At 39.8% G+C, this 72089-nt stretch overlaps 1 protein-coding gene and 1 pseudogene across 1 annotated transcript; both read right to left on the bottom strand.

Moving 5' to 3' along the window:
• The window catches only part of LOC137277026 (uncharacterized), a 16475-nt pseudogene extending 43 nt beyond the window's left edge, over window positions 1–16432 (bottom strand).
• A 4934-nt stretch (window positions 16433–21366) lies between these two features.
• On the bottom strand, window positions 21367–61138 carry LOC137277015 (uncharacterized). Its single transcript, XM_067808679.1, has 6 exons — window positions 60982–61138; window positions 59586–59772; window positions 53107–53175; window positions 52839–52940; window positions 39140–40680; window positions 21367–21434 (listed from the first exon to the last, which is right to left on the bottom strand). Exons 1-6 carry the CDS (start codon window positions 61136–61138, stop codon window positions 21367–21369), a joined length of 2124 nt encoding a protein of 707 aa, XP_067664780.1.
• Window positions 61139–72089: the final 10951 nt, after the last annotated feature.

The following is a 72089-nucleotide window of genomic DNA, read 5'->3' as shown; positions in this document are numbered from 1 at the left end:
GGGGGTGTCCACCAGTGCATCATATGTTTTGTTGGGCGTGGTTCCTTTTCTTGGAGGCTGGGGAGGGACCCCTTTGGAATACGTCCTGGAATAACAACAAACAGGTATCACTTGATCATTCGATCGAACCAGTTAAGAAACCCACAGGAGAGGCATCACTCGCGGTTATTTGAGAGAACCATTTAAAACACCTACAGGACAGGCATCACTTGCGCACTTTGTAAGGTCCCTGCCTGGCATTCGGCCTTAATGGGTACAAGGAGGACTGTTCGGCTAGGAGTCAGTATAATGTCTGACCGGGGTATTCATGCTTAACTGCAGCATGGTATCTCAGTGAGCTAGCACCACAAACCAAGCTTAAGTCTGGGCTGGTACACGCAGCCACACATGTACACGTCGCCACAGGATAGAAATACTCTTAAGGAGGACGTTTAATCCCATTTCATATCTACTCAACTCATTCTAGCGAACTTTTTCAAAACCTTCCGAAAGACATGTTACAGTATGTGTTCGACAACAGATGAAGCATTACCCTTCTTTGATGTAGGCATGTTCCTATAATGATGAGCAGCTTCTTTCTTGTTCCTAGAATGGTTTGTTGGATCTTTCTTGTCATCAACTACCGAATCGCCAATCTTGTGCAAATCGCTGAGGTAAATGTGAAACAACATGATGTTACTGAAATGTTAATATTTGAATCCAGAATTGTTTTCGAGTATAACTTTGTGTTTAAAACGGACATCTGTACACGTATGAAGGAGTGAGTTAGTGTAGTTTTTAGCAGTATTCCCACTATATCACGGCGATGGACACCAGAAATGAGTTTCACAGAATATATAAGTGAACCGAATCTGGTCGCTGAGTAGCAGTTAATGCGATGACAACAATGATGAAACACACAATGTACCCCAAAGAACCCAAAGCCATAACACACACACACACACACACACACACACACACACACACACACACACACGAAAAATATAAAAAAATATATAAAAAAACCCCAACCCCCCAAAAAAAAACAAACAAAAAACAAAAAAAAAACAGACCAAGCAATCAAAAAACCAACAATAGGAAAAACAAACTAAATCAAAAAGGAAAGATTAAAAAAAAATAACAACCCCACCCACCCCAGCTCAGTAAATGAACAAATGCTAACATACGTATATTTTCGAATGGCACTTTATCAGTGAAGTACAGATTCTAGTAACTCCACTAGGCTGTGACCCATCCTGGCATCGAACATAAACTTTAAAAAATGTGGTACCTAATCGCCAGCACACAAAGCAGTCTGCTAACCCACTCAGCCACAAGTGTAAATAGGGATAGGTGGCATTGCCGACAACATGCTCGTATTTGAATGCGGCCAAATTGCATCATATGTGCGTTTTCAGTGAATAAATGGTGGTGTTGTGTGCTATTGTCTGAGCCCCTAAAAGTACATATTTTAATCTTACTAGAAATATTGGTTAATTTTAGGGTATACTTTTCACTTTTAAGGAAAATATAATTTTTTGTCACAATGCATGACAACCTCACCTTTTCTCCTCGGTTCCTCTAACAGACCGTTGGCGTCCTGTAGGATTAGATCAGATGACGTCATTGTTAGTCTGACTGTGTTTGTTTGTTTGTAGTATAATGCCGCACTTAGGAATATTCCACTTATATGACGGGCGTATGTAAACAATAGAGTCTGGACAGAACAGTCCAGTGATCAACAGCATAAGTATCGATCTACACATGGCATGTGTAAACCAAGTACGCGACTCTAACCACCCGTTCAATCATGGGTAGCTGAAAACCAAATCTACCCCGGATCTTCGCGGGTAGTTCGACTTGGGGCACTGTCCACTAAGGGTCAATAACTGCTGGTCAACTTATTACCATGATTGCAAAAGGAAATCCGAATATCCGACATATCCTTACTGAAACACGTATGTGTACTCAAAAGGATAACTTTAAGTGAGTGAGTGAGTGAGTTAATATTTAATGTCACATCGGCAATATTTCAGCCATATCGTGACGGGAACAGACCACTGAAAACGAATATGTGTGTTATAAAACCTGTCGACAAAGGACAGTAAAACAACTACAGTATCACAATTTGAATTAAAACTAGCTTGGAAAGTTAAAACTAATATCAATATTCAGACAATACAATATAAAAACAGACTATAGATCGCCAGCAACAGAAGGTAGGTCACCATACTAGGGGCCATGGGGACTTACAGTACCTTTGCTACCTGCATGGACCCTAGTTGGATTTACACCATCCCTTCAGCCGCTGGCGAGTGTACAATATGCTAGCCACAATTAAAACAACAGGAATACTACGATTAAAAGCCTGGTAGAATTAAATTTACTATGAATGTTTTTGGACTTACGTACCCTCTCAGGAGGACAATATTTTTACAATACTTCAACCCCCTTTGAGGGTACAGCCACTAACGATTCTAGTTACGAATCCAAACTACCAATTATTAAAATATATCTTTTTACAGAAACATATTGCTCACAATTCAATCAAAAAATCAATTTCTTTTAAAAAACCAATAATTAAATGAAAACTAACGCTGGTAAAAAGATCCTTCATCGTTTTAACTGTAAAATACATATCCCTTGTGATGGAGAATTCGACACAGTCAAGCAGAATATGCTTGACCGTGACTCTCTCATCACAAGGGATACAAAATGGAGGATCCTCACCTTTTAACAGGTACGCATGAGTATATCTAGTGTGGCCAATACGACATCGTCGTAGTATGACCTCTTCAAATCTGGACTGACAACCCAAGTGGGTATAACCAATGTAAGGTTTTATCTCATGTAATTTATTTATACCAACTTGGGTGTCCCACTTCTTCTGCATCAGATCATGGATATAAGATCTAATGGTAGCTTTATAATCAGTGTAGGGAAGAAGAAGTGGTGTCACAGATTTGTTGAGTGCTGCCTTGGCAGCAAGATCGGCCATTGCGTTACCGGAAATGCCTACATGGCTGGGTAACCAACAGAAGACGATGTCGTATTGGCCAGTAGCAAGATTATTATACAGTTCAATAATTTCTATTAAAAGTGGATGTTTACAAGAAAGATTTTTAATAGCCTGAAGGCAAGAAAGAGAGTCTGAATAGATTATATACTGTTTACGTTTCGGGTGTCTTTGAATATATTTAAGAGCTGTTAATATGGCGTTAGCTTCTGCTGTAAAAATAGAACTATTTTCTGGTAATCTAGAAGATATTGTTCTGGATCCAATGACAGTGGCACAAGCCACTGCGCCACCGTCCTTGGATCCATCTGTAAATAAGGGTTTGTAATTGCTATATTGATGTTTCAGTTGATTATATTCTTGTTTATACTGTAATTCATTCGTTTCTGATTTTTTAAAAGTCGTTAATGTTAGGTCAACTTGTGGCCTAACCAACTGCCAAGGAGGAGAAGAAAGAAGACGGGAAGGAGCTATGTTTTCCAGCTCAATGCCAGCCGAAGAAAGAAAGGGTTTAATTCTGTGCCCGAGAGGTGGAACAAGAGAAGACTTTTTGTTGTACAAGTCCTCGTAGAGAGGACTGAAAACACAGTTATATGCAGGGTTAGATTCGTTAGAGTATAGCTTCGTGATATATTGTAAAGATAATTTTATACGACGTTGTGTAAGAGATGGTTCATCGGCTTCAACATATAGACTGTCAACAGGAGAGGTTCTAAAGGACCCAAGACAAAGTCTTAGACCTTGATGATGAACAGAATCTAATACTTTTAAGTTGCTGTTGCAGGCTCCACCATATACGATGGAGCCATAATCAAGTTTAGAACGGACAAGTGATCGATATAGATGGAGAAGGGTAGCTTGATCACCTCCCCATTTAGAATTTGATACCACTTTCAACAAATCAAGTGCTTTCAGGCATTTAGTTTTCAGAGATTTAATATGAGGCAGAAACGTAAGGTGTGAGTCAAAAATTAATCCCAAGAACTTGGCTTCCTTGACAACTTTAATGGGAGTGCCATCTAGAGATAGTTCAGGGTCTTTATGTGGTTTGTACTTACGACAAAAATGTATGCAATTAGTTTTCGATTTAGAAAATTTAAAGCCGTTTTCAAGACACCATTTATTTATTTTGTTTAAACATAACTGCAACTGCCGCTCTATGGTATGCATATTTTTACCACGACAAGAAATATTAAAATCATCCACAAATAAGGATCCATCAATGGAATCGTTTAAAACTTTTGATAAACTGTTGATCTTTATACTAAAAAGTGTGACTGACAAAATACTGCCTTGTGGAACACCCTGATCCTGATTGTAATGATCAGACAGGGTAGAACCCACGCGGACTTGAAATTGTCGGTTATTTAAAAATTTGCCTATGAAATGAGGCAAACGACCACGCAAACCGAAATCATGTAGATCTCTCAGAATGCCATACCTCCAGGTTGTGTCATATGCCTTCTCAAGATCAAAAAAGATAGACACAGCATGTTGCTTATTAATCAGCGCGTTTTTCACAAATGATTCTAAACGCACTAAGTGATCGACTGTACTTCTGTTTTTACGGAAACCACATTGTATATCTGTGATAAGGTTATTTGTTTCCAAGTACCAAACAAGTCGATTATTTATCATGCGTTCCATGGTCTTGCAAACACAGCTGGTTAATGAAATCGGACGATAACTGGATGGATCCGTATGATCACGTCCAGGTTTAGGTATAGGTACCACTATAGCATCACGCCACGAAGAAGGAAATTTCCCGGATGTCCAAATATCATCAAATATTGATAAGAGCGTCTCTAAACAGAATTCTGGTAAATGCTTCAGGAGTTGATAATGTATGTTATCAGCTCCTGTAGCAGTGTCATGAGCTTGATCAAGAGCAGTATGGAGTTCATGAATAGAAAATGTTTCATTATAATCTTCCCCATTATCTGAATTGAAATTAATAGTTTTCTTTTCTTCTTGTTTTTGATACTGCTGGAATTTAGGTAAATAATTAGAAGAGGAAGAGTGTTTAGCGAGGGTTTCACTCAGTTTATTCGCAATATCTGATTTATCCGTAAGTAACTGATCTCCATGTTTAAGATGATGGACTGTAGATTTAGTACCCTTACCTTTAATTTTCTGGACCATGTTCCATACCTTGGACATGGGTGTCCGTGAATTTATTGTAGATACATAATTTTGCCAAGATTGGCGTTTATTCTGTTTAAATGTACGCCGTGCTTTAGCATTTAAAATTTTTAATTTATTTAAATTATGCACCATAGGATGGCGACGGAAATAATGTTCTGCTTTTTTCCTTGCCTTCCTAGCTTGTTTGCATTCATCGCTGAACCATGGTTTTCGAATATGTGGAACTGCAGAGGACTTTGGTATACACTCATCAGCTATGGAATTCAGTTCCTCAGAAAAACATTTAATAGCATCAGGAACGTCAATAAAACGTTCGGGTTTAAGTTTTTCAGCACACAGTGTTTCATATAAAGCCCAGTTAGCCTTTTTAAAATTCCGTCTTGATGATGGAGGAACATCAGATGGAGTTACAGCTTTTAATATAGTAGGAAAATGGTCACTTCCACAGAGGTCATCGTGGACTGACCATTCGAATTCATTTAATAGTTCGGAATTTGTAATTGACAAGTCGAGAGCAGAATAAGTCCCTGTACCAGGATGTAAATATGTGTTGGAACCATCATTATAAATACACAAATCATTGTCAGAACAAAAGTCCTCCAACAATTTCCCTTTAGTGTTTATATTTACACTACCCCAGAGTGGGTTGTGCCCATTTAAGTCTCCCATTATGATACAGGGCTTCGGGAGTTGGTCATATAGAGCTTGAAGATCAGTTTTGGCAAATGTCGAAGATGGCGAAATATAGAGGGAGCATAGCGTAAATGCTACATGTAAAGTAATTCTCACAGCAACAGCCTGCATATTAGTATTAAGTGAAACGAGGCTTTGAATAACGTTTTGTCTGACTAGAATGGATGCTCCGCCAGTGGCTCTATCACCCGGAGGTGAAAAACAATGATATGTATTAAAGTGACGAAGGTCAAATGTATCTGTTTGTTTTAAATATGTCTCTTGGAGACATAACGCTGAAGGTGTAAAATCTTGGACTAATAGCTGTAATTCGTGTAAATTAGTCCTCAATCCTCTGCAGTTCCACTGTACAATATTATTGGAATAAACTATCTTTTGGGGGGATTTATTGGGGATCTACCCCGCACTCTTTTAGAGGGCGACAAGCTATGTGCCCTAGAATGGACGTTTTCAGAAACGTCCATGTCTTCAAGAGATCCGTATTTATTGAACAATTGAATTTTGTTCTGTGACCCTTTAGGAGTTCTACCACTTTGATGTTTTGAAGCATCAGGCTTTGGCTTCGGTTTACTTTTCACCGTTTGCTGACTATCAGATGTCGATTGAGACTTTGAGTGTGACTGAGATGATGATTTGTGATCATAAGACCTTGAGGTACTAGGAAGTGATTCCTCAGTCTGTGATGATATAGCAGGGTACAAATGCTGTGGAGAATCGCAATTTACCCAAGTCAAGGTAGTTTGGCAGCCTGTGGTTGATGTTGTTTTAGAGCTAGAAACCGATGATGTTTTTGCTACTGTTGCATAACTTTCTGTAAGATCAGATGTCTTTACCAGTTTTTTGGCCTCCGCAAAAGAGATATTTTGTGTAAATTTTATTTTATTGATCTCCATTTGCTCTTTCCAAATAGGACACTGTTTAGAAAAGGACGAATGGTCGCCTGCGCAATTGGTGCATTTTTTATAATCGCTGTCACAATCTTCTGTTGTGTGTGTCTTCTCACCACAGTGAGCACACACAACAGACAATGTGCAGGTAGATACACCGTGTCCATATTTCTGGCATTTAAAACACCTGAGCGGGTTGGGGATGTAGGTATCAACTTGTATGTTGCAGTAGCCTGCCTTCACTGATTTTGGAGCATTTGGACATGAGAAAGTAAACAGATACGTATTTGTTTTGACGGTTTCATTGTTTCTGCGAGTTGAAAAGCGCTTGACATATAGAACACCTTGATCCTTCATTTCAGATCCTATATCAAGTTCCGACATGTCATCAAACAATCGATCTCTATCTCTCACGATACCTTTACTTGTATTCAAGGTTTTGTGTGCAGAAACCGAGACGGGAATGCCCACGAAAGATTTAATATTCATCAGATTTGTTGCTTGCTGCTTTTACCCACACTCGACTAGCAGGGCACCCGAACGTAAGCGTCTGATGTTCTTCACATCCCCAGCAATGCCTTGAATACCTTTGGATACAGCAAAGGGGTTCAACTTCAAAGGTGTCTTATCAGGAGTCTCAATCACAATGAAACGTGGCCAATACTCAATCGATGTAGACGGTCTATGGTCAGTATCAACAGGGTCAATATCAAGTGGACGTTTTGTTTTTTTGGTTGGAGTTTCATAAGCCATGGTTAGTGTAATACGGTTCATCATCCGAGCTCCCCACCCACCACGGAGTATCACAAGGACAATGCTAAAGTAAGCGGGCCTCCAGCTTACAGCACCAAGGATACCCGGATGATATACTCCAGCAGAAGAATTAGAAATAATTAGTCTACCAGATTGGCCCATGAGCCACCGCCTTCTGGGCATAAGACTCTAGGCAAAAATTTAGAACTTCAAAAATGCATTTTAAAATTCGAAAAGCTCAGTGAACAAATAGGCCAAGACCGAAAGTAAAAAACCAAATAAAATTTGTGCAATGATATATATACTCGATGCACAGGGCTTGGCATGACCAGCCGATTGGTCGAACCGGGCCCATTCGACCACCCGTCTAGGTGAAGTAAGGGCCAAAGTGGTGTGTTGGGCAATGGAACGCAGTTAAAAGCCCCAGTGCCCTCAACCACCAGGATCCCGTCCTCCACCGACACGGGACGCAACCCACGGCAAACGGGTTGGTGGACCAAATATCCCCCCGGGTCCACTACGGGGGTGTCGGCGAGCTCTTGGCGTTACCCAGCACCCACCACGAGGAGGTGGCTCGCCACGGGTGCCGATAACTTTAAGCATTTCACGTCAATGGTAAGAGCGAATGGCCCTAATTCAGAAAATATGTCATTTAAGAACTAAAAAAACAGTACATTCATATGAGGAAACTTACAGTGACGTCATTCACTTATGTAAAATCCCGAGAATATTGGATCTCAGTCTAAAGTATGTGCCCGAGAAAAATGAATCTCAGTCTAAATTATCTACCTGAGAAAAATGAATCTCAGTCTAAATCATCCACCCAAGAAAAATGAATCTCAGTCTAAATTATCTACCCGAGTATAATAAATCTCATACAGATATAAAGAAAGGGAACTGACGCCGTGCTCTCTTTAATCCCATAACTACCAGTATCCCAATCATGGTTACGAACACGCCCGCTGCCAGCCCGATCCCAACACCCTTCAACAGCTCTTGGGAGTCTGAAATATATTATCTGGGATTAATGCCCTCATGAAGAATCGGGTTAGAACAAGCTAGCTATTCTCGAATCGTTCGTAGCCCTACGAACTTCTTAAGCCCATTCTTAACACATTGGCTATATTTGTGAACCAAGCATATATAACTGTCACGCTCACTTCACTTATTCATGGTCCAAGATAAGATCATTCATTATAAGAGACGTCGTTGGGATATTTTGCTTAAAAAGGCATTTAGTGTGCGTGTGCGTGTGCGTGTGCGTGTGCGAGCGTACACCGAGTTCATGGGAAATATAATGAAGCATTTATATGATTTGTTATTCATATCCCTCACACATAAAAGGTTGGGGTTTATAGTCGACGCCTCGTCTGTCCGTTCGTGCGTCCGTAAGCATTTCGTTTCCGGTGCTTAACTGAAAAACTGTTTAATATTTTCACCCAAAAGCTTCTAAAGATCCATGCTGTCTTTAATATCTACAAAGGTCTTTAGCTTGCAAATACTCATTTCGTGTAAAATGCCACCATTTTTGCTGTGTATGAAACATTGTTACCCTAGAGATAAATATGTCGAATTCTGATTAATTAATAGCAAAAGCATACTAAACCATGGATGCAGATTTGACAGAGTGCATGAACCAAATCTGTCACGATACACATTACGCGGGTTGTACGAATGACCTTGACCTTAGATCGAATGTGGCTGTCAGACGGTTGATCGCTTAGAAATTTTAGAGTTGGCATATACAATTATAAGACTAATAAAAACAGATTACAAATAAAATTATTGCCATAATTTTGTATTTGTTTGTGTCAATAAATATGTCCAAAAAATGATTCTGTATTTCACTTTTCGTTTGACGAAACCCCAAATTCCATCATTTTTGTCATAAACCAGTCATCCCCGACTTATCTCCGTTTAAGGCCGTACAGGAAGTATCTTGGCGAAACATTCTGCGTTTTTTTTCTGCCAAAGGTTGGGTGTTGTTGTTTAAAGAGAAGCTTATACTTTTTTTAAAAAAAACAAAACATACAGGCAATAAATTCGTCACACGGTCTTTTGAAAGAGTATACGGGACTGCAACACCCTTGTAAATTTCGTATTTCCTGAGGCGCAAGAAATACGGATTTTACGATCGGTCCCGTGCACCCTTTCAAAACACCGTGTAACTAATAGTGTATAAAATACTGTACATTACAAGCTATTCTCCTTCTCAAACTTGTGTTTGACCCAGGACTGATTTGACATTTTGATAATCACCAGTTAGTGGTTCCTCCGCAAGGTGAATGGTTGTAGCTGCGCAGCCACCTTGTGAGCATGCCGTGACGTCATACAGCCCGAGTGCATCTTCATCAACTTTCACGCGGAGCCATGTCCGAATACCCCGAGACGTCACGTTCTTACCGTAAACGCGGTACACCCTTTCTTCGGTTTCTAAGCCAGGTTGTTGGCGTGGAAGGGTTCGTCCGTCACGTGACCAGTGAACCGTGACGTCAGAAAATGTTGAGGAACTTTGCAGTGAGGACAACACCTTCTTCCTGTTGAGCAAATACAGTGTTACGGGCGTTATCAGCGCGTGGTGCAGCTGAAACAGAATTGATTGATTGTGTATTAAAAGTTTAGTAGGTGCTCGCGCAACTAGGCTCATTCACACATTGCCCATAATTAAGCTTTGCAAAAGTTTTGTTTATTTTATAAGCAAAGTATACTGCCACATACTTAAATTAATCACGAATTTCAATCAAACGTTCATGACAATGTCCAGCCAATGAGATTGAGGTCTGTAAGAGATTCCAGCATTGCCTTGCGTTGATTTTCATATTGTTGGCAATGTAGGAAATAACGAGCCACATCTAGCTAATAACACCCGTGACAGTTGGCAGAAATAACTTTATTAATAATAAACGCTAAACAGTATGTGTTACTGCACAATGCAATGTTCACAGAAGTATTTGTGAAGAAACAGATTTTAGATAACAGTTTCTGAGTGAAGATTGCGAATCCTCGTAATTTTACCTTGCCAACTGAACATTTAAATTTCCAAATTGGATAAGAATTGCATAACAAACGATCTTAATTGCAAATCGCTATTATTGGCTTGTATTGTCCTTTTATCCTAAGTTAAATGAAATTCTAAGATTCAAATGTCCCATTGGAAAGATACAATTTGAGGACTCGCAGTCTTAAATTCATTTTATTTGATGCATTTTTCATTTGTTTATTCATTGATACGTTTTCACTGCAATAGGATCATCAATAGGATTATGTCACGTGAAGTGATGAAATCGTCATCAATATTCCTGTCGGTCTTCATGCTTGCAATACTTTCATACTGAAGCAGTTGTACCTATGTGGTATTATCTGTATCTGGCATGCCATCCAGATCCAGGTTTGGCTTCCTGCGTTTATTAATTGCAATAATAAAAGCCTTTCTAAGTGAGCGTACATGCTCAGAACCGGTGCATGTTTCCTGTTGTTATGTTGCGACTGCACCGGTATGACGTCACTTGATCACGTGACTTTCTATCTCATTATCTTGTGTAATCGCGAAATAATTTCGAGGGAGATGTATTTTAGTTTCCTAATAGACCATTCTTAGCCAGGTCAAATCGAAAGCTTAAATAGGTTGACCCAACCTTGAAAATCTCGAACTAGAAAAGGAAAGATGTATGCCTCTGTGTCGGAGTGATGCCCGCAATCAGTTTACGCTATCGTTTCACCATATTCCCATGGATGAGATCACAAGAAGTCAGTGGATGACGAAAATACGGAGAGATCCTGGAAATGTTTTGTAGTAAGTACGTAAGAATTACGGCATGTGACATTGTCTGCATCTCGACGTGAAGATTTTAATTAGGGCCAGATGCGCAATGTGAATGTCACTCACACAAGCCGTTAAAAAGCCCCCTAAATATGCACTTGTACGCATACTGACCATTATTTCAGAGATACAGGAAACATTACTCGATAATCAAAAACTGAAAAATATATATATATAGATTATGATAATGTGTGAAGGGAGAAAACCTTTGATAAATTATGAATTGATCCAGCCATTGTTGCAATTCACCAGACTAATGTATTTAAATTCATCAATATAAATACTACCCAATATATTTGCTACTTGCAGTTTGAATAAAATGTGAAAATTGTATTGTTAATTCGTCAGAATTACAGTTTGAAGTTATTGTGAATGTGTTTGTTGTTACTAGATTTTAAGACACCATTCCAAAATAATTTGAAATAACAGCACTCCCGGCAATCGTTATTTATTTGGGTTACTTGTTTGTTGTAGTGTGAATTCTGGTATGTTAATCTGATAATGTGTTTGCAGTTACAGGGGTACAGAATAAATACACCAGATCTACAATAAATCAATTTTGACAGTTGTTTCAGATATTCCCCATGCGGGTATCATACGTTCATTCACTTTAAATAATTGTTCACCACCAATTCAGTCAAGAAAAAAATCATCCAGTATTCTCTTGCACCTTGTGCCCCACTCATGTTGACTGAAATAAAAATAAATATTTTCTTAATGATAATGTGGAGGTTCGTCTTTCCCAGCTACTGTAACATGCATGCAGGTATATGAGTTATGATATGAGCACTTGGCAATCACCAGTGGGTACAACTGAAAGTAAATGCGTGAATAAATACCCTGAATCTACAAAAGATTCGATAGGACAAAGCATTTTAAACAGAAACAATACCAAACAAGTAATCTTATCGCATAAACAATACAATTTTGTTTGGTACCGATCCATTCAAGGAGAGCTATCTTGATCTACATAATATCAGTTATAATCTCGATTACCAAGCCCAAGAAACAACACCACCAGTCCCATGCGGAAGTGGATTATTTGAATCCAGATCACGAAATACGTCGAGTCTTTTGCTTTGTTCACATGTTGATGAAGTAAACGAGGGTGAGTCCCTTGGTGATATTTCCACTATCGTCACTTTAGGGTAGTTTCCCTTCATATCTGCCCCGCAACATCGTAAACATTAACGTAGATATCCAGGTTATATGACTCATCGTGATATGTTGTGAAGAACAGTAGTGAGTGAGTGAGTTAAAATTTATCGTCACATCGGCAAGATTTCGGCCATACCGTGACGAAAACGAATTTCATACATAATAAGTAACGGTAATTTGTATAAACCTCTCAACGAAGGACAGTAAAACAGCTAGATTATCACAGATTCTAATGTAAAACTAGCAACTAGATCTAAAAAGGTTTAATTGAATTTTCTGTCCCCTTTGACAGCAATAAGATTGGCAAGATTCAGGAAAAGCATGATGGGTATGCGGATCTCGCCTTTGAAATATCTCGCTTGCATCACAATACACTGTCGTCAGGCTCCCCATTGTTCTCGGTGCCCTTGCTTTGGTACCTCCTCATCTCTTGACGCAGATCAGGAGGGTGCCCGGGTTCTCCACGGGGATCACAGCAGTTCTGACAATCTGGGTAATGCAGAAGGATGCGGTGTTTGGGAGCCTTCATATTCTCCAGAACGTTGTTGGTGGGTTCGACTAGGCAGTGTTTCCTGGGAGAAGTCCCATTCGCTCTCTGGGCTGCGTGTAGAGGGGGTGAGGGCCCTGAGCTGATGATGAACCTTACCGGCCTGACTGTGCAAGAATCACCAAACCCTCTCTGGTGCATTTCAATCTTACTCTGTAAAACATAAAAATAGAAATATCGCCACCATCAATAGGTACACCTCCATTTCCTCACTGGGTTGTGCTCTCAGATTTCCAACCCAATATTTAATAATTGGTAGGGGGAAATGGAGGCGAAGAACGATCTGATATACCACGAGTGGCGCTTTAAATGTTGAAATATATTTCACGTCAGTAATTATTAAATATGGGGTTGGAAATCTGAGAGCACAACCCAGTGAGGTTTGATGTTGGCAATATTTTAGTTTGACATGTGTTACGGTTAAGAATTTGCTGCAACAAACTATGCCAGAAATCCCCTGTGAACCCGCAAAACAGAACAAAGACAAGTCATAAACGTTCAAATTCTGTATTATTTAGGCAAAGAGAGCAAGTTATACAAAGTCACAAGTCAATTTAACAATACTGATTTCAAGTACAATACAAGTGGCAATGGGTCACAAAATATATAGTAGCAAACTCACCAAAGTCTTAGTGTGAGAGAAACAGCTGCAGAATGTAACACAGTGAGCGGTCTGACGGCAGGTAGGAAGATCGAACGTTGACGGAGGCAGAAAGATATCAACTCCAGCGAATGAATGTGAATGTGTCCCCGTCGAACATGACAACTAGCCTTTATATATACTTTCAGTCATTTCCCCAAAGTATGAGCACCTACGGCGATTCGCCACATCTTACACGGTTCAGTGAATAAAACGTACAAATTTCATAACTGTTTTATTTGTGATGAGTCTACACATCTAATTTAACATCATTGTTAAAATGCTTCAGTTTCAGTGAGAAATTATCCTAAAACGTGTAACACGTACTATTTCGATTTGCGCAGCGATCCTTTGTTTACATGGATTGTACGGCTCCACGTGCTGTCATCGAAGCCTAAGGGATAGCAAAACATGCAGCCCGTTTGAAATGTAAATATGTATTGTCAAAGCTTAGTGACGCAGTAGTAGAAAAATATTTACTCAACAGTGTAAAACATTATGAAAACCTCGCTTGCCTTATGCCAGTCTCATCATATTAATGAATGTGCGCATTAGTTTACAAACAAGAGGAAAGTCCGGTCACGTGATATGAACATTATAGCCCGTGGCAGTGATGTTATGTCATCGTTGCGTTGGTTGTGATAATTCACGGAAAACCTGCTGCGAGAATCATAAAAATGCGGATCATTTATTATACGAAATGTGACCCATTATAATTATTATTCAAAACACTAAACGTTGTGACCCAATAATAATTATTACTTAATTAACAACAAAATATACAGAAAATACACACTCGTAACGCATGAAAATATTTTTCGGAAGGAAACGAGGGAAGTATGCTGCCAATCGCTCGATTCGCTCGCATATAAAAAGACTGGTCATTTTCTCTCTGTTGCGCATTCTCTGTCCCATTTGCGCTACAGTTAGCTCGTGCATGCATAAACCAACTCAACCAGCCAAACCAAACGATCACGCCAGAGACCTGTCGAAGACCATTTCTAATCCGGATCTTCACGGGTCTCAGTAACATGATCAAAAGTGCATACAGCATACTTACAGACAACAGCAATGTCCATGTTTTCATTGTAACTTTTCCTCGTGAACTGGAAATTCCACGTCTGTCTACTGTACACATCAACCACCTCTTTTGACACATTGATTTCCAGTCTGAACTGATTTGCTTTGTTCAAACATACGCATTTGAATCCTTGATAACTTTGGCAAGATGGCATTGTAGGGTGTGTGAATGGGATAAAGCACAGCGTCTTGTGAGACGGATCTGTAGCGCTAGTATTCACAACATTCAGCGTTTCGGAGAAGGGACCGGTATGCATCATCACCACATTGAAGGTGAAGGGTTCTCCAGGGAGAGCAACGGCTATCTTTGTCAGTCTTGTAATCTCAATTTCATATGCTGCAACACAAGAATGATAGAAACAGACATAATGGCTCACAAAGACCCCATGCTAAAGGACTGCCAAAGCAAAACCTCCCTCGAATCAGGTGTTTGTTAAACCAAAATATACTATGTACTGTATGTGTTTGCGACATCTAAAGTGTTTATTTATATATTTATTTGTAAATCAATACCATACTTTTTATGTTTACCTCCCAATCAAGCACTTGTTTGATAGTAATTTCATCGTATTTCATGGTGTCAATCACTGGATTATCTGGTCCAAACTCAATTGTTTCACACATACTAATGGTTCAGCAGATACGATACATTCGTCCGTTTTGTGTACTACGTGTAAATGCCATTTCCATGACTTTTAAATTTATGTTTCCAGGTAGCTCTATGCCCATGTGATGTGATAGTAATTTAAAAGTGTATAATGATATTTAAAGCTGAAATCGTAATATTACCCGCAAACTTTGCATAGTATAAACGGCGGTGGTGCAGCCTGATGGTTCAAACGTCGCCCGTCATGATGAAGACTGGAGTTGCATGAGTACAATGTGTGACGCCCAATTTTGGCTTCCCTCACTGTGCTTTGGCTGGAAAAAAATGCGGAAAGCGGTGTAAAACCAAACTCACTCACTCACTTAAACTGCCGACTGAATAAGCTATGAGTTGCAATTAATACTTATCTTAAGTAACATCTATTGTAAATGTGAACATAGATTGGTGACTTTAATGTTGTTCTGGTTAAAAGATTCAAAACATAGTCTTATACACGGAATGTACAGAATCTTCGCAGTACACATCTTTTAGCAATAATCCAGGGGAGGACACCATTACTGTGATAAACACACTACATCCCACTTGAGAACGAGTGTGTTAATCGTTCTTCGTCACAGATTTCTGTCAGCTACAGGAACCAGGGCTGAGATGTTTAGAGGTCGACTGTCCTCACAGACCATTCGAAATCGGTTGCGGGCTGCCAATCTCCATTCTCGACGTCCATATCGTGGGCCAATATTAACGCCGTTTCATCAACGTCAACGTCGGCTGTGGGCCCAACGTCACCTCCGATGGACCCAGAGAGACTGGAATCGAGTCGTCTTTAGCGATGAATCCAGGTTCACCGTTAGGTTCGCGGACGGCAGGCACAGAGTCTGGAGACGACGTTGTGAACGGTATGCCCAATGTTGTGCACAATCGACAGATTGGAGGGCTGATGTTGCATGGTGTGGGGTAACAACACCATTCTGTGGTAACAACCGTTCCATCCGTGGAAACCTCACAGCTGCTGCTTACCGCGACCAGGTGCTCACCCCTGAACACGTTCCTTTCATGGCGGGTCATGGCCCAGGTCCACAGTTCCAGCATGATAATGTTCGGCCGCATACCGTGATGTTGACACGAAATTTCCTTCAACGCGCTGGAATCAACGTCATGGAATGGCCATCGAGGTCTACTGACCTTAATCCAATGGGGCACGTGTGGGATGCACTTGGGAGAAGGCTTCGTGGTCTTAAAAAACAAACCTCAGAATTTGTAGGAACTTGGTGCTGCCTTGCAAGAGCAATGGCGCAGAATCCCCAACCATGGGTTCACAAGCATCAGGCAGTGGATGAGGAGACGGTACCGGTGTTTGGCAGTGGTGAATGTGCGGGGCGGCCATACACAATATTGAACTGAGAAATTTCGAATTCTTATTCTTGTGACTTGACTTTCTGTATACCCATGTTTGGAACGGCGGTGTAGCCTAATGGAATTGATTGTGGCACTGTCAGTGTATCGATTACATCACACAGATCTCAATGAGCAATGAAAAAATAACAATTTAACCATCTTACCATCTCTTGTTCTTTATAGTGCCCTGAGGAAAGAATGTGAAGTTTCTTTTTTGACTCAGTATATAAACATGGAGTTACAGTAAGACCCTGAAATATTAAAGGAATAAGTAGGAATAAGATACTTTGAACGATCAGTGAGTGAGTGAGTGAGTTAATATTTAACGTCACATTGGCAATATTTCAGCCATATCGTGACGAGAACATTTTGATACTGAAATGAAATATGTATACATTATAAAAACCTGTCGTCAAAGGACAGTAAAACCACTCGAATATCACATTTACATATAAAACTAGTGTGGAGAGTTAAAGTGAGTGAGTGAATTAACATTTAACGTCACATCGGCAGTATCTCAGCCATATCGTGACGAGAACAGTTAATTCTGAAACGAAATATATGCCTACTATAAAACCTGTCAACGAAGGACAGTAAAACAACTAGAATATCACAGAGTAGAATATAAAACTAGTAACTATACCTTAAAACAATTTATCTATAGAGGACAATACAATATAAAAATGGGCTATAGATCGCCAACAACTGAAGGTAGATCACCATGCTAGGGACCATGGGGACTTACAGTACCTTTGCTACCTGCATGGACCCTAGCTGGATTTACATCATCCCCTCAGCCGTCAGCAATTCGGGACATCTAGCCATTCAGTAAAATGACACTTATTCTAAGATTAAAAACCTGGAAAGTTTGAATTTACTTGAATGTTTGTGGACTTACGTACCCTCTCAGGAGGACAATAGTTTTACGGTACTTCAACCCCCTTTGAGGATACAGCCACTAACAAGCACAGTTATCAATTTAAACTTCCGATAATAAAATATTATCTATTTACAATTCATTTAATAAATCTGATTCTTTTAAAAATCCAATAATTAAATGAGAACTGATATTAGTAAAAAGGTCCTTCATACTACGTGATTTAAAATAGGTATCCCTTGTGATTGAATATTCCACGCAGTCAAGCAAGACATGCTTGACCGTGATTCTTTCATCACAAGGGATACAAAATGGAGGATCCTCACCTTTCAAAAGGTATTTATGCGTATATCTGGTGTGACCAATACGACATCGTCGCATAATGACCTCTTCAAATCTGGACTGACAGCCCAAGTAGGTGTAACCAATATACGGTTTTATTTCATGTAATTTATTTATACCTACTTGGGTGTCCCACTTCTTTTGCATCAGATGACGTGTATAAGTTCTAATGTTCGCTTTGTAATCTGAGTATGGAATAAGAAGTGGTGTCACAGATTTGGTGAGTGCTGCCTTGGCAGCAAGATCGGCCATTGTGTTCCCTGAAATGCCTACATGGCTGGGTAACCAACAGAAGACGATGTCGCATTGGCAAGTAGCAAGATTATTATACAATTCAATAATGTCAATTAAAAGTGGATGTTTACATGATAAACTTTTAATCGCCTGAAGACAAGAAAGAGAGTCTGAATAGATTATATATTGTTTACGTTTAGGGTGTCTTTGAATATATTTAAGAGCTGTTAATATGGCGTTAGCTTCTGCTGTAAAAATAGAACTATTGTCTGGTAATCTAGAAGATATTGTTCTGGATCCAATGACAGTAGCACAAGTCACTAAGTGATCGACGGTACTTCTGTTTTTACGGAAACCACATTGTATATCTGTGATAAGGTTATTTGTTTCCAAGTACCAAACAAGTCGATTATTTATCATGCGTTCCATGGTTTTGCAAACGCAGCTTGTTAGTGAAATTGGTCTATAATTCGACTGATCAGTATGATCACGTCCAGGTTTAGGGCTGGGTACAATTATGGCATCTCGCCACGAGGGAGGAAATTTTGGAGTTGTGCAAATGTCATCAAATATATGTAAAGTGTCTCTAAACTGGATTCTGGCAAGTGCTTCAGAAGTTGATAATGTATACCATCCGCTCCAGAAGCAGTATCGTGAGCTTGGTCAAGAGCAGTATGAAGTTCATGTATTGAAAAGGTTTCGTTGTAATCTTCCCCATTCTCCGAAGTAAAATTAATATAATTCTTTTTCTTTTCCTGCTGTTTTTGATATTTTTGGAATTCAGGTACATAATTTGACGAGGAAGAATGTTTCGCCAAAGTCTAACCAAGTTTATTAGCAATATCTGATTGATTAGTCAATAACTGATTCCCATCTTTAAGATTTAGAGCCCTTGCCTTTTATTTTGTGGATCATTTTCCATACCTTTGAAACTGGCGTACGTGAATTTATTTTTGAAACGTAATTTTGTCATGACTGGCGTTTATTTTGTTTAAAAGTACGCCTTGGTTTAGCATTTAAAATTATGGACCATAGGATGACGACGGAAATACTGTTCAGCAGTAAACCATGGTTTACGTATGTGTGGATTTGAAGAGGACTTCGGGATACATTCATCAGCTATTTGAAGAAGTTCGTTAGAGAAGATTTTTATCGGATCAGAAACATCAACAAAAGCATCAGGTGTTAGTTTAGCAGAGCAGCGAATTTCATACAAATCCCAGTCAGCTTTAGCAAAGTTCCATCGTGATGATGGAGGGACATCAGAAAGTGTCACAGATTTTTAATATGGTGGGAAAATGATCACTCCCACAAAGGTCATCATGAACTTACCATTCAAATTCACTCAGTAAAGTAGAGTCCACAATGGATAAATCCAGACAGGAGTAAGTTCCAGTTCCTGGATGTAGATATGTAGAAGCACCATCATTAAATATGCATAAATCATTGTTCAAGAAAAAATCCTCCAGTACCTTACCTTTTACATTGCTGTCAGTACTACCATAAAATGGGCTATGACCATTTAAATCTCCCATTATGACACAGGGTTTAGGGAGTTGATCATATAGCGCTTGAAGATCAGACTGTTGAAGGGAAGTCGACGGTGGAATATATAAAGAACATAATGTGAAAACAACATTTAATGTCATTCGAATAGCAACAGCCTGGAGAGGGGTATTGAGAGAAACGGGACTATGGATGATGCCCTGCCTCACTAAAAGAGAAGAACCTCCAGTAGCTTTATTCCCTGGAGGGGAAAAGCTATGATATGAACTATAATGTCTCAGGTCAAAGTTGTGTGTGCTTTTGAGGAACGTTTCCTGCAAACAAAGTGCTGATGGTTTAAAGTCCTGTCTTAAAAGTTGAAGATCATTGAAATTGTTCCAAAGTCCTCTACAATTCCATTGTATTATACTGGACAAGCCACTCATGGCGGCTTAACTGGAGATCGTGAGCAGTTAGATTTTCCCCTATGTTGCATGGGCAGCGATGGATTGACTTCCATGGCTAGAGGTTCAAAGACATTATGAACCTCCAGAGGGGATGTTGAGGTAGACAGGTCCTGAATATGTTTAAGGGACCTTGCTTCTTTTTTCCCGTTGTAATTTTTGTTCTTTTGCAGTTAGAATTCTATTTGTTTTCCCTTCAGTTATACTGCCGGACGCAATCACAGGGTCAGGAACAGAGTCTGTCTGCGAAGCTGATGAAGTATTGGTAGCTGCAGTATCGATTGGGTACAGTACTTTTTGGTCGGTAGACACCCAGCTAATAGCAGTTTGACAGCCAGTATCAGATGTGATAGGGGTAGAGGAAACTGCGTCGGAATACGATCGTGAAGGAGAGGAATTTGTTGATGCGTTTGTTACCAACGTTTTTGCCTCAGCGAATGAAATGTCATTGGTGTATTTTAATTTCAATATTTGTGTTTGTGTGACGAAAGAGGGACAAGATTTGGATGAGGACATGTGAGGACCACTGCAATTTGCACACTTGATTTCATCTGTGCAGTCTGTGCTGTCGTGTTGTTTACAGCAAGGGGAGCAAACTTGGTTATTACGACAAGATTTAGCTCCATGTCCGAACCGCTGACATTTAAAGCATCGAAGGGGGTTAGGAATATATGCATCAACTCCAGTGTTGAAATACCCAGCTTTAATCGATGAAGGAGTCTTCGTGAAGGCAAAGGTGTTTGTACGTGTTGGTATTAACAATGCTGTCACTATCTTTCCTTGTAAATCGTTTCACTGATGATACACCTTGGGGCTTCAGTTCTGTGACAATTTCCTCTTCGGACATGTCTGAGAGACACTTAGCACGATCGCGGACAATGCCTCGACATAAGTTGAGAGTTTTATGCACCGACACAACAATCTCAGTGTTTGCAAAACGATGTGCCTTTAAGAGATTTTGAGACTGCTGTCTTCTTGTACACTCCACAAGCAGGGAACCGGAGCGGAGACGAGTGACATTCCTAACTGTACCACAGATTCCTTCAATAGATTTCGAAACCACAAAGGGATTGATTTTAAGGGGTTCACCATTAACTCCTTCAACGACAAGAAAACGTGGCCAAGAATCAACATTTTGAACAGATTCTTCATCAGAAGATGTTGCTATATCAGCGTCAATGTGACGTCCTTTCGTTTTAGAACGAGAACCAGTCGAATGTGCGGTGTCCATAATGGAACAGAGGTTATTCGGCATCCCTGCTCCCCACCCGCCATCGAGTGTCAACAAGGACGATGTTGAAGTGGAAGCCGCCTACAAACACCAGGGTTACAGGGATGTTATACTCAAGCAAAAATGACTTAGATAGCTATTTCTGCCAAACAGAATAAAGGTCAGGGTGGTTCAGCCCAAGACAGATACCCGAAGACAGATAGAATCTGGAGGTCAAAAATGCCAGATTGGCCCATGAGCAACCGCCTTCTGGCATGTAGTCTCTAGGAAAAGGTGTTTTCTTTTTAAACTGTTGTCTATTATTTCCATAAAAAACAGGTATGGATGGAACAATTACAAATACAGAAGTCACATGCTCAGGGCATGGCGTGACCAGCCAATTGATAGAATCGGGCCAATTCTACCATCCGTCTAGGTGAAGTCAGGGCCAAAGTGATGTGTTGAGCAACAGGAACACGGTTGCAGGCTCCCATTGCCCTCAACCACCAGGATCCCGTCCTCCACCGACACAGGGTCGCAACCGACGGCTAACGGGTTGGTGGACCAAATATGCCCCCGGATCCACAACGGGGGTGTTGGCGAGCACTTAGCGTTATCCAGCACCCACCACGAGGAGGTGGCTCGCCACGGGTGCCCGCAGCAATGGTATTGGACATAGGACATTTTGACACTTTCATGGACATAAGAAGCCTTCCATCTGGAATTTGTACATTAAGAAATTAGTTTCAACATTAAATATTGAATTGAGATTTTACGACTTTCCTCGTAACAACCGTACCTCTTATAATATAACACAGGAGGTAAGAATGTTACGAGAAAAGTTACGAGACCTTAGACCTGCGAGTTTTGTGAAACGGGGCCCAGAACTGCAGTCATCGGCTTTCATGTGCCTAACCACAGTGGAAAGCCTACAATATCGGCAGCCAAAAAATGTATTGGCCTTAGTTTCAAAAATACATCTGTTGCAAGTCATACCAAGTGATCTGTCATATCTTAACCACCTGTTTATTATTTAGATAGCTAATAATTTGAAGATGGGTATCAAAACCTGTCGTCAAAGGACAGTAAAACAACAAAAACGTCACACATGTGAACCAGTAAGTGAAGGTGCTGTAAAATCATTTCGCGGCGAAATCTCTGTTCTTAAACAGAAGCATTCCGCCGAAGTCGAAAGTTTTCAACGAATTATTTCCTTGAAATATGGCCAGCTCCACGTTGCTGTGCTCTAAACTATTCATTTGATTACAACTACATGTAAACCGGTTCCAAAAACATACGGTCTTCTTACATACCCACTGCACTTCAGAATAGAACACGTTGCCTATGTTGGGTCAGAGTGAGCGAGTCAGTTTGGCAATATTTCAGTCATGCCGTGACTAAACAGGTCATACGTAAGTACTTATGTTACAATGTAAAATCTGTCCCAAAAGGACAGTAAAACAACCAGTATGTCACAGTGAGTGAGTTATGTCAGTTATAGAGGATACTAAACGACCTTCCGTGTAATACCATTTTTATTAAACGAGTTAATGATTTAGTATCGAACGAGCGAAAGCGAGTTTGATACTAAAGTTTTAACGAGTTTAATTTATATGGTATTTCACGAAAGCGAGTTTAGTATTCTGTTTAATACTCACCAACATAAATTGACAGAAACTGCCGCGAAATTGCCTATAGTGTGAGGACACTCAGCTTTCAAGTCAAGCAAGATCTATTACAATCGCGACATCAACATTACCATTGTGACGTCACAACTTTGAACCATTTTGACGTCATACGTCAAGCGGTATCACACTAGTGTAATGTTGAAGTGAAAATATTACACTGCAGAATCTTCAACGGGCGAGTAATAAGATATTTAAAGTCACATCGGCAATGTTTCAGCATTATTGTGACGAGAAGCATGCATATTATACATAATAGGGAATAGTAAAAATCTGTCTACGAAGGACAGTAAAACAACACATCACAGATAGATGTTTAAAACCAGTAATTAAATCTAAAACACATGAACTACAGAGGACGATACAATATAAAAACGGGCTACAGACCGAAAGCAACTGATGGTTGGGAAGTTTAGCCCAAATGTTAAAAGAACACACTGCATTTAAAATGGGGTATGCAGAAATTAAACTGTGGAGGTTTGGGGAAGCATATCACAGAGATTTAACATAACCTAAAGTTATACACTAAATAGAACAATACAATATTAAAACAGACTGCAGATCACCATACTATGGATCATGGGTACTTTGCCCTACGTGCATGGGCGATAGCTGGACTTGCATCATCCCTCCAGCCACTTGCGAATGTACTTATGATACTTAACCATAATTTAAATTAACAAACGTCATTCGCCTAAACAGCTTGGTAGAGCTAAACTGACATTGAAAGTTTTGGGACTTACGTACTTTAATGGGAGTACCATTCAAAACAGTTTCTGGGTTTGTATGTGGTTCTTACTTTCGGCAGAAATGTATGCAAATGGTTTTTGTCTTTTTTACGTTGAAAATTTACAGCCGTTTTCAAGACACCATTTTGTTTAAACACAACTACATTTGTCGTTCTGCGACACGAAATATTAAAATTACCCTTAAAAAGTGAATCATTGATTGAAACATTTACAATTTCAGCTAAACTATTAATTTTGATTCTAGATAAAGTAGCAGCCAAATACTGCCTTGCTGACACCCTGATCCCGATGATAATGATTCGACAGGGTAGAGTCCACGCGGACTTGAAATTGCCGGTCAGTTGAAACGTTGGATATGAAGTGAGGGATACGGCCTCGTAATCCAAAATCATGTAAATCCTTTAAAATACTATTACTCGTTACACTCCTCTACTAAGTCTAAAGAGCCCTAGTATGAGAGTACGTCAGGTTACCTTTAAGCGACCTATGACCGTCCAATCAAACGCCGACCGGATTTATCCAATCAGACAACAGCCAATAATTAGGGTTCGGCAGGAGTTACTAAATGTCCAAGGAAGATAAAATTGACAGTGCGCTCAGAAAAGTTCTTCCACATTTTGATGTAGAACCGATAAAAAAGCGACACAAAGAATTTTAAAGTGTTTGCTGGCGGATAGAAACTGTGTTGCTACGCAACCAACTGGATTTGGCAGGTCACTTTCCTTTCAAACTTGCATTTCCGTTCGTCGCGCGTCGGATTCCAGACATATAGGCAAGATGATCGTTTGCTGTCCACTCCTGTCAGTAATGCACGATCAAGTAGATAAACTCTCCTCCATTCCTGGCATCTGTGCACAGTGTACACAGGTACGATAATTTGTGTAAATATTAAGGCCTAATATGTAATGAGTCATAAATATACTTATGATGAGCCTATCGTTTAGACTGTTCCAGTTACTAACTACATTTTTTAATTACGTTTATTTACATGAGATATCAGTAAAGATATTTTTGTACCATTTTATAGCATCAGTCATAATGGATACACAATTTTAGGAAGTATAACTTAGTACCAATACTCTATGAAAGAACGAATAAACCAGTTTAGCCATTATATTTGAAAGATTTGTGGTTAGTCCAAAGCGGAACACCAAACTCATTCTTAAAAACACGTGTGGCTAATTGATACTGAGCGAGTAAAAGCTGCCAAAGAGTCGTCCACTTCAATCTCGCCCGCCATCCAAATACCGTCAAATGCTCCTAGGGGTCGGGTGATGGTGTCACCATGCAAAAAGATTTCTACCAGACCCCTCAGCTCGTTTGAGTGCGCAGTCAGTGTTGTGGAACCCTGTACGTCTAAATCGGGTGGTTCAACACTTACCACGCTGCCAAGATGCAATTTAATTTAGATTTGTTATCATCGAGTTAAACAAACTCAAATTTGTAGTTATAGACTGACTAAGGGGGTTTTGCATGACACAACGATTTCTTCCTCGGAGGAAAGGTTGTGGTCGCAGTGACAATAATATTTTGAGTAGAATCATATTGACACCCACCTCGCTTATGTTATAAGCAATGCCATGCAAAATCCTAGTGTTTTTCAATCAAATACACATTTCACTAGCAGTATAAAGTTTAGATTTTGTAATTCGATGAAAACAATCCTAAATAGCATTTATTTTCCGACTCGCGGATGTTCGCGACAGGGCGACGCCGTTTGTTTGAAAAAACGTTGCGCCACGGTCTAGAGCCTGTTTGCGAATCTATTAGGTTATGGTTTGTTTTTATCAAGTTAAAGGATTAAAACTACCTCCTACTCGTAGTTATGTGTGTTTTTTTAAATATTACCTAAAAGATTTTTACATGACACCACTTGTCAGAAAGTAACGGTGTGAATTTCATATTTCAAGCAGATAAGAAGCATAATCCATTTTCGTTTCATGACAGTTGGATACACCCGCCACAAGCACCCGATTTCGTTTTGCTCTTGCAATTTCTGACATAACCACATGTTTGTCTGTGTGTGAGTGCTTTGCCAGTTGCCTCGACTCGCAAATGTTACGGGAATGTCCATGTCAGTAGATTGAATGTCAGTAAACTTACAAGAACAACCGGCGACTTCGTCGTCTTTTCACAACTTTTATGTAACAGAACTACAAGAACGATTTATAACCATTATGAAGACAAGCCATTTCGACAGAAACGTCTATGAAACCAAGTTGTACCTCGGGAAAAATAAGCAAAGCAGGTGACAAGATTACATGACAGTAGATAGTTCACATGAAAGAACTCGTATTTCAGCCGAGGCCTACATCGAGTTCATACGGCAAGTGCACTTTCTTTGACGCACCTTTCCGCAAAAAATTGAGCTGAACTGTTCAAGAAAAATCAAGACTGAAAACTCAACATGTCGACTGATGTATTTGCACGTTTTGCCAAAGCAAACACTCATCGTAAAAGCGGGACACTTACTTCCAATAAAATACGCTCATTTTATTTCTGACAAGTCTTGAAACATAGATAACCCCTTGACTGTCGGCCATTGTGGCTAAGTAAATCCGAGGTTGCCTAAAAAGCGGAATCCATGAAAACGGACTATGATCATGACGCTCTGCAGTAGGCGGGAAGGCAAACGAACCGTTAGTGGTATACATCATATTTTGTGGACGGTATATTTCAGGTTCCGAGATGTCATGAGACCCACAATGTTATTTCTAGATGTTTTTGGTGTTGGGCAGCTGTGCATAGTGTTCTTATTATCCAAATGTGAAGTTTTTCTTTCTGACACGAGTTCAAGTTTGCAAAGTGAGTGAGTGAGTTAATATTTAACGTCACATCGGCAATATTGCAGCCATATCGTGACAAAAAGAATATATATGTATTTTATGAAGACCCTGTCGACGAAGGACAGTAAAACCACTAGACTATCACAGTTGGTATTAAAAATAGCGTGGTAACTTAAAAAATGATAGTTTCAATATTTGGACAGTACTATATAAAAAAAGGCCATAGATCGCCAACAACAGAGGGTTGATCACCATACCAGGGACCATGGGGACTTACAGTACCTCTGCTACCAGCATGATCCCTGGCTGGATTTACATCATCCCCTCAGCTGTTGGCGACTGTATCCAAGATTAGCCACAGATTAAAATTACACATATTCAACGATTAAATAAGTGGAAGATTCAATCTGACTTAAACCGTTTTTGGACTTACGTACCCTCTCAGGAGGACAATAATTTTACGGTACTTCAGCCCCCTTCGAGGATACAGCCACTAACAATCTTAGTTGCTAATTCAACTTCCATTCATAAAATATTAATCTATTTACAAGTCATGTAACAAGTCTAATTCTTTTAAAATCGCAATGATTAAATGAACACTGACATTACTAAAAAGATCCTTCATAGTTCTTGATTTAAAATACTGATCCCTTGTGATGGAATATTCCACACAGTCAAGCAGGACATGCTTGACTGTGATTCTTTCATCACAAGGGATACAAAACGGAGGATCGTCACCTTTAAACAAATATTCATGTGTATATCGTGTGTGGCCAATACGACATCGTCGCATGATGACCTCTTCAAATCTGGACTGACAACCCAAGGTAAGTAACCAATGTAGGGTTTTATTTCATGTAGTTTGTTGATACCTACTTGAGTGTCCCACCTCTTCTGCATCAGATCACGGATGTAAGACCTAATGTTAGCTTTATAATTATAATCAGTGTAGGGAATATGAAGTGGTGTCACAGATTGTTTGAGTGCTGCCTTAGCAGCAAGGTCAGCCAGTGTATTCCCAGAAATGCCCACGTGGCTGGGTAACCAACAAAAGACGATGTCGTATTGGCCAGTAGCAAGAACATTATACAATTCAATAATTTCTATTAAAAGTGGATGTTTGCAAGAAATATTTTTAATAGCCTGAAGGCAAGAAAGAGAGTCTGAATAGATTATATATTGTTTACGTTTAGGGTGTCTTTGAATATATTTAAGAGCCGCTAGTATGGCGTTTGCTTCAGCTGTAAAAATTGAACTGTTGTCTGGCAATCTAGAAGATATTGTTCGGGATCCACCGTCCTTCGAACCATCTGTAAATAAGGATTTGTAATTGCTATATTTAGTTTTTAATTGGTTATATTCTTGTTTATACTGCAATTCATTTGTTTCTGATTTTTTAAATGAAGTTAATGTTAGGTCGACTTGAGGCCTAACCAACTGCCAAGGAGGAGAAGAAAGAAGACGAGAGGGAGCTATGTGTTTCAGCTCAATGCCGGCCGAAGAAAGAAAGGGTTTAATTCTGTGCCCTAGATGTGGAACCAGAAAAGACTTCTTGTCATACAAATCCCCATTGGATGAAGTGGATTGAACACACAGTTATATGCAGGGTTAGATTCATTAGAATATAATTTAGTAATGTATTGTAAGGATAATTTTATACGACGTTGTGTAAGAGATGGTTCAGCCTCAACGTAAAGACTGTCAATAGGTGAAGTTCTGAAAGACCCAAGACAAAGTCTTAGACCTTGGTGGTGGACAGAATGTAATAGTTTAAGGTTGCTTTTACAGGCTCCACCATATACGATGGAGCCATAATCGAGTTTTGAACGGATCAGTGATCGATATAGGTGTAGGAGGGTAGGTTGATCCCCTCCCCACTGTGAGTTGGAAACAACTTTCAACAGATCGAGTGCTTTCAGGCATTTGGCTTTGAGGGATATTTAATATGCGGCAAAAAAGTTAAATGGGAGTCGAAAACTAGGCCCAGAAACTTGGCCTCCATTACAACTTTAATGGGAGTCCAGGGTCTTTATGCGATTTATATTTCCTACAAAAGTGTAGACAGTTAGTTTTCGACTTTGAGAACTTAAAACCATTTTCAAGACACCATTTATTTATTTTATTTAAACGTAACTGCAGTTGCCGTTCAATAGTATGCATATTTTTACCACGACAGGAAATATTAAAATCATCCACAAAAAGTGATCCATCAATTGAATCGTTTAAAACCTTGGATAAACTATTAATCTTAATGCTAAATAAGGTCACCGACAAAATACTGCCCTGGGGAACACCCTGATCCTGTTTATAATGATCAGACAGGGTTGAACCCACACGGACTTGAAATTCCCTGTCTTTTAAAAATTGTGATATAAAAAGTGGCAAACGGCCTCTCAAACCAAAACCATGTAGATCCTTCAAAATGCCATGTTTCCAGGTGGTATCGTAAGCCTTTTCAAGATCAAAGAAAATTGATACAGCATGTTGTTTATTGACTATAGCATTTTTAACATAGGATTCTAAACGTACCAAATGATCAATATGGTACTATGATTTTTCCTGAAACCACACTGAATATTTGTGATAAGGTTATTGGTTTCAAGATACCAAACTAATCTGGTATTCACCATACGCTCCATGGTTTTACAGACACAGCTAGTTAACGATATTGGTCTATAATTCGACGGATCTGTATGATCCTTACTAGGTTTTGGTATTGGAACTACAATGGCATTACGCCATGAAGAAGGAAATTTGCCAGACGTCCATATTTGGTCAAATATATCCAAAAGTGTCACCAAACATGATTCAGGTAAGTGTTTCAGTAGCTGGTAATGTATATTATCATCACCTGTTGCTGTGTCGTGAGCTTGGTCAAGAGCCGTATGGAGCTCATGTAAAGAAAACACTTCATTGTAATCTTCCCCGTTATTTGAATCGAAGTTAAGTTTTGTCTTTTACTGTTGTTTCTGATATCTCTGAAACTCAGGGATATAATTCGCCGATGATGAATTTTCGGCAAGAGTTTCGCCAATTTTATTTGCAATTTCAGATGTGTCAGTTAATTATTAAATTATCCCCATCTTTAAGATGGTGAACAGCAGCTTTTGAACTTTACCTTTAATTCTTTGAACCATGTTCCATACTTTGGACATTGGCGTACGTGAATTAATTTTGGAGACATAGTTTCTCCAGGATTGCCGTTTGTTTTGTTTGAAGGTACGACGTGCTTTCGCGTTGAGTATCTTAAATTTATTTAAGTTGTGGACAGTTGGGTGATGGCGCAAATATTTGTTTGCTTTTTTCCTCGCTTTCCTGGCTTGTCTACAATCTGTATTAAACCATGGTTTCCGTACATGTGGATTCGTAGAGGACTTTGGGTATACACTCATCAGCAATTTCATTTAAAACGTCGGAAAACACTGAATGGGATCAGCTATGTCACTAAAAACTTCGGGCCGTATTTTAGATGTGCATAAAGCAAGAAATAAAGACCAGTCTGCTTTGGAAAAATTCCATCTCGAACATAATGGAGAGTCAGACGGATTAATTTCTGATAAGATAGTTGGAAAATGGTCACTCCACAGAGGTCATTGTGGACCGACCACTCAAATTCATTAAGTAGCCTAGAATCTGAAAGAGACAAGTCTAGAGAAGAGTAAGTGCCAGTTGCAGGATGCAGGTAAGTGCTAGAATCATCATTGTAAATACACAAATCATTATTGGAAATAAAATCTTCCAGTATCTGACCCTTTGAGTTAGTGTTTGAGCCACCCCATATCGGGTTATGGCCATTGAGATCACCCATTATAATACAAGGTTTAGGAAGTTGGTCATAGAGAGCTTGCAGATCTGACAGTTGGAGTGCCGAAGAAGGCGGAATATACAAAGAGCATAGTGTAAAGGTAACATGAAGAGTAAGTCTAACTGCAACGGCTTGGAGGTAAGTTGCGAGTGGCACAGGACTATGTATAACATCCTGTTTAACAAGGATTGAAGATCCCCCAGTGGCTCTGTCACCCGGAGGTGAAAAATATATGATATGCATCAAAATGCCGTAAATCAAAAGTATCTGTCTGCTTCAAATAAGTTTCCTGCAGACAGAAAGCCGATGGTGCACAATCTTGGACTAAAAGCTGTAACTCACTAAAATGGACCGTAAGCCTCTACAATTCCACTGTACTAGTTTTTTAGAATGAACTATCTCTTCGGAGGGTTGATTGGGGATCTGCCCTGCACTTTCTTTGAGGGCGATAAACTATGTGCCCTTTGATGGATGCAATCAGAAACATCCATATCCTCTAGTGATCCAAATTTGTTAGATATTTTTATCTTATCTGACCCTTTAGATGCTCGATTTGTTTTTGAAGTGTCTATCCGTGATTTGATTTTGGACTTTCCAGGTTGGTTCTTATTTCTGTCAGGTTGAGAACACGTTTGTGGAAGAGAATATTGTTCCTGCAAGTGGTTCAGCTGTGAAAGTGATTTTGCTGTCTGAGTGAACTGAGCAGGAGACAATCGTGTAGGAGTGTCAGAGTTTACCCATGTCAAGTCTGTTTGGCATGAGTGCGAGGAGGTATTTGTAATTGTAACTTTCCTTATGGGTTGTTTCGGTTGATGAACTGGCGATAGAGGCATAGGTTTCACTGTGTTCTCTAGACTGAACAAGCTTTTTTGCTTCAGCAAAGCTGACATTCCTGGTATATTTAACCCGATTTATTTCCATCTGTGTTTTCCAAACAGGACAGTCTTTAAAAAAGGATGAGTGACTTCCGTGGCAATTTATGCATTTTTTATAACTATTGTCACAATCTTCTGTTACATGTGTATTCTCAGCACAGTGAGCACAAGTAACATACAATGTACAATTATTAACTCCATGTCCGTACTTTTGACATTTAAAGCACCGCAGAGGACTAGGGATGCACACATCAACGTTCACATTACCGTAACCTGCCTTGATTGATTTAGGAGGGTTTGGCGCTGAAAACGAGAAGAGATAAGTGTTTGTTGGAACTGTCATTATTTTTGCGGGTTGTAAATCTCCTGACAAATAACACTCCTTGGTCTTTCATCTCAGAAGCGATATCAATCTCTGTCATGTCAGCAAAGAGGCGATCTCTGTCTCTTACGATCCCTTTGCTAGTATTCAAAGTTCTATGAGCAGAGATCTTAACGGGAACACCAACACACATATCTGTTGATAGCAGGTTCATTGCTTGCTGTTTCCTGTTACATTCGACTAACAGGGATCCTGAACGCAACCTCTGAACATTCTTCACTTCTCCTGCTATGCCATAAACTCCTTTTGAAAGGATTTAGTTTCAAGGGAGTCTTATCCAAAGTCTCAATAATCAGGAAACGTGGCCAGTAATCAAGTAAGGAGGTTCCTTGTTCGTCATCAGTGCATGGGGGCGTTTTGTTTTTTTCGAGGGTGTTTCGTAGTCCATGGTAAGTGTATAGTCGTTCGTCATCTGAGCTCCCCACCCACCACGGAGTATCACAAGGACAATGCTAAAGCAAGCGGGCCTCCAGCTTGCAGCACCAAGGATACTCGGATGATATACTCTAGTAGAAGAATCAAAAGATTAATAATTCCACCAGATTGGCCCATGAACCACCGCCTTCTGGCACAGGACTCTAGGCAAAGCTAAGAACAACATATTTCAAGTTACAAGTGTTTTACACAATAACGCGCCAAGACCAAAGTACACCAATTCCAAATGATATTTGTGCAATGATAAATACAAGTATAATCCATGCACAGGGCTTGGCATGACCTGCCGATTGGTCAAACCGGGCCCATTCGACCACCCGTCTAGGCGAAGTCAGGGCCAAAGTGGTGTATTAAGCAACAGGAACACGGTTGCAAGCTCCTATTGCCCTCAACCACCAGGATCCCTTCCTCCGCCGACACGGGCCGCAATCCACGGCAAACGGGTTGGTGGTCCAAATATCCCCCCGGGTCCACTACGGGGGTGTTGGCGAGCTCTTAGCGTTACGCAGCACCCACCACGGGTGCCTAAATACTGAAGAATCATAAAGAAGACATTGTATTACTGATACTGACTTAATGCACGCAGAAAGGTGTCAGCCCGAACATGATTCATGTAGGACGTCGCTGAACATACACATTAGTTTTTGAACGGTACAATGAAGATTCTCTGGAACTAAACATGCACGCGCACGCACACACAAACACATTATTTAATCCATTACGCATCACTGATTTATCAACCAACAAATCGCTTAATCTAGTTTCAAGATAACAAAAACTATATGACACACACTGTTGGGGTAGTACTACAAAGTCTTCGCCCAGAATAATTTGTTAGATTTTCATATGCTGGTGTATTCATTTCAAATCCCACCCTCTGAACGTTCAGAGGGGACCCTTCAGGTCGTATCCAACACTTGACTTTAAAAAACTAACACAACGTAAAACGTTTTTAATTACTTTTCACCCAGTACAAGCCGGAGGTGGTTAAGCAGGGACATGATAATGCAAGATGTCTCATAATGACCAGACATGTAAATTCACGAAACGACGTAAACGTCATACGTCCACATCCATACATGTAACTCTTTTATCATAATATCAAGTACTGAGAATCATTTGAGCACTAATTACCCATTTCTCTATATTCTTAGAATCATACCCATACATATACCTATATAAACAAATTCACTGATTATACGAATCACTGTTTGATGGAGATAAGGGTGAGTGAGTGAGTTAAAATTTAACGTCAAATCGGCAATATTTCAGCCATATTGTGTCGAGAATAAACATGATTGTACAGAACATGTAGACATTATAAAATAACTAGAGTATCACAATTCGAGTCTAAAACTAGCATATGAAGTGAAAACTACAGCACAATTTGGACAATACATACTATAAAAGTAGGCTATAGATCACCAACAACTAAAGGTATATCACCATACTAGGAAGATGGAGGAAGGGTCGTATACTTAAAGTTAACTAGGGGCCAGCTTATGGACAGAGTGGAGGGACATTATGGACGTTAAGGCAGGACGTCCACCAGATATTTAATAAAGTCAACTGAAATAATCCGACTCTTCCCCCATACAAGTCACAGACATCGGTAGATAGATCATTTGAGTCGCCTGACATGCTCTCTCTTACGTTAAGTAAGTTGATATTAGAACACACTCTACAAAGATAATACGAGAGTTGGTTATGTTTATGTGTCCATAGTCAAGCCCTCCCTTGCTACAAATTTTCCCAAGAGTTCGCGCATTTTGACCAAATAGCTCCCTCCATTTCGAGGAGTCTCGTCGTGAACGAAGTGTTGAAAGGTCGCAAGCCATCTTCCAGGGCAAACATGGAAGAGGTGTTCCTTCTTTAAAATCTTTATCATGAGACAAACATCTGTATGTCTCTTTGCCACTCGTCGTTTGTGATGGTAAACCTCTTTCTCCATGACCCTGGAACCATGACAACATCGAGAGCTTCACCGAGGGGACCCACGATTTTACTGCACCGTCCTAATGTCTTTAATGTGTAATGACAATGTGATTCCTTGAGCATGTCCTTCTACATTCTGTTCAGTAGTTCGTTCATGATATCAGCAGGATATCATGCCAATACTCCAACTGTAGTTAACTGTCCTATTCCACATTAGATCACACTGCAGTTTCTCCAGCAGCCATCCATTGATGGAGGCAAGGAGTCTATGACGAAGGATGACGTATTTGTAGTGTCTTTTACCATAGAAGTTGACAAGGTCTGTCAGGCAGTGTCGCATGGTAGCACCTCCGTCCCCTTCTCTAACGAAATACAATCCAAAGAGTGTGTGTCATGTTTTTCCTTATCTTGGAAAGACATTCACCGATTTGTTAAATGTGTCTTCTTTCGGCGTCATGTAACTTTCGTAACTGGTACCACTTTAGTATTGAAGGATAGGAATTATATGGTGGAAAAATGTTGAACGTAGAGGAAATGAAACATTGCATAAATCAGTGATGAAATCCTAATTTGGAAATTTGTCAACTTTACAAAGAGCATGAAAGTGAAAAAACTATAGCATCTTAAAACCCATTATATACACTACATGCACACTGCCATTATGTTAATGGTGTAGAATTATAATTGCTTACAGTGATTCATTTCGTTTTAGAGTAATCACTGTAATGCTACGCGTTCAGTGAATTTTGCGATGATAAATAAAGTCAATTTATCGCTAACCGTTTTAGTGCAATTCCACTTTAAAGTAAACCAATCAAAATGTCCGCCAGGTGGTGAAAAACGGGGGTGGCTCCGTATCAGGGCTCGTAAATAATAAAGTGAATGGATGTTAGTTGAGGTAAGTATTCTGTTTTGGAAGTGAGTGTTTGCTTTAGCAATCTGTGCACCTGTTCTCGTCGATAGGCTGGATTCTTGCCTCTCTGTATTGCGCACAGTGCGTCAAAGAAAATTCACTCGCCCATGGATGGATCCAGCTTTGTGTCAAAGTAGGCCACTTGGCCCACCCTCATTGAAAAAGTGGGCCAACACACAAGTTAACATGGGTCTAAGGTAAATGACCCATTTTTCTCATTGTATCACCCTTATGTATTAATGTATTACCAGGGTAACAGTTCTACTAACATTACTAAGCAGCTAAATTTAACAAATTGATGAAGTAGTTACCTTAAAGAGTAAATGTTTTTTCTCCAAAACATGTGCATTCATTGATGACTGGTTAAGCGAAGTTTCTTAAACATCCATACTATGATATAACCCACTTAATGGTTAAACGAAAGTGCTTTCGTGTTTTGTTATTCACGTTCGATACGGTAGAAGTTTTAGCTGCGTATTCATGTCAGTACCAACTGATTGTCAAATATTTTATCACAATAGGCTACATATGATGCACATATTATATCCAAGTGCGCTAGCTGAACTTTGTTTGCGTGAAATCTGACACACTGAATATTTTTTTTTGGTGCAAGATGGACCACCAAATGCGTAATTCCCGCACTCCCGCGGCCTGGATGCATCCCTGCTCGCCGTCGAGCACACCTTGGTGTAGTGCGAAGTCGTCTAGTTACATGCTGGACCAGGTAGTAGACTCTGTAAACACAAGGCTTTCAATTTTGTGACATTTGTGCTAAAGCATATTCCTGTGGAATGTGTTCTTTGCTGCAGCTAGAATAATTGTTTGCAGGCGTAAAGTCTGTTCTTTCAGACTCTTCAAACGACAGCGTCAGTAGATGCATATTACACATCCTATTGGGGTGGTGAAGCGGATTTTGAGTGAGTACATTCATTCAGATGGCAGATGTGATCAAATGTTACTCGAAACATTACACATCTATTGGAAGTTGCAACTGAAGCTTTTTAAACAATCCATTCCAATAAACACTGCCTTATGTATACTGGAGCAAAAAGTTAATAGTGTACTGCCGCTATTACAATGTTGAATGTAATGCTTTGGACATCAGTGAACAGCGTGTGAACTTTTATAACAAAACAAAAGTGATCAAAGATCACACACACCCGTGAACAGTGATTTGTGACGATGTATTCTGGTAGACAGATTCGTTCACTGATGGCAAACGGATTCCTGTCTGTACACGGATCCTGCAGTGGAATGAACGTCCAGGTTTTGTTGTGAGCACATCTAATTGCCTCAGTGCACTCAGTATTTTGTGTACATCAGCTCCCAAGTCTGGCAAGTGATAAAATCCCTTACCGTATTCCAAATGTTTTCAAATTCTTTTGAACATGCAATTTTACATTCATGATTGGGTATTTTTAAGTACTTTTTTTTTTTTATACTATTTTTAAGTTGTTATTTATGCCCCATTCCAAATACTCAGGTTTGTTAGCTTTGTCTGTCCTTCTACAGAAGTGCCTGAAACGAGGGCAGTTAAATTTATAGTCTTTCAACTAAACTTGTTTCTTGGGATTGCTTTTTGATATATTTTTTTCTGAATGCTCAAGTCGTGGAACTTTGCTTCATGTGCCTTCAATGACCCAATATATGTACAGGTCTTTTCACGCAAATACGGTCTTTATCAAGGTTGGGTACCCTGTAATTTTCCTAGTGATTTGAGAGAACCTTTCCCAGAGATTTGCAAATGTCCTCTGAATCTTATAAAACACTCTTTTAGGAGCCACTGTACCTCTTCCTGACAGGTCAGTGAAGTTGTCAAGAAAGCTTATCTTGGCGTCAGGTCTAAATGGTGCATGAACAGCAGCAAGCATATTGCATCCAAGATGATTTAGTGCAATATTTTAAGGGCCGATAAGCATTTTCCATATCTCCTTTACATTTTTCATAGTCAGAAGGTTCCTGAAGAAGTACACTGTTCCCTTGTCATTTCCATTTGTTGTGTTGTACCTCATCTTGTGTACTGCCTAAAGAACGAAACATTTAGTCTTTCTTAGCATGTATAAAGCAACACATCTAAAATATATCAGTATGTCAACATTTCAAAGAGGAAAGCAGTCTTCATAGAGAAAACTAAGTTCCTAGATTTTAGCAAAAGAATTTTCAGGCACTGACCCGGGATTTAACTCCTCAGAGTGAGTGAGATAAGACTTAAAGTCATATCGGGAATATCTCGGCCATATCGTGACGAGAACATATCTGATATTTGAATGAAATAAAATTTGTCTATAATATAAAAACTGGTCGTCAAATGACATTACAACAACTAGAATACCACAATTACAACTCAAACTAGTACAGAAAGTAATAACTCATGGCATTCTTTGGACATTACAATATAAATACTGGCCACAGATCGCAAACACCCGAAGGTAGATCATCATACTTGGGACCATGGAGACTTTCGCTAACCGCATGGACCCTAGCTGGATTTATATATACTTTGCAACCGCTGGCGATTGCAGTGCAATTTACCTGAAATTAAAATGACAATAATACTTCATTTATAACAGAGGGCGAGTTTAAATTCCTTTGAATGTTTTGGGACTTACGTACCTTCTTAGGACCAATATGTTACAACAGTTGAATCCCCCTTTGAGGGGTACAGCCACTAACAATCGCAGTTACTAATCAAAACTACCAATAACAAAATAGTTATCTATTCCCAAATCTTCAGACGTAGAATTACTAAAGTCTATCACATACATTCTTACCTCAAGTAAATTCATCAGTCTGTGAAAAGCCTCTATTTTAGAGATAAATCATCACGTCCATCTTTAGGTGTTAATCCGTTTTCTACAGACTGTTATGCACACTGAACCCTTTCATCAATAATCTGTCATCTGAAATGAACAAACACGCGGGCGCGCGCACACACACATGCTCACTAAATACACGATTTATAAAATCCCCAATGGCCACGGGTCCTACACACAAGACTTTAGCTAAATAAGCTTTCAGTTCGGGAGGAGAAGGTGAAAATGCCACAAGTGTACGGATAGACTCCGGATACCTTACCCCACCAAGCGATGATTAGTTCAAGTTCATTAGGCCGTTACTTTTCTTTATATTACAGTCAATTGCAAAAAGGCCAAGTTATCAATGATATTGAATGTCATCTCTCAGAAGCAATGTCTACTCGTTTTTGATAGTATAAACAGTCAAAATCCGGCACATCTATAACTGTTTGAGAGGCATTCTAGAAGTTGCTGAGATAAAGATGACAAGAATTTTTATGGATGATCAACTTCTTTATTGCAGGGTAGCGACGTTTCGGTATAGATTCTTATACCGTTTTCAAGCGTGAGAGAAGTGTTGAGGTAAGCTGATTAAGGACTGAAGCCAGCGGGTGAGTTGACAGAAGCCAGAGTGAGATGAGTGGATTAATTGGTGGAAGCCAGGGTGAGTTGAGTGGATAAATTGAGACTGGGGGCCAGAGTGGGTTGATTAATTAGTGTTAATGATGCAGTTGAATGCCGGAGAGACAAAGACGCCTTGATCCCTGTTGATTTTTGGGTTGTGTCTGCGGATTTGTACTGCTTCAGCAAGTTTGCGTTGTTTGAAGTCATGTTTGTTGCTAGCAAGTGTTGTGACAGTGTCCCAGTTGATGTTGTGGTCAGGAAATTTGGTGATGTGTTCCGAAATGGCTGATTTTGTGTCACCTTTGTTTGTGGAGGTTTTGTGTTCTTTGATGCGTATGTTGAGTGGTCTGGATGTTTCCCCAATGTAGTTGCTGCCGCAGCTGCAGCTGATGTTGTAGATGACGCCTTTAGGGTGTTGTTGTTGTGTACTGTGTTTCCTACCGTTGGCCTTAATGATTGTTTTGAGGGGTGTTCCTGTTGTAAAGTAGGTGTCAATGCCTGCTTGTTGCTTGAGTAGGCGACTGATGTGGTGTGATGTTTTGCCGGTGTATGGTAGTGAGATGCGTATGGGAGCGGGATCAGGCTTGGTAGTAGTGGGTTTGGGAGGTGGGTTGACAGTGGAGTTAATGACACGGTTAACAAGTTGGGGAGGGTAGTTGTTTAGTTGAGTGAAGACATGCTTGAGATGGTTTAGTTCGGGTTGAGGAGAGACAGAGGATAGGTTTAAGGGCACGGCGGGTGAGGGTAGAGATGATGCCTGTTTTAGTTCGGAGTGAGTGGTTTGAGTCAAAGTGGAGGTATTGGTCAGTGTGAGTGGGTTTACGATAGACAGAGGTTTGGATGGTGTTGTCAGTAGTGCGGGTGACGAGAACGTCAAGGAAGGGGGGTTGTGAGTTGCTTTCAGTCTCAAACGTGAACTGAATGCGGGGGTGTTGCTGGTTAAGGTGCTGAAGGAGAGCGGAGGGGTCGTTAGCTTGGGGCAGAATGACAAAGGTGTCGTCAACCTTCCTGAACCAGCAGGTTGGTTTAATTAGTGAGGAACTGAGGGCTTGGTGCTCAAAGGAGGTCATGTAGATTTCAGATAGGATGGGAGAGAGAGGGGATCCCATGGGCAGACCATGGATTTGCTCATAGAGTTCATCACCCCAGGTGAAGTATGTGGAGGTGATGGAGTTAGTAATGAGCTGAAGGATGGAGTCAGTAGAGAGTTTGGTGTCCAGAGGGGAGTCGAGGTTATCAAGGCGGTTACGGAGGATGTGCAGGGTTTCGTTGATGGGAACACTGGTGAACAAGTCCACTACATCATAACTAACGATTTTTCCAGGGTTTTCAACAGTCTTGAGTTTCTCACAGAAGTCAGTAGAGTCTGATATGTAGGAGTCCGCGGTTTTGCCGAGAGGGGCCAAAACTTTCGTGAGGTGCTGGGCAGTGTTATAAAACACTGTGTCTCTGGAACACACAAGGAGTCTGGCTTTAGGAGGGTTCTTGTGGATTTTCACAGTAGCTCGTGCGTAGGGAGCTTGAGGGTGGGACACGGCAAGTTTGTGGTGCAGTTCATGCGAGAGTTCATAGTTGTCACGTAGTTGTTTCAGGTGGGCTTTGTGTTGTCTCTGGAGTTTCTGTGTGGGGTCTTTCTTGATCTTGCGGTAGGTGGTATCATCGTCGAGGATCTTGCTGACCATTTTGTTGAAGTCATTGGTGTTCAGGACTACAGCCGCTTTGCCCTTGTCTGCTTGGACGATGGTGATGGACTTGTCTTTTCTCAGGTCTGTGATGGCTTGTTGTTCAGGCTTGGTGATGTTGGGCTGCTGGGGCTTCGACTTCTGGAGGATGTCAGCAATCTGGTGGCGGAGGAAGTCAACCTTGCCACCAGGTGCCAACTGCTGCAGCCCCTTCTCTACGTTGATGATGAAGTCATCGTGGTTGCGTAGAGGTCGGGTAGGGACGAACTTGAGTCCTCTGGACAGCACGCTGATGTGTTCTTTGTTGAGGGGCTTGTCACTAAGGTTGACAACAGTCTTCCTCTGGTAGTCGGCTTTCTGTAGTCTGGTGGTGGTGCAGTCAGCGGGTTTTGGGTTGAGTTGTTGGAGTTTCTTGAGATGGGTAGTTTTGGTTTTGTTGTCAAGGATGTTGTTGGACTTGGTCTGGGCAGCACGGAGAGAGGAGTAGGTTTCTAGTTCGAGTGTAGAGCTGAGGGTGTCAAGGTGGCTGGTGATGCTGTTCAGGGTGGTGGCTTTTACCTTGCGGTGGTGGCGGATACGTTCTTTCACTAGGAGTTTAGAGGCATTGTGTAGGATGGATCTGGCTGCCGGAGAGTTGACAGGTGAAGATAAACTGAGACCGTTGGGGACCAGGTTCAGATCTCTGCATTTGACACGCTTGAAAACGGTATAAGAATCTATACCGAAACGTCGCTACCCTGCAATAAAGAAGTTGATCATCCATAAAAATTCTTGTCATCTACATCTATAACTCTTGTATAGGAGTGAGTAGGTGAGTTAATATTTAACGTCACATCGGCAATATTGCAGCCATATCGTGACGAGAACAATTTAAATTACATTGCACACCACAATTTTCAGAAATTAAAACCCATAGTTAACAAAGAACAGTAAAACAACTAGTATATCAGTTAGATTTAAAACTAGAGTGGAAAGTTAAAACTCATGTCATTATTTGGACAATACAATATAAAAATGGGCTATAGATAGCCAACAACTAAAGGTAGATCACCATACTACGGAGGATGGGGACTTGCAGCACATTTGCTTCCTGCATGGACCTTAGGTGGATTTACACCATCCCTTCAGATGTTAGCAATTAAGACATATTTAGCCAAAAAATTAAAAATACACATATAATAAGACTAAAAACAGTGGAACGTTTAAATGTACTTGAAATGTTTCGGGACTTACGTACCCTCTCAGGACGACAATAATTTTACGGTACTTCAACCCCCCTCGAGGACACAGCCACTAACAATCTTAGATACTAATTTCTTGTATAGGATGCTGATGGATGTGAGCAGATTCTGTCAACGGTGGCATACATGTTAAACAAATAAAGGGATACAGGTTTCCTGTCTGAGGTCCTGCAGGATGGCAGAATGTTATTAACCCAATTGTTACCAATCAGTCGATTCATTCTTCATATCCTTGATATATAAACTAAGCTCTCTTTCCCAAGAAAGCAGTTTCTGATGTAAGGAAACCGGATGCTTGGCGAAGCCAATCTGTGAGACACTCCGTGTATCCTTGACAAGGAAATAATAATTTGATTGGGTACGTATCTAAAATGGACTTAGTTATGTCACGTAATACTACTAATTCAGAAAAAACCCCAGAAACAATGGACATGGAATCGTATGTAAAAGATGGTGTTGTAAAAGACAGTCACAAAACAGTAGCGTGCTTACTTCTACGTTATAATTCACTGCCATATGCTACATCACACTGTCGGAATACTGTTGATGGAAGATGATACCTGTACACTTGAGTTTCTTACGTATTGCATGCCCATAGACATGTACTGCAATCACTTGTGCCAATTTCAGATAATAATTGCTCTTGTATTGAGTGAGTGAGTGAGTTTAGTTTTATGCCGCTCTCAGCAATATTCCAGATATATGGCGGCGGTCTGAAAAGAATCGAGTCTGGATCAGACAATCCAGTGACCAACAACATGAGCATCGATCTGCGCACATGGGAACCAATGAGAAGTGTCAACCAAGTCAGCCACGCTGACCACCCGATCCCGTTAGTCGCCTCTTTCGACAAGCATTGTCAACTCTTGTATTGAAAATTGTTACCATAATTACAAACATGAGCATATTCTAAAGTACCTTCTGAGTGCAACCACCATGGTTGACAAGAAAGCCGGTTATGTACTGGATGGTTGACATGTTTTGGGAATCTACCATGAAGACCAACAGCTGCTGTCAACATGTTGCGGAACAGGTAATTACTAAACAGGAAGCTGTCACTAATACAGTTGATTCAGATGAATGTTTGACTATGGAAGTACTTGTTTCCTTTCCCAGCTCCATTCTTCTGCAGACTAACGCCACGTGATTCCGCCCTATGTATTGTAACTAACAGTGGACATTTTAGTCATTAATGTGAGGTGTTTAGTAAATGTTGTAGGTTTTATTAATAACTTTAATATGTGTTAGTTTATAAATATTTATTGGAATAGGGTAACGAGAAGAATTCGTATCATTACAATTTAGTACTCTGTGTAAGTTTTAGAGTTTATTTTTGACTCACCTTCACTGCTTGGTAAAGAGTCTCAACACCTGGTAACAGAGGAATGTCTTGCAACATTTGAATTCGAGAACATGATGTTTTCTTGTTGGAAGATTGCAGAGGTTGCAAAGGAGATAGCTCCACTTTCGCAACAGAGCTTTTTTTTATAGCTCTGGATTAACGTTCGTTCCCTTCATGAATATGGGGATCTTAGCCGTCATTTGGCAAGTTTTTTTTGGCAAGTTCGGCGGTTCAATCTGCTTTTTGATTACCTTCTTCATTTTTAACCGTTCTCAACTCTTCTGAAGCATTTGACCCACGCCGTCGGAATCTTCACATGGCTGCTCCCTGTTAAATTCACCAATGACTAACTCCTTTGAGAATTCAGTTTAAGTGTATTTAACGTCACACCGGCAATGTTTCAGCCATAACGTGACTTGAACGTGTTAGATATTGAAATGGACTATGTGTATATTAAACACAAACTCGTCAAAGTACTATAAAAGTAGAACATATCACGGTTACTATTTAAACCAGTATTGAAAGTTAAAACTTCAGCACTATTTGGACAAAACAATATAAACAAAGGCTATATATCACCAACAACTGGAGGTAGATCACTCTACAGGGACCATGGAGATTTACGTTACCTTTGCTAGGTACATGGACCCTATGTAGAAGATTTACGCCATACCTTCAGCCACTGGTGATTGTATGAAAGTTAAGTCAAATTATAAAGAACAACTATACTACGGGTAAGCCAAAATTAAACTGTGAACTTAAAAGAGGAAAAATACTACAATTTGAAAAAGTATGGTTGAGCAAAACCGACTCTGATAGTATTGGGACGATACGATCTTACGATACTTCAACCCCGTTTAAGGGTAGTTTCCTGTTTTCCCGCGGATCTCTCATCTAACTAAAATCCTCATAAAATACAGACATTTGACCTACATAATGAGACGTCCAATAAGTTTGCCTACGATTAAAGGAAGAGTTATGGCGCTTTGGGGGGTTATGTTGGCATAGCTACCATTAGCTGATCTTAGACAGGAAAACTATTAGATTACCACATAATGATTTAAAACTAGCTAGCATATAAATTATAAATATAGCAAAAAATTATACTGAGTAAGAAAGAAACTTCATATTCTTTCCTAAGGGCACTATAAAAGAACAAGAGATGGTAAGATGGTTAAATTTCGTGGGTGAGATCTGTGTGATGTACTCGATATTCTGGCAGTGCCACAATCAGTTCCATTAGGCTACACCGCCGTTCCAAAACATGGGGGGTATACTGAATATCAAGGTGCAAGAATAAAAATTCGAAATTTCTCAGTTCAATATTGTGTATGGCCGCCCGCACATTCACCACTGCCAAACACTGTCTCCTCATCGACAGTCTCATGCTTGTGGTTTGGAATTATGCGCCATTGCTCTTGCAAGGCAGCGTGAAGTTCCTGCAAATTCTGAGGTTGGTTCCAATGACCACGAAGCCTTCTCCCAAGAGCATCCGACACGTGCTCTATTGGATCCAGTTAAGGGGACCTCACTGGCCAGTCCATGACGTAGATTCCAGAGGTTTGACGGAAAATTTCGTGTCAAACATCGCGGTATGCGGCCGAGCATTATCATGCTGGAACCGTAAACCTGGGCCACAGGCGCCCACCGCTGGTCCGAAAATCGATAAACTAAGTTCCGGTGAACTATCCAAAACAACTACTATATACCCTGCAAGGGTGCATCACCGAATCACTGCGAAGTGATCGAAAACCGGACAATCATGCACTCGTCATTGAATATATGTCGTATTTTAATAGTCTCACGAGCATAAAGGCTGTGGACATTTTCTATGGATGTGGGAGGCATATCGTTACGGTTAAGAATTAGCCGTGACAAACGATGTAAGAAACCCCCTGTGAACCAGCAAAACAGAACAAAGACAAATCTAAAACATTCAATTGTTGTTTTAGCAAATAGAGATCAAGGTACACAAAGTCACAAGTCCATTTCACAATAACGATTTCAAATACATTACAAATGAGACAAAATGTAATATAGCAAACTCACCAAAGTCTTAGTGCGAGAGAGAATGCAGAATGTGACGTAGTGAGCGTACCGAAAGTTCGGGCACATGAGACCATCGCCAACACTGTAGAAATCTCTAGCGGTCTCCCGGAAGTAACAAATAGAAAACCAAAGGCAGATAATTTCCGGACAGCCTGTTACCAAAATCTTAAAAATGCTGACCATCTACTATACAAAATGTGACCCATCATAATTATTATTCAAAACACTAAACGTTGTCACCCACACTAAACGTTGTCACCCAATAGTAATGACATTTAGCGTTGCTTCGCTATATGGGTTTATAGGCAGCATTTACAAGACAGGCGCAGAGTTCTAGCACTTCGTCAGCGCGTGATGTACACGCTAATACCCAAAGGTAAGTTATAATCCAAACTGTGTCAATTTAATAAGCTAGGAGATAACACTGTAGTTTACAGTCTGTGCAGTAGATGTAATTAAATAATCTGTCCCAGTTAGCAAAGTGGCGTATTCCATTAATTTGGCCACAGACATAATTTAGGACTCTTTCACTTAAGTTTATGCACTTAGCTCTCAATGAGTATCCAGTGTAGCAATGCACATGACAGTGTATTATTTCGGTATTCCATAATTTTACCTACGTCACCTTCGCTGATGTCATATCCGCAGCTATGTCACGTCCGTTTATATCTTTGCTGCATGTTCTCTCACACGGTAGCTCATTTTGCTGTTGCTAAAAAAATATTCTGATCCTCGTGTAAGTTTGGCAAATCGTTGAAAATTCTGAATTAACTTCATATTTAATTTACATTTTCACATGGTACGGTTTATTTTCGCATTCTTCCTGGATTTAACGAATTTTTTAAAACTTTCTTTCACTGACAACTGCTCGAGATGCCTCCGAAGCGTAAGGTGCGCAGCCCCCGAGGCCATACAGCCTTCAACGTCTGAGTTCACACCACGAGAGGCCCCTATGGGAAACGGCAGCGCTGACATGACATCCCAGCTGGAGCTAAGCTTCATCACCCCGATGGCTCTGTCATCCTCTGACCAAGGTAGGCCTTCCTTCGAAAATATTAATATTTCGCCAGACTTATTGCTGACAAATTGTACCACGCCTGTTGTTGATTTGCAGCTATCCTTGGTAGCTCAAGGCCAACATGTACCTAACACGGGTAGATAATTTCCGGACAGCCTGTTACCAAAATCTTAAAAATGCTGACCATCTATTATACGAAATGTGAATTATTATTCAAAACACTATACGTTGTGACCCAATAGTAATTATTATTTAATAAAAAATTATACAGAAAGTACACACTCGTTACAATATACACATGCCTTCGAGGGGATGCACTTGATGGTTTCTATTAAATCGCCAAAGACCGAGTTGCTGTGCCGGAAGTGTAGAAAAACTAGGTCGTCAGCGACGGGCTTTACGACCTCCGGCCTCCGGCAATCTGATTGGCTAACACCTTTGTGTACAAAACACTCCAGTTTTTTCACCCACATGTTGGAAATGTCGACACGATGCTTGTCTTGGTTTCAGGTCAGCTGAATTTGCATGACTTTATTGAAAGAGGACACAACGTAGTTGTCATAGGGCAGGCAGGGAAAAGTGTACTTCTCATGGAAATAACGCAGAGGTAGAGATGCAGGGGAGTGCGTGTTTCAGTGATCGCCAGCACTGGTATCGCTTCATTCCTGGGCTGGTCTTTTAGATGGTAGAAACAAGAATGACGAACTTGTCGAACTGTTTGCAACCCCTGGATATTCCCAGACAGCAAGGAGAATCAATAACACGGACACGCTCATCATTGACGAGACTAACATGGTCAGTGCCCGGACATCAAGTATGTTGTTTGTATCTTCGGTCAAGGAGGAAAACTGTATTTGTGCTTCTGAGCACAGGCAAACCTTAGCGCAAATGGGGTTGTGCAGCATAGAGAAGTCCACATATATGCGAGCGAAGGTTGGCAATGTACTTTCCTCGCTTCGGATCGAAAAATATTTTTCATCTCAAAATAAAATAACGTCACCATCAAAGGTACACTCCATTTCCTGACTTGGTTGTGCTCTCACATTTCCTACCTCATGTTTAATAATTACTCACGTGAAATAGCGCCACTCGTGGTATTCAGATCGTTCTTCGCCTCAATTTTACCCCCTGCCACCTCCCGTTTGAAGGGAGTGACGGAACGAGAATAAGCACAAATTGAAAAGAAAGACCATATTGAATAAATTTATCATGAACTGCACATTTAAAAGTACTGTTAGAACTGTGGTTCAAAAGTGTTCTTTTTCAATTCTTGAGGCCAATGCAAACACGTGCAAATGAAGAAACCTTCGATGCGAAGACCACGTGATCGACTGCACGTGCAATACCTGATTTGGCACTAAACGTCAATAGCACGACGAATGGATGGGTTTCAGTGTTTTTTTCTCGAGTCGAAAGATGGGGATCCAACTTCGGATACATAGATGTATCATCCGAGAAAAATTTTTGAAAATCAGATTTTGTGATTCAGAAGTTTCTGTTTTGACTCGGTATATTTTTGGACAATACTAAGTACAAATATGCCATTTGCCGCCACCAACTGAAGGTAGATCACCATAGGAGGGGCCATGGGGCCATTATTGTTCCTACCTGCATGGATTTACACCATACCTTCAGCCATGCATTAACATAACAGAAGTACCTACGATTAATAAATGTTTTCGGACTAACGTATTGTCTAAGGAGGACAATAATTTTACAGTGCTTTACCCACTTTGAGGGTACAGCCACTAACAATTTGAGTAACTAATTTGAAATTCAAATAATAGAATATTTATTATCTATATTACAAATCAATTAACAAACCCAAATCTTCTAAAATGCACTAATTACTTGAGAACTGTAACCATTTAAAAGATCCTTTATAGTTCGTGAATTAAAATAGTTATCCCTTGTGACGGAATTTTCAACAGTCACGGAAGATATGCTTGATATTGATTATTTCATCATATGGGATACAAACTGGAGGATACTTACCTTTCAATAGATATAAATCGTGATTATATCTTGTGTGGCCAATAGGACGCCGTCGTGTGATGTTCAATGTGGACCGACATCAAGTAACCGATGAAATCAACATCGCACGTGCCTCTCGCTTATCTGGCTGTTACCTAGGCTGTCCCTACACCTTTGCTACAAGCAGTGAAATTGCTAATGAAAACAATGATGCTTGTTAAACAAGTTTTTTTATTTGTGGACTAAAATTATGACGAAATTCTGCAGAGTTGGCGTGTTAGTCAGAACTATGGGGACAGTATCTTTTCACTGCTAGCGACTGTGTGAAATATTAGCCAAACTTGAAATGACATAAATACTACGATAGAAAATCTTGGCAGGCTTATATTAAACTAAAATGTTTTATAGGGCTTACGTATGTTAGCCGGCTGTCTAAAACAAAATATTCCCGTGCTTCTAATACTCAATAGGCACCCGTGGCGAGCCACCTCCTCGTGGTGGGTGCTGGGTAACGCCAAGTGCTCGCCGACACCCCCGTAGTGGACCCGGGGGGATATTTGGTCCACCCACCCGTTTGCCGTGGGTTGCAGCCCTGTGTTGGTGGAGAAGGGGATCCTGGTGGTTGAGGGCAATAGGAGCCTATAACCGTGTTCCTGTTGCTCAACACACCACTTTGGCCCTGACTTCACCTAGACGGGTAGTAGAATAGGCCCGATTCTACCAATCGGCTGGTCACGCCAAGCCCTGTGCATGGTAAGTATTTATGCATATTTTGGAATGTATACTCTGGCCTTGGCCATTTATTTTTATGATACGACAACTTACTGAATTGTTCATTTGCCTAGAGTCCTATGTCCGAAGGCGGTGGCTCATGGGCCAATCTGGTAGGATCTATCTTTTCAAGATTATTCCTGCTTGAGTATACCCTCCTAATATCCCTGGTGTCGTCTGTTGGAGATCCGCAGACATATGGCATCGTCCTTGTTGACACGCCGTGGTGGGTGGGGAGCTAGGAGGGTGAATCATATATATATAACATGGCACCCCCACTCAAAAAACGTTCCCACGAGTCTGATGATTCGTTCTCGTCGGAGGATGAGACTCCCACAGCTCTCATCACCAATGAAAACTGGCCACGTTTCGTTGTCATGACAGCACCTGATGGTGGTCCTCTACGGCTAAACCCCTTTGCTGTAGCTAAGGGTGTTGAAGGTTTGGTCGGTGAGGTAAAAGAAATTAAGAAACTACGATCTGGTTCTCTGCTCATCGAGTGTAGGAAACAAATCCAATCACAGATCCTGCTTTCAGCCAAATCTCTAGCCAATATTCCAGTTGAGGTTTCTCCTCACAGATCACTAAATAATTCTAAGGGCATCGTCCGTGACAATGGGCGTTGCCTTTCTGATATGACAGAAGCTGACATTGTTAAAGAACTATGTTCCCAAGGAGTCACTAGTGTTAAACGTTTCACTTTCAGAAAGAATGATCAAATCACAAACACGTATCTATTTACTTTTGGTCTCCCCGTGCATCCACAATCATTGAAAGCTGGGTACTGAAATTTGAGGGTGGATACATTTATCCCTAATACCTTGAGATGCTACAGATGTCAGAAATATGGGCACGGTTCTAAATCGTGTCATAATCAAGCTGCTTGCCATCGGTGTGCAGGATCGTGTGAAAACACAAACTTTTGTGATAATCCTCCACTATGTGTTAATTGTTCTGGTTGTCATCCTTCTTCCTCTAAGGAATGTCCAACCTGGAAGCTTCAGTCTAAGATATCACGGATAAAGCATGACCGCAATATTACATTCGTTGAAGCTAAACAAATTGTTCTTGCACAAGAACAGTCAGGCCTGTCATATGCTAGCGCTGTTTCTGTTTCACTTCCTGTCAAACGTTCCATTGTTTCATGCAGTTCAGTAGGATGTCAGACCAATTACACATGGACAAAGACTTCGGCGCCCACTTTGTTACCTGTTGAACTCCAGGCGAAACCACCACAAAAGACCGCCAGTGCACAAACTACATCTCAGTCGTTCAACCAAAGGTATCATCTGAGCAGGATCCATCTAATTCATAGAAACCATCATCTCAACAAGATTCAAGTATGAAACATTAAGCAAAGACCAAGTCTAAAACGAACAGTGAAACGGGTAAAAAGCATCACAGCAATAAAGTCCCAAAAGGGGCAAACAACCAGATCCAGATTTTTAATAAATTTGGCTCTCTTGAGGACATGGATGTGTCTGACCATAGACATGGCAGGACACATAGCCTTTCGCCCTCACGGAAGGTGAGGGGTAGATCTCTCGTCCTCCCTCTGCAGAAATGATATCTTCACCTATCATCCAATGGAATTGTAGAGGAATTAAGACTAATTTAAACGATTTACAGTTATTAGTCCAAAATTTTAACCCGTCAGTATTCTGTATCCAGGAAACTTATCTGAAACAGACCGATAATTTTGACCAGTGCAATGCGTATCACTGTTTCTCTCCTCCGGGTGATAGAGCCTCTGGTGGATCATCAATCCTGGTGAGGAACAATGTTATCCACAGTCCAATTCCACTTAAAACAAATCTCCAAGTCGTTGCAGTGCGACTTACATTACAGGTTGCTTTTACTTCATGCTCCTTATACATTCCACCGTCATCAACTGTTCAACTAAGTGATTTACAGGCTCTCTATGATCAGCTACCTAAACCATGTTTAATCATGTGAGATTTGAATAGCCACAACCCACTCTGGGGTAGCGCTAATACATACACCAAAGGTAAAGTGCCGGAGGATTTTATTTCATACAATGATTTATGCATTTATAATGACGGTTCAAACACGTATTTACATCCTGGCACAGGAACATATTCATCTCTTGATTTGTCACTAACTGACTCCAACCTGTTGAACGAATTTGAATGGTCAGTCCATGACGACCTCTGTGGAAGTGACCATTTCCCAACAATACTAAAACCTGTGAATCCATCTGACGTTCCTCCATCATCAAGATGGAATTTTAAAAAGGCCAACTGGCCTCTGTATGAAATTCTCTGTGCTGAACAACTTAAACCTGAACTTTTCAATGATATTCCTGATGCCATTAAATGTTTCTCAGATAAGTTAAATACTATCGCTGACGAGTGTATCCCAAAGTCCTCTTCAATTCCTCACATACGAAAACCATGGTTTACAGATAAATGCAAACAGGCTAGGAAGGTACGGAAGAAAGCCGAACATTACTTTCGTCGCCATCCTATGGTCCACAATTTAGATAAATTTAAAATTTTGAACGCCAAAGCTCGGCGTACGTTCAAGCAAAGTAAACGCCACTCTTGGCAGGACTATGTCTCAAAAATTAATTCGCGCACGCCGATATCAAAGGTGTGGAATATGATCCAGAAAATCAAGGGTAAGGGATCAACATCTAGTATCCATCATCTGAAAGATGGGAACCAATTATTGACCAGTAAATCAGATATTGCAAATAAACTTGGTGAGACGTTGGCCAAACACTCTTCTTCATCTAATTATGTACCTGAATTCCAAAAATATCAAAAACAGCAGGAAAAGACACCTATTAATTTCACTTCAGATAATGGAGAAGACTACAATGAAACATTTTCGATACATGAACTTCACACTGCTCTTGATCAGGCTCACGATACTGCTTCTGGAGCTGATGGCATACATTATCAACTCCTCAAACACTTGCCAGACTCATGTTTGGAGACACTGTTATATATTTTTGATAACATTTGGAAAAGTGGAAAGTTCCCTTCGTCGTGGCGTGATGCTATTATTGTTCCTATTCCTAAACTTGGACGTGTTCACACTAACCCTTCGAATTATAGGCTCATTTCACTAACTAGCTGTGTTTGCAAGACCATGCACTGCAAAAATAAGCTGGTTTCCGGAACACTGAAATCGAGAAGAAACGTCATGGAAACCAACATTTCCAGTTGGTTTCCAGGGAGTTTCCTATAGTTTCATTGTGGTTTCCATGCAACTGAAACTGCACCATTTCAGGATGGTTTCCAGTTCGTTTCATTACCCACTCCTCCAAGCGGGATCCAGTTGGTTTCCATGTATGAGTTTATTGTAGGTTTCAACTTGGTTTCCATTCATGAGTTTATTGTAGGTTTCAATCTGGTTTCCATGTATGAGTTTATTGCAGGTTTCAACCTGGTTTCCGTGTTGTAGTTTCCAACCTAGTTTAATACCTAGTTTCCATGAACTGAAACTTGCTCGTGTCGGCCCTTTACCCGGTCCTCCGGAAAAGATGTTGTTTCATGTCTCACATGTAGCAAATCGGGTATTTTATACAATTGCATAATGGTAAAAGGCTTCAGGATGACAAAAAACAGAATAAAACACAAATTCATGAAAAGTTTATTTATATTCAACAATATGTTTGTAAACAAATAATATTCGGAATATTCAAGTTAGTAAATGAAACAAAAGCAAGGGAATAATTAGCAGTGAGTACAGAATATTTTGCTCAAAACACACTGTAGACCAGCCCATATCACTTGGCTTCCTAGTTTGAAAAATGTTAGCTCTTTCCCCAAGAGAGGAAGAACTGTGTGCTTCTTCTCCGACCAGTCAATCGTTTCACAGCCTCCCTGCTTTCCAGCTTCTGAAATTTAGAAAACAAACTATCAGTACAAACAAGCATTCGTCTACGATATCCATGGCTAGAGAAAAGAAAACTGTCAAACATTGCTTGAGGTGAAATACACTGAACCCCATGCCCGATAAGCGAAGAGATCAAAAAGTATAAACTGAGCATTTGGCATCAAAAGTTTCAATCGCAGAACAGCTTATTGATATGTTAGAGTGCAGAGACATGAAGAAATTCGCCTTTGAAAGCAATAATTTATTTTCTGAATGTTACTTACCATGCACATTATGAACTACGATTTATCCGTTATTGTGAAAAGGCATGTTTTCTTAACCAATAATGTGGAGTCATTCATCCAGACAAGCTATGAATATGGGGTCACAAGCAAACGCTGCAGCATAATGTGCCGCATAATATTTAAAACTCTTTAAGCTGTATTTTTCAAAGGATAAATCGCACTTTCTAAACAGTGTTCATTTTGAAATTCCTTGAATGTATATAGAAAGAATCCAAATTAACTTGATATTTTAAAGGTTTCCTTAAAATTTTTAATCTGTGCAAGATGTAAAATGACTAGAATACGTTTACTTACTCTGAAGTCTTTGCCGTTCTTTGTGTACAAGCCGTGGGCCTCTGCTTTCCCCACACCTTCTTAAGTGATCCATCTTGTTCATCCAAACCCATCAAAAAGCTTCTGAAAGGAGACATGTGCATGATGCATAACTATAAGTGAAACATGTTTCCAGTTGGAGGTTACAAGAATAGTGAATGTGTCATGCATTTTTATTGAGTCCTAGGATTTAGATTATTTGGTTATGTTGTATGTACATTATGTACTGGACGGTTCAGGTTATACATACCTTTTGTATGTCAAAATGAGTTGGTCCTGGCTGCCTTCTTCAGTTTTTCCAACACTGCCCTCCTTTATGCTGGAAACGTAGAAATGTATCGATTAAAAAGAGTCAGGAACTTGTCATATTGCACTCTTGATAACAATAAAGTGTCGAATAAAAAGAATAAATATCAATTTGCAAAGTGTAGAATATGCTAGATGAAAAGAATCCAGGTCAGCAAATTCATATACTATTCTGGGTTGGCAATCCATCATTGTATACCCATATATTCTTTATATCAAAAACTCTTCCTAACCTTTTCTGTGGGACTAACACAATCCACATTTCTTCATTCAGAGTTCGTTAAATCTTGATAAGATAAGCATAACACTACTTACATCAGATGGCAAATCTAAATTATCAATAATATAAAAATATTCAATATTAGTTTGAAAACATTGTGAAATTTCAATTTTGAAATTTCACTCAAACAATATATAATGCACCAAATCTGGTCAGAGAATCCCTAACCTATAAATGCAAAATGACACACTATCCCCGACTACATTGTTTTCAAACGTGCAAATATCAAAAGCAATATGAAAAGGATGTCTTAAATAAATATTCGTATTTAGAAATACGTTTGAAGTTATTTTGAGTCGTAACAAGCACATTACTAATAATATACTAGAGATAGTAGATAATTACTATAGATAATTTTTCATTCATTAACACATTGAACCATTTTAATCGTGTGTGAGCTGATCCAAATCACAGTAATATTGAGTTCTTGAATTAACCGAGTGCTGAGTGAAGGAAGCCATACATCTCTCTTGCTAAGACTTCGACACGCATTTGTTTACCGAGGTCCATCAAGTCTAAAATTTCATATGTATTGCAGTTGTTACTTACTTACATTAAACGTTACGAATAATATTTGCTTATTTCAAGAAAATAACACTGTACCTGACCAGATCGTGGAATGTTCCTTTTCTCCCGCTGCGATCAACGACTGCTGCTGTTCTCAATTTTTCACGTATCCAAATCTCCAAAGCTTCTATTGTAAATCTCATTGCCATTCTCTTGAATCAGATAACACGGGCAAACGTAGGAATACTGCACTGTGTTGACTTCCTGGTCGTCGTTACTGGACATATCGGGTGGGAACTGCTTTCAAAATAGTCGTCTCAAAACAACTTGGGATTAAGTGACAAAATGGCGTCAACCGTGCGTAGGGGCATTGTGGGTAATAAGAAATACCTGATCCTTTTTCGATTGGCATGCACGAAATCCTTCTCTGACCCAATTTGGATGTGATTTTAAGACAAAGGCTGAAAACGACCACTTCAGTACATAAAACTGTTGCTTTTATAAAATGTCACGAGTTCGCCTGCCCATGAATTACTGGTTCATTACTTCCGGTTTTGTCTGTCAACACCTGACTCAGGTAAGTTCTATTGTTTTTACAGCTAGCTAATTTTGATAATAGGAGCCTGTTAAGTGGGGACTGCCCCAATGAAGCCGACACACGAACCCCGACACACTAATGACCTGACACTGATTAGTTGTCAAGTATTTCAACTCAGTGTTTAAGTATGCCAACTATAAATGCTTTTAACGCAAAACTTTACGCACTGCCCCAGTTTATTGTATAATTCACGTATATTCTGCATAAATATCATGATGTAAGTACGGAACTGACAATTGTTTTAATCACTTATACTAATCTTCCTAAATGCTTATACTCTTTCACATTCCCAGGAGTTGGCAGTCTATAGCCTGTTTTTTTATATATTGCATCATTTACCTTTTAATTATTAATATATATCTGAACTATTGCTATTGCTCAAGTGGCTTTAATTTTATTTATTTCTATACAATATATTTACTGAAAGGAATACAACTCAATGATCCAATAAGTTATGATTAATATATAATAAAAGTTGGAGCAATGTTTCTATGCAGAGTCAACTCACCTTTTATTCTTGTATATAGATATCACTGTTTTATTATTTCTTTTCAGATAAAGAAAGCGTCTGATCCTCAATTTGACAAAGCAGACAACCGAAACCTGGACTTGCCCCATTCATCCCAATCTAGAGAAACGCGCACATAGATAGGCAAAGGCCATTTATAGCCATTCCTCATTTCACCATTTGCATGTTTAGTACGGTTATTGCGAAGTTTGTGTGCATGGTAGTTGGAATATGATGCTTCATTTCATTACGAATAAACAAGAATGTGAAGGAAAAAAGTGTATAGTTTGTTCTTGTATCATCAGTTTGAAGCCACATTTAATATTGTGATATCCAAAGAATGATGCATCAACAATTTACTTTTGTTGTCTTGTTCATCTAAGTAAGGATACGAATCTACTATTCCTTCCCCAGGCACATTCAGATTGAATTATAACACCTCGTGAAAGCTAAGTTTCAGTCAGGAATGGAAACCAACACATGACCATAGCTTCGTGTCAGTTTCCATCACTGGAGCTTAGAGTATCCATTATGGATTCTATTTGGAAACTAGGTCACCCAGTTTTACTGAATGGATACCAACTGGATGTCAGGATGGTAAACAATTACACATTTTATGTTACTCAAAACAGCGCAATGGAAACCAACATGAAACTACATTTTCTACTTTTATGTTGGTTTCCATTTAGTGAGATCTGAGAGTTGCAAATTCAAGGTATGGAAACCAACAAGAAACCCCCGAACTTAGTTTCATTTTGGTTTCCATTTACAGAAATACCAAAATCACATTTCCAAAATGGAATCTAGTTGGAAACTCAGTTAGTGAGTTTCAGGGAATAGAAACCAACTGGATTCCGCAATTACCCACTTTTTTTGTAGTGATGGAACGCATGATAAATAATCGACTTGTTTGTTACTTGGAAACCAATAACCTAATAACAGATATACAATGCGGTTTCCGTAAAAACAGAAGTACTATCGATCATATAGTGCGTTTAGAATCTTTTGTGAAAAATGCCATAATTAATAAACAACATGCAGTGTCAATCTTTTTTTATTTAGAAAAAGCGTATGACACAACATGGAAACATAGAATTTTAAAAGATTTACATGACTTTGGATTACGAGGTCGTTTACCTCAATTTATATCCAACTTTTTAAATGACCGACAGTTTCAGGTCCGAGTGGGTTCAACCCTGTCTGATCATTACAATCAGGATGTTCCACAGGGCAGTATTTTGTCTGTCACACTGTTTAGCATTAAGATTAACAGTTTGTCCAAGGTTTTAAATGATTCAATTGATGGGTCGCTTTTCGTGGATGATTTTAATATTTGTCGAGGTAAAAATATGCATACTATTGAACGGCAATTGCAGTTGTGTTTAAACAAAATGAATAAATGGTGTCTCGAAAATGGCTTTAAATTTTCTCAGTCAAAAACTAATTGTCTACACTTCTGTAGAAAATATAAGCCACATAAGGACCCAGAACTGTTTCTAAATGGCACTCCCATCAAAGTGGTCAAGGAGGCCAAGTTCTTGGGTATAATTTTTGACTCCCATTAAACTTTTATTCCACACATTAAATACCTAAAAAATAAATGCTTGAAGGTTGTGGATTTACTAAAAGTTGTTTCCAATTCAAAATGGGGAGGTGATCAAGCTACTCTACTTCACCAATATAGATCACTGGTCCGCTCAAAGCTTGATTATGGGTCCATCGTATATGGAGGAGTCTGTAAAAGCAACTTAAAACTATTAGATTCTGTGCACCACCAAGGTCTTAGACTCTGTCTCAGATCCTTTAGAACCTCTCCCGTGGACAGTCTTTACGTCGAGGCAGATGAACCATCTCTTTCACAACGCCGTATAAAATTATCTGTACAATATATTACAAAACTTTTTTCTAAGTCTAATCCTGCTTTTAACTGTGTCTTTAATCCCCTCTATGAGGATATATATACTAAGAAATCTTCTCTTGGGCTTAGGGTTAAACCATTCCTTTCTGGTGCTGGCATTGAGCTGGAGACTGTATCTCCTTCGCGTTTGATTTCTTCTCCTCCTTGGCAACTAGTGCGGCCACAAGTTGATTTAACTCTTACACAGTTTAAAAAGTCAGAAACTAATCAATTACAATATAAACAAGAATATCATCAATTAAAAAGTAAATATAGCAATTACAAACCCATATTTACCGATGGGTCCAAGGACGGTGGCGCAGTAGCTTGTGCCACTGTCATTGGATCCAGAACAATATCTTCGAGATTACCAGATTGCAGCTCTATTTTCACAGCTGAAGCTAACGCCATATTAACGGCTCTTAAATATGTTCAAAGACACCCCAAACATAAGCAGTATATAATCTATTCGGACTCTCTTTCTTGCCTTCAAGCTATTAAAAGTATTTCTTGCAAACATCCACTTTTAATAGAAATTATTAAATTGCATCATGATCTTGCTACTGGCCAATACGACATCGTCTTTTGTTGGTTACCCAGCCACGTAGGCATTTCTGGGAATACACTGGCCGATCTTGCTGCCAAGGCAGCACTCATCAAGTCTGTGACACCACTTCTTATTCCATACTCTGATTATAACGCTACCACTATATCTTATATCCGTGATCTGATGCAGAAGAAGTGGGACACCCAAATAGGCATTAATAAATTACATGAAATAAAACCTTATATTGGTTATACCTACTTGGGTTGTCAGTCCAGATTTGAAGAGGTCATCATGCGGCGATGTCGTATTGGCCATACGAGATATACTCATGAATACTTATTGAAAGGTGAGGATCCTCCGTTCTGCATCCCTTGTGATGAAATCATCACGGTCAAGCATGTCTTGCTTGACTGTATCGAATATTCCATCACAAGAGATAAATATTTTAAATCCCGAACTATGAAGGATCTTTTCAGTAACATAAGTTCTCGTTTAATTCTTGCATTTTTAAAAGACTTTTGATATTAGACTTGTAAATAGGTGAATATTTTATGATTGAAGGTTTAAATTATTGATAACTAAGATTGTTAGTGGCTGTATCGTCGAGGGAGGTTAAAGTACTGTAAAATTATTGTCCTTCTGAGAGGGTACGTAAGTCCACAAACATTCAAAGTAAATTCAAACTCTTCGCTTTTTTAATCGTAGTATATATGTCCTTTTAAATACATGGCTAGATGTGCCTAAATTGCTAGCGACTGAGGGGATGGTGTAAATCCAGCTAGGGTCCATGCAGGTAGCAAAAGTAATGTAAGTCCCCATGGTCCCTAGTGTGGTGATCTACCTTCAGTTGTTGGCAGTCTATAGCCCAGTTTTATATTGTATTGTCCTCTATAGTTAAACTGTTTTAGATTTAATTACTAGTCTTAAATGGCTATCTGTGATATTTACTAGTGGTTTTACTGTTCTTCGTCAACAGGGTTTTATTCATTCATTCTACACTGTCGTTATGACTTGTTCTCGTCCCGATATGGCTGCAATATTGCCGATGTGACGATAAATATGAACTCACTCACTCACTAATACTCAATAACACCCGGAAGTGGGCCAATACATGGTTTCTATCGACACTGTACACACGAAAGTAAATCAAAACGTCCACTCACATGTTTCTGTCAGTACTCATTTACTTCGACCACGGGCAGAGCAACGTGTGTTAAGCAGGCCCATATTGGCTGGTTCCCATGGTAGCATCTGGAACTGCTCTTTGCCACAGAGGGTGTTTCTGAATTCGGTTATTTCAGCCACTATGAAAATAAATATGGGCCTTGTGTTCCTCAGATCACAAGAGCATTATTTTAGATCAGAAATATTTGAAACCTAAAATATATCTTAGGGCTTTGTGCGCAATACAAAAAAATACGCACCCTATACCCCCTCCAACAGTTGAAGTTGGAACCTTCCACATTCCAATGCATTGCCGTTGGTTTGTCTATTAGATAGGGGTGATGGGGATTGTAGCCAAATAAATTACTGTTATTGAGGTAGGAGGTTCTTCAAATTTACTTGCAGTGTGCACCCTGGCGGTATTTTAACAGCGAACAGTTTTGTTATTGCTAAGACAAGCTTGTTACTTAATTAGGACCTTTGATAACAACGTGGACTGGTCAACTGACGCAGACTACGTAAAGTAGTTATCGATGGTCATAGTTTGTCATTTGGTTGAGTCCACTTGCACCAGTTTGAAAAGAACGATTCATGTGGAAGTTTTTTTACAATGGCCTTAGCTATGCTATTGAACACCCTCATACATCACTTGCTCACCCTGAAGAATATGCACACATCAGATCCGCGGAAGGATTCGTCATTACGAGTACACGTGTTCTTACAAATGTCGCGATTTTCAACGCCTGCGTGAGATAGGCGACGATGGTTGCACGTGGTTGAATAGTTGAAAATGGTTGAATTTTCGTGTTCGGAGAGTTTAAAATGAATAATAGAATAAGCAAAGTAGTGTCGAACACGTGGGGTTTGGTCATTGTACGTGTATGTGTAATCGTGTTTTGTCTTATATGTTTTTTTCCTGTACATCTGGTCTGGTTCGTCGGGGTACTTCTGGACGACCATGGTGAAGAATTGTTCCATGTGGTCCTGGCCGAATGGTCGTATCTTCCTGGATCTTGAATAGCGGTGGAGCCATTCCTCGGTCATCGGTGGAAGGTTCCCGTACTGATGTCGCCACCAACGGTCTTGAGGTTTCTGGGGTGAGATGAGATCTAGGTAAAAGGAACCCTGTGTCAGACATTGGCATGTCATTTCAGTCACGAATTGATTCTCATCAATGTTTTGAAGGAGTTCGTCCCCTTCGTCATCGAAATCAGTTTGTGTTACGCATATGATCAGGTTTCGATCACAATATGAAGGTGGTGTTGCCTGAAAGTTTTGCCTCCCCATGGAATCGTGCTATTGGGAGCATTGACTTTCCGCTTTTGGTTGGGCCATGTAGAATGAAAGTATTCACTTTCCTTTTAGTTTTGTTCAAGATCTGGTACATATCTCGGACGAATTGGTTTTCGTCCCATTCATTGTGTTTGGTGGAATATGTGGAGTGAACGTTCCTTTGTTTCGTATTCTGTTTGTTTTTGGTTTGTGCTTTGCATGTACTCTGTTAGTAATTCATCAAAGGTTAGCTGTTGACTCATTTGTTGCTCAAGTGATAAAGCTTTCTGGATCAAGGTGTTGTAATTGCTTTGTGCAATTATCTCGAACAAGTTTGTTGTTTGTTCGTCGGTTAACTTATTGTCGTTATACAGTTGCAGGACTTCACCGACATGTTTGAGATTGTTTTGTTTAATCAGATCGATGAGAAATTTCGATTTCGTGTTGTTTTTTGGTTTTTGTTTTTTTCTGTCTGTTTCTTCGCCATTTTGTTTTGGTTTGTTTTCCTTTGCCATTGTTCTAAATTCTGTTGTCATTTCTCTGATTTGTCTAGGTTTTGTTTGTATGTACTTTATCCACCCTGGCTGATTTCATCTGTGCTGGGTAATTGTCTTTGATTGTTTGGGTGAATTTCTGGAAGTGATTATTTTTTGTAATGTGATAGTATGCGTTCATTTTTACACCTACGTGTTAGTGATGGACTGCATTCCAGGGTTTGCCCGTTTCCTGCCTATCCATTTGATCTGGTGTGTGCTCTGCGATTACATACTGTGGTCTGTTACGGTGGTCTGTACTTACCTTGTTCAGCCTGGCCATTAAGTCTTTGTAATATGTTTTTTGTTTAAAGTCATTAAACTGACACGAGGTTTGTATGACTATGCACCAGTATGTTGCTTGTGTGTTTGTTGTTTTTTGTCTTTTTTTTTAATGGCCTGAATGTTTGAAAATCTTCATCGTTACTGTCCACATGGTCAATAGTCTGAGTAAGGATAGCGGGTTCCTCACCTGAATCGGTTATTGCTCCCCCGTTGGACGAGGGTATTCACATCTCGTCATGGTTTGCTGCTGGTTTTTCTTGGTGGTGGATTGGTAATCCTCGTCGCTTGATGAGGTGTTGATTGTAATGATTTCAACTTTTCTCTTCTTGTCATTAGTAGTGGTAGTAGGGTTGTGTTCTTCCGACTCACTGTCGTACAGGTCCATCTTGCTAAGATTGCTTCGTAGGACGTGGAAGTTATCTCTACAAGTATTGCTGTCAGAAGGGCCGTTGTGATGATGAGCGCCCTTTTAATAGGCTTCGGCCGGTCAAAGGTCGTTTCCATGGCGTCGTCATGGTGATTGATGACGTAGTGGTGACGTCACAGTACTTTCCATGGTTACGGGACATTCCCACTTCACTAAATTGGATTGTTCGCGTAAATTTTCATTGGAGCGCCCTTGAGACCCCCCCTCCCCGGTACGGTACGAGGTGAACGGTAAGGCCCCGGAAGAAAACCCGAATACACGAATTGCGGGTTCATCTTATTATTATCCCTTGCGAACTCGTACTATTATTCATTTGAACCTTTGTTCAAGTTCATGCTCGGGTTTTTGAATGAAAGCACCCGTGGGGAGCCACCTCCTCGTGGTGAGTTCTGGGTAACGCCAAGAGCTCGCCGACACCCCCGTAGTGGACCCGGGGGGATAATTGGTCCACCAACCCGTTTGCCGTGGGTTGCGGCCATGTGTCGGCGGAGGAAGGGATCCTGGTGGTTGAGGGCAATAGGGGCCAGCAACCGTGTTCATGTTGCTTAAACACCACTTTGGCCATGACTTCGCGTAGTCAAATGGGCCCGGTTCGACCAATCAGCTGGTCAAGCCAAGCCGTGTACGTGGCTTATGTAATTGCACACATTTGATTTTGTATTGTTTCAATTTTGGTCTTGGCTTTCACTCATATAACACTTGTAGGTTTGAAAAGTGATGTAATTAACTTTGCCTTGAGTCTTATGCCAAGAAGGCGGTGGCTCATGGGCCAGTCTGGTAGATCGATTAATTTTCTATTAATCTTCTGCTGGAGTATACCATTTTAGTATCTTTGGTGCTGCCAATCGGAGATCCACTGGTATATAGCATTGTCCATGTGATACTCTGTGGAAGGTGGGGAGCGGGAATGGTGAACTTTCTATTATTAACCATGGCTAACCCCCCAAAAACATAAACGAGCACTAGATGAGTGTTCGTCCTCTGATGAGGAAAATATCACAAACAGATATCCAGATACATGGAGTAGAGATTTGGTTGTATCTCCAACTGATGGTGAACCACTATAGTTAAATCCGTTTGCCACATCAAAAGCAATTTATGGACTTGTTGGTGATGTCCAAGCTGTTAGAAAAATTAGATCAGGGATTCTCCTCATAGAGTGTAAAACAGCAAAACGATCAGCTACCCTCACAGCCACACAGCTTGCAAATACTAAAGTTTCAGTTTCTCCTCACAAGTCTTTGAACAGTGGCAAAGGCATCTTGAGGGACAGAGACTACTGGCATGCCCACGTGAGTGGAACGGAAATCGTTACTGAACTGCAAAACCAAGGAGTCACTGATGTTAAAGGATTCACGTTTAAGAAAAACCAGGCCCCCCTAACAAACGGAAGCAAGACTATGTACATGGAAAGAAATCCTTCCCGTTCAGAAGAGATAATAGCAGGAATTGAAGGAAATCGATCGATTTTGGCCCGAAACGCGCTCAGAATGGAAAAAGACGATCTGGTTTTCATGCACGAATATCAAATTTGGCAGATATAGATGCTGCCCGTCTCAGCGTGTGATATTGAGACCGACTTTATAGTGTATGTGTGAATAATGACAGTTTGCCGAAAGAAATGTTAATTTCCATTAAAACACTCATTCGGTCATTGAATCAATAGTATGAGCCAATCATTGTATGACTTAATTTTTGCTTCTCATACACAAGATGTGTTCAGTGTATCCGGTACACATGTCGCATATGCTAATTCATTTCATGATATTTTTTAAGGAGATTTCCCAAAAGTGACTTCCTAGTATGTACATTAAAACTGTCTCTGAGCCATGTCATGAATTTGGCCAAATAAAGAAAGTCGTTTGCTATCATTACCCTTACATTCGAAATGTTTTTTCTTGACATCATGTTTTTTGCACCCCTTAGTATTCCATTGAAATCAATTGTTGACTCCGCCATTTCCAATATTCTAATCATTTTCATAGTGAAAAGGGGACATTTTGCAGAATACAAACATTACCAGTTTTTTTCATAAAACATCTCAAGAATCAACCATTGGAACTACAGAATCCAGTGAGAGTGAACTGTGTATGTTAGGGACCGTTGGCATTGACTGTGGTATGTAGTATGAACTACTTCGATTGATTTGTGTTTTCACTTAGAAATGTAACATCACAGTTCTGGTAATGAACATATGAAACAAAACAAACTTGACATCTGATTCTCTTTTGTTAAGAGGCAGTGAATGTAACATTGACGAAACACCACTGTAGGCCGAGCCATTACCATACCAGCTTCTTGATCATTACATTTCATAGTGAAGTTTTGAAGCTAATTATCCTTAGTATATGGCTGAAATTACTGAAATATGTCTTGTTAACTAAAAAGTATCATTTAAAGAATTAACCAACATAGATTAAGTCGTTTGTATTCGTGATGTGATTTGTGTAGCATGAGATCTATGAGATGAAAAAAAATTAAACCCACTTCCTTTCTTTCCAGACACGTCAAAGCATACCCTGCCAACTATTGCTACATATACGGAAGTATGTGGAACATGCAATAAGACATTGCTCAAGAAATCTATGGCTTCTCGTAAGAGGCGGCACTTACAGGATTTCCATATCAAGTGTCCAGAATGCCCAACCCATTTCTTCTGCAACGATACAATGAAAGAACACTTAGCACGTGAGCATAGGGGAACTGGGGTCTACAAATGCAACACATGTGGCAAGTTCATGCAGACTTTTCGAGGCATGGGGGAGCACATTAAACAACATTCTGGTGAACAATATGAGTGTGGATCTTGTGACAGGAAGTTCCCCACCAAATCAGAACTTCAGTGGCGTATAAAGACCCACACAAAAGCATTTGAGTGTGAAGTGTGTCACAGCCAATTTGCTACAAGAAGTGAGTTAAAAGGGAATTCTGTGCTTCATGTGGATGAACCAACTCTCTATAAGTGTTCCTCTTGCAGTTATCAGAGTAAGTGGAAGTCTGCTGTCTCAAGACATGTCGCCGTTCACATGTATGTGACATATGTGGTCATACATTCAAAGCGAGGAGCAATCTGACACAAGGAAAATGTAAAATGTGCACGTACCCCAGTCAGTTCAAAGTGGACCGCTTTGGTGTAATAAGTATAAATATTCTGAAGGTAAAACGTCTTTATTTCATTCGTATCTGCCATGAATCATTCAACATGTTTATCACAAAATACAAACACATTCCTTTGGGGACATAACACAGTATGTCTCAAACATTTTAACTAAAGTCTTAACATATTAAATGTAGCATTTGTGTCAGTTAATAAGATATTTTTCAAGAAAGTGGGTTTTTACTTCACAAGAACACGTTTTTTACATATTAAAAAAGAGTCTTCTGTCCAGACTATCAAGTATTTAGGAGACAAACATCTGAGAAGTTGCTTAAGGTATTTTTTTATTTTTTTTTTCTGAACTAATTCATTACTATGCTTGTCTCATTTCTAGAAAAATGTTTTTCATTTTATTGTTACATCGTTATAATGCTGCTGTTTGCTAAAGATATTATTTCAATTGATACAGGTCTTTTCTATTAATATTAATTCACTGTGCCAAAACTAATGTGATAATGAACTGGACTTGGTGTCAGCCACGGTATTTTTTGTTGTTTTAATGTTTATTCACTGTGCCAAAAACATTATGATAATGGACTGTACTTAGTGTCAGTCTGTCATGAAAAAATGCAAGCATTTTATGGTTTAGCCGGAAATAGCCATTATAGAGTGAGTGAGTGAGTCAGTGAGTTTAGTTTAGTATTCCACCACACTTAGCAATATTGTAGCTATGCGGTGGATCCTAGTATTGAAAACACAGATTCTTTATGTACAATTAAGCTATATCCAGTTTTGTTTGTGAAGATGCCTCAATAAAACAAGTTTGTGTGACATATTTTGTCCCTCCTTTTTTTCACATCCAGAGCTAATATATGGAGATAAACACTTTATCCCGGTGTCTCTGCAATGGTTAAACACAAAGTCTATTTTGAGTACACTGATATTCCTGCTCTGATGAGAGGATTTATTTTTGACTCGTCAATCTTGTGAAAGTGTCTCACTCCATGCCCTCCTTTTCCAGGTTCATGTATAGCAGAAATGCCTTTAGGTTTCTTCCTGCTGAGACGCCTTCGTTGTGGTGCACCAAAGAGATGATCCTGTAACAATATTTTATTTATTGACACTATACTGTACATACTGAATTTGAATAGGCAAAATCTTGTAACGTAACATACTTTATTACTTAACAGTGAACACTTACATTCCGTACTCTTTTATCACTGGCGGGTATTTCTAGAAACCACATGGGATTTCACAACCTATCAAAGAAGTGAAGATTTAATACCGCTTTTATGAGTGACTTACAGCATGGCTACTATTTTTGTGGCAGGGAGAAAGCCTGCGCTACCAATGTGGTTTGTGTTGCAGTGCAACCTGAAAGCATTAACTGTACTACTACTGAACCATAAGTGACACTACACTGAAAATCAATGTAGCATTGCACCCAGACCAGTCTGTATGTACATGTATAACAGTTTTCTTCTACAGACAAATTTGCTGAGCCCATGGCAGGCTTTACTTAATACATAGAATAGTGGTTACCGTTGATACTACGATACACTACCTGAATAGTTATTGCACTGATGAATGTTGACACAGCTTTTGGTTCCAATAATGGCCCTGTTCCTTTTTCCAAAAGCATCTGGGGATATACTGGTGCACTTGACAGGCGAGTTGAAATTGCCCTGAAGGCAATAGAAACAGTTGTTTAATAATATGAAAATACATGGTAATACTGCCTGGTAAGTTTTCATATTATGCTCCTGAATAATACACTAACATATGAACAACATATGAAATCAAGTAAACACACTTTCTTACATAACATTACATCACATGTATTCATTAGTATATACACTGTTACCACATAATTTTACAATAATATCAATCTCAAAAATATCTGTGCAATACAAAACCTCACCTTGTTAGATCTTGTCGAACTACACACTCCCCACAAATTTTGGCCATGTTTACTTCCAAATCAACTGCACTTGGTACCCCGTTCTTTGCTCCTGGCATTGTAGCTAAGCTTGAGTAAAGACTCTCACCAGGCTGACTACTCAAGGATCTGTCGCCGGGTTATGGCATACATCTGTAGATCCGCGTCTATTGAAGATAGGCTAGCCTCCCACAAAAATAAGGGATACCCTTTTGTGTGTGAACCAGGGGGGTGGGGAAGACGGCCAGTGACTGCAGGTAATCCCGATACCTATGTATACAAGTTTATGATGACATGTAATGACAGGATCTTTGATAGTTAAGTGTTCTGAATCAAGTTAATAATGATTGATAAAGTAGCATTTGAAACAGTTCAAGTGTATTGTTTTACCCCCACCAGAGATCAAAGAAGATGCTGATTTACTAAAGGTAAGTATCTTAATTTCTTTTGACATCTCTCGACTGCTGAAATTCAAGGCTCATCACTGGCAGCAAACCAGTCATGTACCTTTAAAGGAAACAGAATAACTAATTAACTCTCAGGAAATTTCCTGATCACATGCCTTGTAAATATTTCTTATTTCTTCACATATTCAGTTATTATGTTCATGTAGACATTGATCATGTACGTACATTGTCTCATAAAATAGAATCACCTTTTCTGCAAATCAATGGCCGATGATACTCTGGATATACTTTATGAAAATACACTACACGTAGTAAGTACAGGTAAGTAAGTAATAACTTAACTTGCCAGTTTGCATAATTCTGCTGACGGCCGTGGCCTGTAGTCTCCATGCTGAACTTTCTGTGAGAAGGTTATTAGTGCAAAGTCAGTTGACTGCATATTCAGTTGTTGTTCCATCATTCCAAGTTTTAAAGGGGTTGAATTTTTAGCTGCTACCTGAATGAAATGCTGCCTCTTAGCATGTCCAAGGTCCCCTTTACAAATGGCTGAACGGTGACTGAGCAAATGATGTGAGTCAATCTTCTTGACTTCTTGAATCAGAGAATTCAGGAACATAAAACCAGTCTTGTTGATAGTCAATGTGTATGTTGGAGCCGATGTCAGGAATGAACATTGCATGTTTGATCATACTGTTGCTTTGCCATTTCTCCAACACTTGTGGGAATTTCCATTCTGCATATGAAATATTCAGAGCACCTTTAGGGTATTTTTGTCCCTGCAGAATTCTTGTTGAAAGTACCCTCAAGGGTTTGACACTTTTCTTTCTGCTGGGTAAGTTAAATTCACCGTCCAGCTGGAGCACAGCTTTCAGTCTCATAAGTAAATCTGCTTTCGATCCAGAAAGAGAAATGCTTTCTCCAAGATGACCTCGAACAAACTGAATGACAACCTTCAACTCTGTTACTTTGAAGCTTAAAGTAACAAAGTACTTTCTTTGCATGCTTTAAACTTTTATTTTCCCAGCGAACATGGTATTGTGATAGGTCATCTATTAGAATTGTAAGTTTTTCATCACTGACAACTTTAGTGATAGCTTCTATTTCATAAGCACAGTGGTTAGCGGATTCAGTTCATTATTCACATTTTCTTCTTGCTCTTCCTCGTGTGTTTCTGGGGACTGAAGTTCAAGCTCTGCAATGAGATTTTCATCCGGGCTAGGTTTTCCTGTTGTGAGCTTTTCCAACTTGTCTTTATTTTCTTTCCCATCACAAGTTGATGTTTTTGAATGATTCTGTATTAGATGACTGGTTCTGGGAAGTCTCTCTTTGATTTTTCTTTCAACAATGATTGACTGCAATGTATGTCCATTACTTGAATCTGGGACTGACACAATAGACAAGTCATCAAGGGACGTGACAAGTCCTGCATTTTTCATTTCTGAAGAATTGATAGCTTTGACTTTTGACAAACTTCTTTCCAGTACCTCTTTTGAAGCTGAAGAACTGTCTGTGGGTTTCCATTTTTGTCTTCTCTCAACAATTTCATGCAATGACCATCAAAGGCTATGCAGGGAACATGAATTTGCATTTCATGAAGTTTGTCTAACGTGTCCTCTAAAATTGACCGCATGACAGTCATGGGTAAACTATATCCTTTCAAGAAGTAGCATACAGGAGTGCCAGTCAGTTGATTTTTACTCCACAATCTATCAGTGTCTGATGCAACTAATGTTACAAGTTCTGTGGCTTTTTTCCGAAGAAGTTGATGAACTTTGTTGTTGTGGGCATATGCGGTCTCAACAAGAGACAACATAACTTTTATATCAGCATTCCCATTGTTCTTGGGAAAATCGGACCTAAAAGGATGTGGAACGTGATGAGACGTCAAAGGAAGAATAGGTTCAATGGTCTTCTCAGTGTTCATAGCATCAATAGAACAGAGCTGTGCTACAAGTTTGCAATTAGTCTTGGCTGCTGACTTGAGCTTCGCCGAGAGAAGCTTGCTTGATTCAGACAATCTGGATGGGATTATTGGTGGTTGTACTCCATATGTTTTATGCAAGCATATCCCAGCTAGATTCCATATTTCTTCATCTCTGTCAATCTTGAACACTCTTGTTAAGTTCTCTTTGAAAGAAACAATACTGAACATCATTACAAAAATTTCAGCTTGAACTTGCAGATAATACCTTGATGGAATAGTACAATGAAGAGGCGCTGTATAAGGACATTTGATCTCAACAACTGCTTCTATTTGCCCAGAGTTCGTGTTGCATACTGCCCCATCTGGTGATACTAATATTTTCACTCCGCTATTTTCTAATGGAAGGCATCCAATCTCATAAAATGCATGCTGAGGCAGAAAACCAGGCATGAATCTTGTGCAAAATGTTGCCATTGCAAATCTTTCATACTTCTGCCCATGATCAATAGCTGCCTGAATTTCATCTGAAAACCTAGCTTTTTCTTGTCCTTGAACAACATGCATATAATGTTCCCTTTAGCTTTCAGACCTCCAGCTCCAGTTGCTGAATACAGAACACTGCCAGTGACCAATACTTCCTTTCGAAGGGAAAACCATAGTGAACTGTGCTGTTTGATGTACTGTGGTTCCCAGTCTTGAATAGAGGAAGCCAAGCTCTGTTTTTCATCATCTGAGGATGCCAACAGGTCATCGATATCATACAAAGTACAATAATTTGACAATTGTGATAGACTGACAGGGGAATCTTCAAGAAGATTTTTGATTGCCATGAAGACGTGCCATTTCCGAACACAGGTCATGCTGCAGTTGTTGTCCATTCATTCATGTATTGCAGTGTCCATTCATTCTTGTATTTCCATTAATGTGGCAATTATCATCTGAATTACAAAACAGTACTTAGATGATCTATAATCTTCTCCACCCATTTTTTCAACTTTTCAAGAGCATACTGCTTCTTTGTCATTTCTTCTTCCAGATAAAGGGCATGGTCACTCAAAAGTGTCACTAACCATCTCAGTTGTGATACAACAGTATTGAAAGACAGGGACGTAATAGGAACAAACGTTGCCAGGGAAACTTGTAAATCTTTAATTGCAGATTGTTCATGGTTGAATTTATTTTGCTTCATCTTCAGAGTCATGCCATCTTCTTCCTTGCCAAGCAGATTAATATCACCCTTATCATCCTTCAGACCAGGTGTGATCTTTCCATCAAGTGAAATACATACACTGCTTTCCTTAGCTGCTTCAGCAAAAGGTCTTGCAATGTTTTCACAGAATCCAGGAGGGAGTCTATTCAGTCGCCGTTGTAAGGATCAAATTTTCATAACACATCTTCATTTGGAATGGCTAAGATAATTTCTGTCTGCCTCTTCAGTGTTGATATGGCCAGGTAAAGTGTTCTCTGTAAGAAGTGATCCAATACACTTCCACCCACTGAGCAGACGAATTGCCATCCCTCCACACTTAGACATAAATAGTTTCCCAAAACATTTACTTTGCCACGAAAACCTCATTTGTGTCAATGACTCCACACGAAGGGCTTGAATTGTCTCATGAATGATTTTAAATGTGAGCCCATCAAGGTCAAGTCTTTCAGACACAATCACCTTCAAGAAATCTTCAATAAAATTACCATGCCCCGCCTTGCACACTTTTTGTTGTGCATCTATAAGGAGGGAGATTAAGTTCTTTTCAGATTCATGTTGATAACGTGAGTACAGTTTTGCTAATCTGTCACTTTCAGTTTCTGTAAAAACACTTGATCTGACAACATGTTGAGTACACTCAACGAAACAACCACACTTGTCATACACTGCATCTCGGCTAAAGTTGACCTGAATATTTTTGCCACACGCTTCCCAAAAAATGTCACGACTGATTTCATGGGCAGAACATGAACCATTATCATCCTTAAAATAACTGTTTTGTGGAACATTGTCACCTGAATCAACAGCTGCGGAAAATGGACCATGGGCATGACTGACATATTCACCATGGCTTTCCTCTGATGTGTGGTGGGTAGGTGATAACTGAAATTCCACAGCGCTGTGGTTTTCCTCTGACGCGTCCTTGATTGGTGATAACTGAAATTCCGGGCCACCACTTGTATTGTCAACATCAACACGTCGTTTTTTTAGCGGGGTGCTGTGCTCAGGGATTAATGTGCATTTTACAGTATGTCCAGTCTTGTTGATAGGCTTAACTCTTCGTTTAACTCTGTTTAATGGCAGCTTGTACTTTCTCCGCCCCATTCTAAATCTGAAACACAAATACATTGGCAAGTAACTCTACATAATCGGCAAGGGAGGAAATGACATAATTACATTCATACTTTTCATTTTTGAACACTTGACAGGAATCACAGGTTAAAGAGGGTACAAGATAGTAAGAAATGAATTCAAGTGAATAAAAGATTCTAATGCATATCAACAGAGTTTGCTGGTGCTCAATATTAAGATAACTTACAAATGAACACTACAAACACATTTTAACCATCAGTTACTAATTTAGGCAAAGGTACATACCGCTGTCCTGCACATGGAGCTTAAATGGACTCACTTTTAGTCAGGCACTGTAAAAATGAACAAACCATGATACTTAAAACCATCGGAATTATGTGTTTGAAAATGTTAATTAACCGTTCCTAAAATTAAGCAATGAATTTTCGTATGTCAAAATGAATTATCGTTATTGTTTGAGAAATAATACGTTGAATTGAAATAATGAAATAACACTACAACGACTATCTGTCTTGTTATTAGCAGGAAGCTTTCCTCCACTGAAAACACGAATTTCTGCCACGCATACAAAGAAATTTGCACGTTTTCATGACTGGAACTTGAAGTCAGCTGGATAATGGTGTTTGTTTATGCTCAATGCGAGGTATTATTTTCACCTAGAATATAATGGTAAGAACTAACGGGTAAATATGTAACTTACCACATTCACTAATTCTTGTTCGGTCGCCATTTCCCCGCCGTTCTTGATCCGGAAATGACGCGCTTGTGTCGAAAATTACCGATTGGGGACCGGACAAAACCGGAGTTGTAACCGTTCCGTACCGTTCAATTTCCAAACGAGACGTTCTTGCGACCGAAACGGTCGAATTTACATCCGAAAAGGCGACTATATCTGCCAAATTTGATGTTCGTGCATGAAAACCAAATCGTCTTTTTCCATGCTGAGCGCGTTTCGGGCCAAAATAGATCGATTTCCTTCAATTCCTGCTGTTATCTCTTCTGAACGGGAAGGATTTCTTTCCATGTACACATTCTTGCTTCCGTTGGTTAGGGGTCCTGAAAATGGAGAAACTTTAAATACAGACACATACTTAATTTCTTTTTCTCAACCCCAACACCCAACTTACATAAAAGCTGGATCTTGTAACATCGAAGTGGAACAGTATATTCCAAATCCACTTCGTTGTTACAAGTGTCAAAAGTTTGGTCACAGTGCCCAATCCTGCAGAAATCGTGCAAC

Source organism: Haliotis asinina, chromosome 1 (genome assembly GCF_037392515.1).
Source record: "Haliotis asinina isolate JCU_RB_2024 chromosome 1, JCU_Hal_asi_v2, whole genome shotgun sequence".
In the NCBI taxonomy this organism is placed as follows: Eukaryota; Metazoa; Mollusca; class Gastropoda; order Lepetellida; family Haliotidae; genus Haliotis; species Haliotis asinina.
The sequence above is the reverse complement of the archived record's forward strand: the minus strand, read 5'-3'. Positions and strand labels throughout refer to the sequence as shown.

Excerpts from the sequence above, each read along its gene's own strand:
- LOC137277015 (XM_067808679.1), bottom strand. The coding sequence starts at position 61,138 with ATGGACCTGTACGACAGTGAGTCGGAAGAACACAACCCTACTACCACT. Across the intron at positions 53,176-59,585 it reads CCCGACGAACCAGACCAGAT|CATAAAGGAGGGCAGTGTTG; the intron begins GTACAGGAAAAA and ends CTACGTTTCCAG. Across the intron at positions 21,435-39,139 it reads CATCCAAACCTCTGTCTATC|GCGGCTTCCACTTCAACATC; the intron begins GTAAACCCACTC and ends TGGTGTTTGTAG.